The sequence below is a fragment of the Salvia splendens genome, chromosome 10 (genome assembly GCF_004379255.2).
Source record: "Salvia splendens isolate huo1 chromosome 10, SspV2, whole genome shotgun sequence".
Lineage (NCBI taxonomy): Eukaryota > Viridiplantae > Streptophyta > Magnoliopsida > Lamiales > Lamiaceae > Salvia > Salvia splendens.
This window is the reverse complement of record NC_056041.1, coordinates 26,365,171-26,436,143: the sequence shown is the minus strand read 5'-3', so window position 1 is coordinate 26,436,143 and position 70,973 is coordinate 26,365,171. Positions and strand designations below refer to the sequence as shown.

The 70,973-nt window shown below is 41.2% G+C and overlaps 5 protein-coding genes and 1 non-coding gene across 8 annotated transcripts; 2 read left to right on the top strand and 4 right to left on the bottom strand.

Annotated features, from left to right (window-relative positions):
- Nucleotides 1-1,962: 1,962 nt before the first annotated feature.
- Nucleotides 1,963-3,895, bottom strand: LOC121750561 (serine/threonine-protein phosphatase 7 long form homolog). Its single transcript, XM_042145119.1, has 4 exons — nt 3,349-3,895; nt 3,181-3,268; nt 2,671-3,102; nt 1,963-2,602 (listed from the first exon to the last, which is right to left on the bottom strand). Exons 1-4 carry the CDS (start codon nt 3,660-3,662, stop codon nt 2,093-2,095), a joined length of 1,344 nt encoding a protein of 447 aa, XP_042001053.1. The 5' UTR covers nt 3,663-3,895; the 3' UTR covers nt 1,963-2,092.
- A 6,510-nt stretch (nt 3,896-10,405) lies between these two features.
- LOC121750789 (villin-4-like) lies at nt 10,406-17,133 on the bottom strand. The gene is made up of 23 exons (XM_042145398.1): nt 16,681-17,133; nt 16,113-16,213; nt 15,777-15,876; nt 15,438-15,506; nt 15,114-15,350; nt 14,843-15,020; nt 14,630-14,759; nt 14,312-14,474; nt 14,073-14,217; nt 13,843-13,946; nt 13,612-13,767; nt 13,453-13,521; nt 13,306-13,374; nt 13,083-13,220; nt 12,868-12,996; nt 12,569-12,719; nt 12,452-12,462; nt 12,232-12,372; nt 12,029-12,154; nt 11,892-11,957; nt 11,259-11,586; nt 10,919-11,070; nt 10,406-10,848 (listed from the first exon to the last, which is right to left on the bottom strand). Exons 2-23 carry the CDS (start codon nt 16,166-16,168, stop codon nt 10,735-10,737), a joined length of 2,832 nt encoding a protein of 943 aa, XP_042001332.1. The 5' UTR covers nt 16,169-16,213; nt 16,681-17,133; the 3' UTR covers nt 10,406-10,734.
- A 9,948-nt stretch (nt 17,134-27,081) lies between these two features.
- On the bottom strand, nt 27,082-27,182 carry LOC121753453. Its single transcript, XR_006040429.1, has one exon. It is a non-coding gene; the product is annotated as a U6 spliceosomal RNA (small nuclear RNA).
- An 8,513-nt stretch (nt 27,183-35,695) lies between these two features.
- LOC121752846 (serine/threonine-protein phosphatase 7 long form homolog) lies at nt 35,696-38,757 on the bottom strand. The gene is made up of 5 exons (XM_042147936.1): nt 38,503-38,757; nt 37,082-37,942; nt 36,914-37,001; nt 36,404-36,835; nt 35,696-36,335 (listed from the first exon to the last, which is right to left on the bottom strand). The coding sequence occupies exons 2-5, from the start codon at nt 37,933-37,935 to the stop codon at nt 35,826-35,828; spliced, it is 1,884 nt and encodes a 627-aa protein (XP_042003870.1). The 5' UTR covers nt 37,936-37,942; nt 38,503-38,757; the 3' UTR covers nt 35,696-35,825.
- Nucleotides 38,758-39,039: 282 nt separating this feature from the next.
- LOC121753059 (F-box protein SKIP24-like) lies at nt 39,040-43,691 on the top strand. Of its 3 annotated transcripts, XM_042148215.1 has the most exons (6): nt 39,040-39,433; nt 39,633-39,806; nt 39,984-40,146; nt 40,226-40,355; nt 41,318-41,790; nt 43,101-43,691. In XM_042148215.1, exons 1-5 carry the CDS (start codon nt 39,210-39,212, stop codon nt 41,329-41,331), a joined length of 705 nt encoding a protein of 234 aa, XP_042004149.1. In that variant the 5' UTR covers nt 39,040-39,209; the 3' UTR covers nt 41,332-41,790; nt 43,101-43,691. The 3 variants fall into 3 exon arrangements, with proteins under 3 accessions (XP_042004149.1, XP_042004147.1, XP_042004148.1); XM_042148213.1 differs by lacking the exon at nt 41,318-41,790; XM_042148214.1 differs by having other exon boundaries at nt 40,226-41,790.
- A 3,779-nt stretch (nt 43,692-47,470) lies between these two features.
- LOC121750516 (transcription factor MYB60-like) lies at nt 47,471-49,073 on the top strand. Its single transcript, XM_042145067.1, has 3 exons — nt 47,471-47,866; nt 47,954-48,083; nt 48,172-49,073. Exons 1-3 carry the CDS (start codon nt 47,734-47,736, stop codon nt 48,809-48,811), a joined length of 903 nt encoding a protein of 300 aa, XP_042001001.1. The 5' UTR covers nt 47,471-47,733; the 3' UTR covers nt 48,812-49,073.
- The last annotated feature ends 21,900 nt before the right edge of the window (nt 49,074-70,973 follow it).

Here is a 70,973-nt window from a genome sequence, read left to right as displayed (position 1 = left end):
AAACGCAAGTTTAAGATCAGACGTCGTTTACTTCGAACCATCAACAACGAGGCTGTGCAGTACCTTGATGCCGTGGAGTTAGAAAAATGGAGTTTGGCGTATGACAAACACAAAAGATGGGGTGAGATGACCACTAATATGGTTGAATCTTACAACAATGTGTTGAGAGGCGCAAGACAACTCCCAATTAAAGCTTGCATTGATCTGATATTTTGGAGGACAATAGAATGGTTTAATGAGCGGTCAATTGCATCAACACAGTGTGCCACACCACTTACCCCGTGGGCCCATGCAAAGGTGTGCAAAAATGATGTAAAAGGTCAATTACATAATGTGAGAGTCCCAAACACAATTGCAGGGCTTTACGTGGTTCGAACAAAGCGTCGAATTGGTGGAAAGGGCGGTAATAAGTGGAAGGTAAAGTACTTGGAGTCGAACTGCAAATGTCAAAAGTGGCAGATGTGGAGGCTTCCATGTTCACATGCAGCGGCAGTTACGCGGTTTAGAAACGAGCCCATGCTGTCGCTTGTTGATAACGTATACCGCACAAGTGTTTGGGTACACCAGTATTCTACGGTGTTCAATCCAATCAGACACCAAGATTATTGGGCTGTGCCTGAATGGACTTTGCAATGTTCACGAGCCCAGTTAATGCCTAAAAGTCGAGGTCGATATCGTACTACTAGGATTCCTAATCAGATGGATGTCCGTGAAGCTGACCAGCCACGCGCCCGACGCCGATGTAAACATTGCCGTCAACCAGGGCACGACAGACGCAACTGCCCGAATGCTTCTTCAAGGATGGATACTCAGTTGGTAGATGATGCCGCTGACGATTTTATGCCTCCACCTCCATCAAGATCTGCAGTTCGAGGTCGTCATTCTATCAGCCACACTGATGATGCCGATCATGATGTTATGCCTCCACCTCCACCAAGATCTGTAGTTCGAGGTCGGCATTCTGTCAGCCACACTGGTGGTACAGGCGAAGACATCGGTCTCAGTGATATCCCACATTCTCCACCTAGGTCTTCTGTGCGAGACGATTATTTCGGGGTGGATTTAGAGAATGTCGTTGTGCAAGATACTCCTCCGTCTAGACTCTCCACCGCCAGAATCGGGAAGGGTATCCGTAGCTTCTTTACCCGGAGAAGGCGAGACAATTGAATGTGTAACAACTATTTAGCTGAATTGAACATTGTTCTGTTTGTTCTGTTTTACTTATATTTTGGCGGCGTCGTAGTTATTTATTGAATAGAAAATTGTTCTGTTTTACTAATATTTTGGCGAGTCATAGAATATGCAAAACGTAAAATTTAGTTTATTAAAAACGCCACTCAAGATGGCGTTTTTCCTAAAAACGCCATCTAAGTTGGCGGGTTTGTATTAAAAACGCCATCTAAGTTGGCGTTTTTATCTAGAAACGCCTATTTCATTGGCGTGTTTTAAAGACGCCAACGCCGATTGGCGTGTTTGTTCAGAACCTCAACCTCGGTGTGGCAGAAAATTGCAAAAAAAATTTCGGACTTAGACACGCCATCTTGAGTGGCGTGTTTAAAAAAACGCCACTGAATATGGCGTTTTATCGAAAAAACGCCATCGTCGTTGGCATGTTTTAAAAAACGCCTAGTAAGTTTGGCGTGTTTGTTCAGAACCTCAACCTCGGTGTGGCAGAAAATTGCAAAAAAAAATTCGGACTTAGACACGCCATCTTGAGTGGCGTGTTTAAAAAAACGCCACTGAATATGGCGTTTTATAGGAAAAACGCCATCGAAGTTGGCGTGTTTTAAAAAACGCCTAGTAAGCTTGGCGTGTTTGTTCAGAAACTAAGCCTGGCGTGGCAAAAGATTGGAAAAATGTTTCAAGTTAAAAATGCCATCGTGAGTGGCGTGTTTCAAAAAAATGTACCAATCCAGCTTATACGAGTTCAAATTATCAACATGCCCACGTATAAAAAGCGGATTTATCAAATTACTAATATACATACGCCAAATGAATGAAAAAACACCAATATCAATACAATATATCAAATTACTTATATAAAGCGTTCAAATCAATGTAAAAACACCAATATAAAAAGTTCGGGCAACGTTCACTCGTCTCGCCTTTTACGCATAAACAGACTACGGATTCCCTTCCCGATGCTGGTCTTAGGGATTCTAGACGGAGGAGTATCTTCAACGACGGCATTCTCTAAATCAATGTCGTCTCTCGCAGAAGACCGAGGTGGAGATTGTTGATCGCTGAGACCGAAATCTTCTCCTGTACCACCCGTGTGGCTGACTGAGTGACGACCCCGCACGGCAGATCTTGGTGGAGGTGGAGCCACAAAATCGTCATCAGAATCATCAACCAACTGAGTATCCATCCTTGATGATGACGACTCTCCACCAACTTTCTTCTTTCCACGCCGCTTCGCTTTTTGCCGCACGGGCATGTCAAGGTCCAGCTCAGAGCGCTGTGAAGGACGGTGGTCCATCGTCTCAGCTTCCCCACATATCTGGAGGCCATCTTCAACCATTCTCGAAATGGTGAATAAATCCGGCCGTCCTGACATGTCTTGCTCCCTAAGAAAGTGGCGTATTTTGTGAAGGGTCTCCACCTACAATTTTCAGTGTTAATTACATTTCATCGTATGAAATTAAACAAAGAAAAGTTGTTGAAATCTACCGCGTAGTGATGAGAGGCCGCCGTTTCATGGAAGCCCTCATGAGAATGCACCCCAGGTTTTGTTAGGTACACCACGGTTATCCGGCGAAACCAATCCATGTACTCATCAGTAGCAACAGGCACCATTGAGTACTCCAAATCAACATACACCGTGTCGTGCCTATTATGCCAATCTTGTATATGATTGGCGTGCCACTGAACCCAGTTCCGACCTGCTTTGCCACGTCGATCCTGTTTCGTAAAATCAGATCCGTGGAACCGGTCGACAATCGGGATATAAGGTTGGACAATCCCAAATTGTCGCAACACCCGCTGTGGCATGTGTGGCTCAACCATATTCCAGCAGATTAGTGTTGTCATCGACGTCCATATAGGACGACCGGCAACACAAACATCCGGCAGATTTCGCGATTCATACGGCCTCCAAATAAACTAAATATGAAACTTATTTAGTCAAAACAAGTTCAATCAAATCAACACACTAGCAACAATTTAGTTTACGTAAATTACCTGATTGGCATGCATTGTTGAGAACTGATCTCTGAAAGTTTCAATGCAATGCCCCGGTGCTTTTACATAAGAGGCCCGACCAGTCCATCTACAAAAATTAAATTATGAGCGAACAACACAAAAATCAATAAAAATTATGCTTAAAAGAGTAATTAGTGGACAACTTACGCGACTGCACATGGTAAGTAGTCTACGGGCGCGGGGTTCAGCATCTGCGGTCTAATAATTGGGATTCTTTCCCAAGCCCACAGCTGTAACAATGTAAGAGCTCCCCCGACATCGGTCCTCTTACCAAGTGCAGCTTCACATAGATTGTGGTACAAGCAGGCAAGAGTTGCACCTCCCCAGCTATAGCTAGCACATTGTTCTATATCCATGAAAAACTGAAGGTAGAAGAAGGAAATTTTATTACCGGTAGCGTTTGGGATCAGTAGACCTCCCAGTAACAGCAGACAATACACACGAGCACGTTGATTGTACATGTATTGCTCGTGGTCATCACTCAACTCAATCCGCAGTTGATTTGATAAGCTTGTCTGCTTCCAGTTCAATTCTTTTAGATCAACTGCATCTGGAATAAAGCCAAGAAAATCCAAACAAACATCCTTCCAATAGTTGACATCCTTAGTGGGGATGTAACCCGTCAGAGGCTCACCGTCAGTTTTGAGGCCCCATAAGACCTCCACGTCCTCTAAGCTCACAGTCGCTTCACCGAATGGAAAGTGAAACGTGTGAGTCTCTGGCCTCCAACGTTCAATCAAAGCGGTGATAAGATGGTGGTCAATGTCTTTCGGTTGACCACACCTCAACATCCCGCCGAACCCCATCTCATCTATAACCGCCAAAACACGAGGATTTATGGGAACATCCCATATGATTCCTTCGTATCTTCTACACCGTACGTCTTCCGATGGCACTCCTGCCCATATGTTATTAGAGACGTGTTGTCTCTGCAGATATAATACGGAGGGGTCCTCAGGACCACATAAGAGCCGACGACGAGAAGTTGAAGAAGATGCCATAAATCACCTACACAACATTCATATTCCAAATTAAACAACAAACAAACCTAAACAAATTCAATAATTACAAACAATTTAATACAATATCACAAAATGGAACACCTATATCAAACAATTTACAATACACAACTTCAACATCATAACACAATTCACCTACACAAAAGTAACAGTTCAAATAAACAATATACATCAATTTTCCACCAATTCAACTTACCCAATTTTAGTTTAACCAACCTAACAATTTCAATTTCAACCTAACAATGTACACAAAATTAACATTTCAAACTAAAAAAAGACATTAACCAAAACCCACATAAACCAAATCAATTTGCCCAATTTTTAAGCTATCAAAACCTACGATTTTGGTTTATAATCAAATTTATACACAAATTCACTTAACCCAAACAATCCAACATAATAATCAACACTAACGTCATACAAATAATCCATATGCACAATATTTCAACTCAAATCGCAACACATTACAAACCCTAGCTAAGTCAATTACTCTAATAATGTAAAAGATAAGCATACTAACCGAATAAATTGGACGAATTTGGGGAAAACTAGCACCGATTGATGAATGGAGGGTGAAATCACAAAGACACGGACGAATTTGCGAAGGATTTGGCCGCTGCTAGAGAAAATCGCGAAGTGGGTCTGTGGTGTTAATTTTTCGCGACTGTCTGCTGCTAGTATATGTTTCTGAACAAAGACGCCAATGGTGTTGGCGTCTTTTAGTAAATACGCCGATCAGGTTGGCGTTTTTTACGTTAAACACGCCAATGACCTTGGCGTTTTATTTAGTAATGACGCCATCAAGATTGGCGTGTTTAAATTTAAGTATTTTGATTAAAAATACGAGCAAGATACGGTGCCATTGTAAAACGCCAACTATGTTGGCGTTTTTGCGTATAGACACGCCAATCTCACTGGCGTTTTTACTTATAAACACGCCAACTTCATCGGCGTTTTTCCCATAAATGGAATTGATAACAAAATGGGTACATTTGCGTTATTTTAAAGGCCAAGTGGCCTATATACGCGATTTTCTCCACGTCTTTCTCTCTTCACCTCACTCCATTTTCTCCCAAATACAAAGAATCCCCAAATGAAGAACACCGTCGCCTCCTCAAATTCTCACTCAACGCCGCCGGCTGTCGCACGATTTTGTCACCGCTGTTGCTGTTGAGAGGAAGCAGAGTCACCACTCTCGTTTCTGCCGCGAGAGTCGCCGTCGTTCAGTCACTGCCTCCGTCAGACGCTGGAAGAGCTGCTGCTGTCGCCGCCACTGTGGAGTCACCACCGCCTGGTTGTCGCTGCTGTGCACAAACGCTGCGATCAGCAGCAGTTAGTCCCGATGCTGCTGTTCGGCAGCCCGTACACTCCCAGATCGTCGCCGCAGGGTCAGGCCTCAGCAGGAGACACAGCGCGGTTCGCCGTGCTGCACACTGCCATCGTCGTCACCACTTGATTGTTGTACTACCCCGAACGTGTTCGGGCAGCCGTCGTTCATCACCAATCCAACCCCGAAACCAACCCGAACAGCCCCGCACAACCCCGAAAGATAAGTTCTCATTCAATTATGCTTTCATGAATAACAGCCGTGGGGTTCTATTCGATTGATGTTGGGTTATTGACTGAATTACTTGCCGATTTAATTCCAAGTTAATGGTGATGATATGCAATGTATAACAACAATCATAAGGGAATAGGTTATACCTTCTTTGCTATGAATTTGATTGTGAACTTGGTGGAGCCAAGAGGAATGGCTCCTTGAACTTGGTAGGTTTGAATCTAGTTTGGAATTTGAAATGAGAACGAGGCAGCTCTTCGAACTCTTGGTTTTTGGAAATCAAAAGCTCTTCTACTCCCTTTCTCTCTCGATTCTCTCTCTCACTTTGTTTAGAATTTGTTGATGTGATTAGGGAAGGAGAGAAGTGAAGATGCTAATGTATTGAACTTGGTGACCTTTGATTTTTTTTTAAAGTAAAACCCGAGTTTCACTCAACGAGGGCTTGACATAACTTTATTGATCAAGTACTCAGCCCCTGCATATGTTTTCCCTATGTGCAGGTTGAGGGTGGACGGGGGACGGAGGATGCTGAGCATTTGGACAAGACAGTATTCAATAAATGTTCCGGTTGCTATTGTGTCTTCATACATAGTAGTAGCCAACTCTCAAATGCTTCCGCTATGCCAAGTTTTAAAACTCTTATGTTTCCATAATCTGTTGGACTATTTTTATACAAACTTTGTTGCTTCGTGATTTCAGACTATGATTTGGTAATAAAGTTTCATCGTTTGGTCTACATGTCGTACTCCTTGATTGTTTCCCCTTTCTTCCCCGATTCTTAAATCCCCATTAGTCGCGACCACCGTGCTTTCTATCCCTAGGAAGTGCGGTCGTGACACCCCACCACGCTGCCACCACCCCGGAAGTGGGATCACCGCATCCATTTGCCGGACGAGCCTTTTCTCCTCTCCGGTCCTGCTCGTGCGCAAGAAAGATGGCACTTTTCGTTTCTGTGTCGATTACAGGGCCCTTAATGCCTCCACAACTCCCGACCACTTCCCAATCCCGACAGCAGACGAAGTGTTTGACGAATTGCATAGGGCCCGCATCTTCTCTAAGTTGGATCTTCGTTCCGGATACCATCAGATTCGTATGCACGCCAGCGACGTCTATAAGACAGCCTTCCGGACCCACGACGGCCACTTTGAGTTCTTAGTGATGCCCTTCGGCCTGACCAACTCTCCATCCTCATTTCAAGCCGCCATGAACAATATCTTTTAACCTTATCTTCGTCAATTTGTTATTGTGTTTTTTGACGATATTTTGGTGTATAGTACTTCTATTGAGGAACACACAGATCATCTTCGTCTTGTTCTGGGAATCTTGGGCGACAATCAATTCTTTATTAAGCGGTCGAAGTGCTCATTCGGTGTCGACACTATTGATTACCTGGGCCATATTATTTCGGCAGGAGAGCTCAGAGCAGACCCTTCTAAGATTGCGGCTATGTCGGCTTGGCCTACACCCTCCACGGTCAAACAATTGAGAGGTTTCCTGGGGCTAACTATCGTCAGTTCGTTAAGCATTACTGCTCATTGCAGCCCCCCTCACTGATTTATTAAAAAAAGACTCATTCGCTTGGAACGAAGCGACGGTAGACAACTTTCAAGCACTCAAGCAGGCCATGTGCTCGGCTCTCGTGTTACACTTGCCAGATTTTAGTGCTCCTTTTATCGTTGAGACCGATGCTTCAGATTTGGGGATTGGTGTAGTTCTGTTGTAGGCAGGCCACCCGTTGGCTTATTTTAGCAAAAAATTGGGCCCTAAACGTCGCGTGGCGTCCACTTATCATAAAGAACTCTATGCCATCATCGAGGCAGTACAGAAATGGAGGCAATACCTCTTGGGCAGAGAATTCGTCATCCGCAGTGATCAGAGGAGCCTCAAAGATTTTCTCTCTTAAGTGGTTCAAACGTCGGACCAGCAGTTCTACCTGCGGAAATTAATGGGATATAAATTTACTATTGAGTACAAGTCTGGAGCGTCGAACAAGGTCGCAGATGCTCTCTCCAGATAGCCAGACTGTCCGCCTAACGACACGGCATCGGCGCTGATCCTCTTCGCCAGGCCAGCACTGGAGCTCATCCGTTCGGAAAACAAGACCACCCCAGACCTGCGCGCCCTACACCAGCAGGTCTCGGCTGGAGCTGCTGCTCGACAACTCTCGGTCAGCGACGGCCTGCTCCATTTTAAGATACGTCTCTACCTCAGTCGTCAATCAGGAGCTATTCCGGCAATCTTAGCCGAATGCCATGATTCCCCAACTTCCGGCCATCCGGGCGAGAAACGGACCTTTACCAGGGTCGCTACTTCTTTTTATTGGCCTGGTATGCGTGAGGATATTCGGAAATATTTGGGAGGGTGCTCCACCTGTCAGGCAATAAAGTATGTTCGGGATAAGCCGAACGGTCTCATCCAACCGCTCCCGATTCCTAATTGCGTGTGGGAGGCAGCTTCTATTGATTTCATTGTAGGTTTGCCACAATCTCAAGGCTACACGGCCATCATGGTGGTGGTGGACTGTTTGTCGAAGTACGCACATTTTGGCGCTTTAAAGTCTGGGTTTGAAACACCTCGGGTGGCACAACTCTTTAGTGACACTATGGTCAAGTTACACGGTTTTCCTAAAAAGCTCTTATCGGATCGAGATGTGATTTTCATGAGTGACTTCTGGACAGAATTGACGACTCTCAGCGGCACTAAGCTGCAGTTCAGCACAGCTTATCATCCCCAAACGGATGGTCAATCGGAAGTAAAGAACAGAGCCCTGGAACTATATTTGTGGGCATACACGTTCGATTGCCCTCACAGTAGGTCACAGCTGCTCCCTTGGGCAGAGCTAGCCTTGATCTGCGCGGTCAATGTGAGCATTGGCATGTCTCCGTATCAGGACCTACATGGTCGTGAACCACCAAACCTGTTTGATACATATGCTCGACCGTCGCATAATGCGACGGTGGCCGAATTGGTGGCTGAGGCGAGGAGCTACTGCGGTCTTTGAAAAAATGTCTCCAGCACGCGCAGTTGGCTATGGCGAACAATGCAAACCGCCATAGGAAAGAGGTGGAGTTTTAGGTGGGTGACAAAGTGTGGCTTCGCCTCCAGCCTTACCGACAACACTCCGTGGGCAAACCATTATCAGCAAAGCTGGGACGGCGATTTTATGGCCCGTATGTGATAACTGAACTGATTGGGAAGGTGGCTTACTGTCTGCAACTGCCCACGGATAGCAGAATTCATGACGTCTTCCACGTCTCTCTTTTACGGCAGTTTGACGAGCAACCGCAGTTCACCTATCCGGCGCGGCCAATGCCGACCATTTCGGGTGGACGACCGATAGATACACCAGTCCGCGCGACGGAGAGTCGAGTTGTTCTTTCAAGGGGAGTTCTGCAGGTGCAGTGGCTGGTCTCCTGGGCGTCGGACACGCAACCTTCGTGGAAGCCGGTTGAGGAGTTGGCATGGTATCACCCCAACTTACACCTTGAGGACAAGGTGGTTTCTTTGGGGGGAGGAGTTGATAGGAGCTCGGCGGTGCAGGTGGAACCCGAGCCAAACCAAGATGAGGACATGACTGAAGTCGAGGATAAACCAAGGTCAAGGGGTCGATCATTGAGCAGACAAACCTTGATGAAGAGGTCCAGACCGAAGAGATCCGTGAAGAGACCGGCCCGGTTCGCGGATGAGTGACAAGTTCCCTTAATTGTTTTTTGCATTTTTATTATTATTTCCATATGCTATGCAATTTTGTAAGAATCTTTATTCTCGATATCTTGCTTCATTTGGTAGGATCAAACCCTATCACAAACCCTAATACACTACTAGACAAAAATAAAGTATAATAATAGTTCTGTCGTTTTCTCTCCTTCCATATTTTAAGCCTTGGCATTTCCTTCCAGCTGTGTAGGGTTCCACATCCTCAACACCAACTTGGTAACGTTCTGCATGCTATTTAATGTATTGATATGCATTTAGAGTGATACTGATGGAGGATTACGTATCATAATTTTTTGAAATCTCATTATTTGACCTTTTTATTTAATTTTAATTTACCACACTAAAAACATTGATGATCCCGTTTTTTGTTTGTTGGCACCATTTATTACACAAATAATGGGTTAATTTACCGAGTGTACAATAGTTTTTACACAAACTCAAACGCAAACTCAAATACATTGTTTATCTAAAATCCAAATGTAGAAGATCGTTTGAACGTCCAATCTTGTAGGAAACCGGCGCTGCTACGGTTAAAAATGGCCGCTTCAGAAATTAACAAGAGAAGATCTAACCATTAAAATTTGATTTCCTTCAATCAGAATGATACATAATGAGTCATCAACCTTCTGCTAAAATATCGGGGCAAATCGGACATTGTTTAGACCTCCAATCGTGAAGAAAATTGGACATTGTTTAAATACTCCATGAAATTCATCGGCCTTCTTACCGAGCACTAGTACACCCGTCGATTGTTGTTTGTTTGTTAGTTGTTACTACGAATATAAGATGACTCGATAAAAGTCCTTGGCAAAGTTGCACGAAGCCATATTTCAAGCACTTTACAATGTAGCTCCCTAAAAACCGTCTTTGTGTGATGATACTTGTATTAATTTTTTCTTTAACGAAAGTATTGAATTTAAATAGGGCGTTGGAAATTTTATTAAGTAGCCAAATAATGAATGGAGAGGTTTTACATTGCTGTACACACTTCCAGCCCTTTTGCACCCTAATATAAAACTGTTAAAGGCCGAAAAAGAAAAACAAAAAATGCAGGCTCACTCGAAAGTATATATACTTATATATCAAGAAATCTATCACAGAATTAAAACAAAGAAAAAAGATTCCTAAGCATCTGATGAAGTTGAAGAGTTGGGTTATCTCTAGAGAAATTCTTTGTAGAGATTTCCATGCACACTCTGTTATCTTATCTGCAGGCAATGCTGTAGCAGCTATGAGGTTTCAGAACAATTCTAGAGCTGTCTTTATCTTATCCTGTTTCCATTTCGGCAACTTGTAGAAATCGCTCTTGTTCATCCCGAATTTCGACTTGAAATCTTCTACTGACAAATATGCCTGGACACCAAACACAAACCATCAAACCATCTTTCATTGCAAAAATATAATCCATAAACACGATACGTACCTCTCGCTTAGTGGCATCAATGTCTGGAGCCGGATCAGTGGAATTTGTTCTGAGGCGATCATAAGGATGTGTTGTGAGTCCTTCTTCTTCTTCACCTTCATCTTCCTTCGTATCATCATTTGTTTCGCCTCTAGGCTTGGGAACGTCGCGGCCTGCTCCATAATAAGCATTTTGTTACGGACTCAATGTCCCACATCGGTTGTGAAAACAACTGGTATGGGGTATATAGACTAAATAGGCTCTCCCTCCTAACAGGCTAGTCTTTTGGGCTTTCTCCTGTTTGGTCTGTATCACATTTGTTGGAACCTCGTAGAGTTGTTGATTTGAGGGGAAAACATACCTCTAATGGAGCGAGGGAAGATGAGCTGGCGAGCAGGTCCAGGTTTCTCAAAACCTTTAGTGAGTGCTGCTATGGCTGCTGATCTCTGGTTGGTTGCATCTGGAATCTCCACCGACTTGGGGTAGAGCTTGTTCACCATAGGAGGAGGAGTTGACAGGTTCCTTGTATTAGAACTCTCGAATGTAGACGCTAGAGCACTGAACGCTGGAGATCTTCCTCGTACGCGGTTTCTCTCTGGGGCCACAGACAGGCTTCTAGACCGTTGCTGCGCTTTTTCTGGTGCACCGGATCTCCCAGCCATCCCGACAGGTATTCTCCTTCTTGGTTTCTACCATACATATATACATAAGGGGATATGATCAGTTGATAGCTATCTTAAATTGATAACTGATAACTATGTCAACCATATATATTATTGATGTCAACACGAAGACATTTATTGTATGTCAACTAAATGTAGTTCGACATACATACGTCTTGTGTTGACATCTATAACGTATAACGCAGGTTATTGACATAGTTGTCAGTTATCAATTTAAGATAGTTATCATCATAACAGGACCTTATACATAAGAGTTGAGGAATGCAAGACTTGCTCAGATGATATCAATCAAAGAAATAGCAGAAACTTACTTCCACCGGTGGAGTTCCACCATGTTTGATTATAGCCATTCTTCTTTGGAAAGAGTTACCATGCATCTGTGAAAAAATGAGGTAATGACTATTCATCGATAAATCGAAAGATTTCCCAACGAGAGAGCTGAACTCACTGCACATTTTCTCGAGTCCCAATTGAAGAAACGTGTGAAAAATGCAGGCTCGTTCCCTTCTGTAATAATATATATAGGGGCTTGCTTCGATATTTTTTCGCCAAGAATGTCACGCTCCAGAAATTTCTGCACACGGAAACAAACCAGAGGTTATGAAATTCTGTTTTACTCCCCAACAAAATACCACAAGGCCTTAAGCATACCTCCCCTAGATTTAAAGCATTCTTCTTATTTTTCGTTTCGACCATTTGTCCGATCCAGACATAAATGTCAGAGTGGCAATCGATGATGAATATATCTTCAGTCATAAGATCGTCCTGGTCGAAATTATATACCTCACCCACCTGCAAAAGGGAATCATAACTCATTTTTTCTCTTTTACAAGAAAGAAAGCGGGATTAAGATGTATTCTCCATGAAATACCTTTAGATCTCCTGTGAAGGTGTGACCACAAATGATAAAAGAAACCAGTTAGATGGATTCATCATGGTTAAAAGAAAATGTGTATAATCAAATTCGAAAATAAATATTATGTCATGCCATTGGATGTAGTGCATGAGAATAGATGAGGGTCTCCTTCAGCCACTCTTGTTATTTTCTGCTTTGGATACTCTGATTTTTTTCCACCAATCAGACCCCAAAACTGCTCAGATTCTGCACCTTCTCGTTGAAATCTAGGCTGCACGTCCGGCTGAAAAAATGGTAACAATCCCAGGATAAGTAATGCGGAGTCATGCCACACTTTATACTCCTATTAAAGATGGCTATGAAGAAAAGTACTATCATCAAATCTGCATTTCAAATTCTGGGATATGATATTTGATCAACTAGTATCAAACCTTCAAAATATCCAGCCATCTCTCCGCGAGCTCCTGCTCATCTGTGGTCGTGGAACTTCCCAGCCAGGTCAAAGAAGAGGCACCACTGTTTAGTATGTAACAGTAGGAGGAATTCAACGACGAGCACACCTGAATCAACCGAATAGCGGAAGTGAAGGGCATAGTTTAACTGGAAACAAGGTTTCAAATCCCTTACAAAGAGAGTAAAGACTTACAGGGTCTACTTGTATTGCTTGCATATTATCAGGTCCTGTCCCCTGAATTCGAAAAAACGAAACTCCTTCCTCTGAGTATGTGTCGTCTTGTAGTCCTTTCTGCGCAAGGCTATTCTTGTATCCTGCGCTAAGACCACCCTGGTGATGTGCAGATATTTATATCAACAGCCATTGAAAGAAATTTAAAAACTGCTTATTTGTAGTACTTATTTTTAACCCTAACCTTGAAGATGATGAAGCTCTGGAAAATGGCAAAGAACTGAACTGGCTCGAATCCTTCACAAATGCGAGCCTAGAAAAACACAGCATTGTAAATACGGAGACAGAAGTTAGAGTTCACAGATAACAGAATGATGTCGACATAATATGCCTGAGCTGGGAAGAACTTCATATTCTCAACCATCTTGCTAGCCTGTGCACTTGCTGCTACCCTGTCTTCCTATAGAGAATGAATATCATGGTCAGTATCTCTTTAATAGTATGATTTATTTATTAAAATGAAGTATGCTATTAAGCAACTGAAGATCACCTCAACACTTTTATTTCCAAACCACGTCCCTATAAGATATTCCTCTCTATCTTCCCCAGGATAAGAATATTGGAAGATATAGCAATCACCACTGTAAAACTGTGACTGAGAAGGTCCTTCAAGAATCGTCTTCTGGTTACCATTAACGCTCCAAACCTGAGCGCCGAAAATTCATAAATCAGTAAAACTATAGCGATACTAGGAAAAAGTATAGGAGCTGTTTTCGATCACCTGTAGATCGCCTGTGCAGTCTATATGAGTGTGAGGTTCGTCATCTTGGGGATCTTCTGCTTTCCTAAGACCCTTAACATTCACTCCTTGGCGCTTTAGAAGTTCTAAAAACCATTGTAATCAAGAGCGTAGATTAAAACTTAGCAAACTATAGAAACGAATCTCGATTACAAAAGGCTAATAGACATAGAATGAGAATATATAATCAATCTGGTACATATACTACTCACCTGCTACCTTTCCTTTAGCATCCTGATTTGTGGGGGCGGTTGAATCAGACCACGAATCAAACTTTCCCTTGAACATCACTGTCTCGAAGCCCTCCATCACGCGAACTGTCTGAGCCTCATGCCTGTTTAGTTTTTGCAGTAATTCCTACAAGATGAAATACAGCATTGAGTTACTATAGTGACAGAACTCGAAAATCAAGAAGACGAAAACCTTAGGTAGCTGAAGCAGTGATATTTACATGAACCGTGCTGCTCAGTGTTTTCCGATCCTCAAGAGAAGTACTTTTTCCCACCCAAACAAATACTTCCATCCCGCAATCGAGAACATAACATTTAGTTGAGTCCAACAACTCCTTTGCTAAAGAATTAGCCTGAACAGGTACCGCCTCTCCTTTCTCAATGCTTCAACATTAGAGACTTTATCAGCTTACATGTTAAAATCATCACAGATCAATGGTGCTGTGCATTCTTGGATTAACCGTTTAATACAAACTTATGATTCTATTTTATAAAATAGTTAGTATAGTTGGTGAAGGATTATAATGAAAAGTAAGTACCAGGAAAGCTTAGGATGAGCAATACGAGGACTCTTGGGTGCAGAGTATACTTTCCTCGGAAGTGGAGCAAAGCCACCAAAGATATTCCAAAATTCTCCAGCCGCAGCATCAGCCATTAACTTTCCATCTTCTGCAGTCAAAAAACAAAGCAGATGTTGGCAAACTTAGCCATAGAATGCTAGAGGAAAAGGATGCAAGTAGTAGCATAGTTACCAACAGCTGCTATTTCACATTTCCCATCATGATATGTATCTTTTATATGCTGAACAACTTCCAGTGCTTTAGCCCTCTCTTGAATCGAAGAGTTGGAGCCATTAAACTGAAATATTTTAGACGCTGTATCTAAAATGAAGATGTCATCATGATTTAGAGACGACCGAGCAAAAGGCACCTGTCCTATGATAAAAAGGTGGTGTTAGATGAAAGAACTAATAACAGAACAATGAATCTTCCAGAGAGTATAATGAACAACATTTCTACTCGCCTCGTTCACATTAACGACATGTTTTCCTTTACACACATACAAGCGGTTTGGATGCTCTTCTGGCTCAACATGCTGAAAACCTGAGGAGAATCCACCTTGTTGAGGGATTATACATGGCTTAAAATAGGAAAGGAACTTCTCCGATTCTTGGCCTTGTACTTCACGATACTGAACAGCACGCCCACCAAGTGCTACATCTAGCTCGACCGTCTTGATGGCAGCCACACCAGCTTCATCCTAAATAGGACAATTTATCAAAAAACAAGGAACGGTTTGAACCAGACGAGGTAGATTCATGGACAGTGATAAAACTAAAATACTTACCTGGCTAGTTTCTTTACCCAGCCAATAGTGAAGATCATGACGAAGGGCGCCACTCTTCAAGGCAGTCGTCTATGGAAAGGAGACAGAGTTAGGAACAAACAAACTTCTCCATCATAATAACATAAAAAGGAGAGAGAGAGAGAGAGAGAGAGAGAGAGAGAGAGAGAGAAATGTCCAGGTGGTATTGTGCTCATGATTGAGATAAAAATTTCTGTGACCTCTTGCAAGTACATAAGAATCACCAGTGAATAAATTTTCGTGCTCACATGGAAAATTTCCAGTGAAAAGGAAAATTTACTAGAAAGGAAAATTTGCTAGAAATGAAATATTAAAAGTTACCTTTAGAATCACATAAGAATCACCAGTGAAAAATTTTCCATGTGAAGATTGTGAGACTGCAACAGGATGAAAATTTTCAATCCGCCAAATCTCAATCCCTCTATATGAAGTCAAGGAGACAAGGACATGTACATACTGATAAAAAAACATAAGCTCTGAATGATTGTGTAAGTAGAAGTATATTATTTCCCGCTGTATAAATTTCTAATAGTCCACATATAATAGACTCTACTTAATGGGCCATAACCCCCCTTTAGCTGACAGAAATGATCGAACACTGTAATCAAAATTTCATGGTCATATACAGGAAAGTTCGATTTTATAGAATCAGGATACGCTTTGTGTCCTGCCCCTTGTAAAGCAGGATCCAAATCCTTTATTGTAATAGACATAGTGTCCTCCCAGATCCTCCAAATTTGTTGATTGTGGAAGTCTTCCTGAGAAGATAACGAAAAAGATTGATTATTCGTTAATGTACTCTATTTTTCATATTTACTAAGATGGAAACACAAATTTGCATTACCTAATAATAGCTGATGATATGAATAATGGATCAGCAACACAACAAAAGACTAATATCCAGACTTGATTTATCATTCTAAAAGGTTAGCAATGGCATAAATTGTAGAAACTTCATCATTTCCCCCTTAGGATAGAACACAACTTTCTAAAAAACACCTAATTTCCACTGGAATTGTCTCGTTGTGGTGATTTAGAACCTCTCTTTTGAGTTACAAAGTGATAAATCTCTGTGGTAAACAACAGTATATACCAAAAGGCACTAATTATCACGCATTTTTTTAAATTCCCCAAATCATCCAGCGTGAATAGTTACATTCATATACAAAGGCAAAATTGAGCAGAAAACTAAAATAGAAACGAGAAACAAAGGAATGGTAATCACCTTATATCTGTCGAGGGAAACGAATCAAACAGGAACTCAATTATTAAGATAAAAATTGCCAAAACTGGTAATGTGAAGCATGCATGATTTTTGGAAGGGGGCGTGCCTATCTATAAATAGAAGCCCCTCTGAATCGAATAATCAGCTCTGAAAATTTAATCGTCATTTTTCCAAAGACGAACATCGATTGAAGCTACGTTTTGGAGTGGTAAAGATAAATGAATTTGGGGTTGCAATTGGAGGAAATTTCTTGAGTGAGTGTGGATTTTGGGAAATTTTGTTGACATAATTGTGTGGAATTGGATTGTATGATGGTGAAGGAATTGAATTCCGAATTTGGGGGAATGGAAGAGATGGGTGAGGAGGGCGTATAGCCTCCTTCATTCATGCATGGCCACCAAGATGAATCAAGCTACCTGCTTCACTGCTTCTCCTCTTTATTTATTTTATCGTTATTTTTTTGTAAAGGAGATTCTTTACTCCTTGTATGGTTATTTTTTAAAGAAATAAACTCTCGGTTCTGCATTAATATGTTAAAGTTCAAATAATAAATAAATACTCCATAATGTTGAGTGAAAACAATAAAATAGAAAGAGGATAAGTAAATAAAAGAGAAAGAAAAAATAATACTTTTTGAAAAAAATGAAAATGACTCTATTATATTGAAACATTTAAATATAAATAAATAAAAGATTCTTTTAACGCAAAACGGAGAAGTAAATACTTCTTTCGTCCTATCAAAATCGAAACTTGTGGGACGACAAGAGTTTTAATAAACAATTGGTAAATTATGAGAGATAGAAAGAAAAAGCTAATTTGAAAGATTTTATCTCATAATTGTGGGACTCAGTGATTAGTTAAGGAAGGAATAGATTGTTGGATATGTGGTTCCTTTGTTAAATAATGAAATAAAAGTGGATAAAAGTGTGAGAAACATGAATAGTGTATGGCATTCCTTAGTTAAGGAATGTCATTGTGCATGCTCTAAGGCATGGCCACTGTTTCCAACTAATGTAATCTCATGGAATGACTCGGAAAGAGGTCGAAAACACGAATAGAATGCGGATCAAGTTATATGGAATGATAACCGAACCGATTGGATCAGTTAGCAAATGTCGTTGCCACTTAATCAATGCGATCTAGCTCTCTCCCTTTCCGCCTTGCCAAAGTAATTTATAACTCCCAATTTTACACAACTTTAACAGTAAAGCGGCAAGTTCAGGGTCGATCCCAGAGAGAAGTTGGTATGTCGAGTGTGTGAGTAGTGAACAGGGGGGTTGGCTGCTGCCACGCTTTAACTTGGGAGTTTTTAACTACTGGTTTTAATCTAGACAGAATTAAACTAGCTAGCTTGATCAATGGAAATTTAACTACTGGATCAAGTGAATTGCAAGTAATAACAGAAAAGTAAATGCGCGGATTAAAAGCGAAAATAACTTTGATTAAACTAAAAGTTGAGTACAACGTGAAATTTAAACTAAGCTAACACTTTGGATCTAAGAAAGCGGTAAAAACTGAGAAAAATCTCAGCGGGAAACTTAAGATAACACTAACAGAAATGAGTATTCTACAGCGCTCCATTTCGGTCGCCCTTTAAACTAAGCTATCTAACTAAGCTAGAGAACTGAACTAAACTAAGCTAGAGAGCTGAACTAAACTAAGCTAGAGAGTTGAACTAAACTAAATAACTAAGCTAAGCTAAACTAGACGGAAAGTAAAGTCTCGGATGCCTTCTTGTGGTGGCACACCCTCTATTTATAAGCTCGATTCGGCCGCCAGCTGAATAACGATCTTGACAGGGAATATTCGCTCATTCTGAGAGTGAGCGACTCATTGATTGCTACGTGTTGTTCTTCTAAAATGACGACTCTTTTTGGTAACAGATTCGTGACTCGGCTCCGTCCTTGCGTTTCATATTCCAGCACGTGTCCCCTTCTAGAACGTCGTCCTTGATAACAGAATGGTGCGCTATATCTAGCTCATTTCCTCACGTGTTCTTCTTCTAGAAGCCAGCGGTCCCCTCCTAACTGCTTGATCGCTTCCCCTTGATCAACTCCCCCGATTCTTGGCCTTTTTTCGCCTTTTGTACTTGCTTGATCAGTTCGGTCTTGCTGCCTTGGTTAAGTGGTATTTCTGCACATTTAACACTTGTTTTGCGCGATAACCCGATCAAGTAGCATGTATTTCACCCTTAAACTGATGCATGAAATGAGCCTTATCAAGCTGTTCACACTTAAAACATACTTGTCCTCAAGTATAAAGAAAAATAAAAGAAAAAGATAAGGCAGATTTCAGGCTATCAGAAATGAGTATTCTGCATCGCTCCATTTCGGTCGCCCTTTAAACTAAGCTATCTAACTAAGCTAGAGAACTGAACTAAACTAAGCTAGAGAGCTGAACTAAACTAAGCTAGAGAGCTGAACTAAACTAAATAACTAAGCTAAGCTAAACTAGACGGAAAGTAAAGTCTCGGATGCCTTCTTGTGGTGGCACACCCTCTATTTATAAGCTCGATTCGGCCGCCAGCTGGATAACGATCTTGACAGGGAATATTCGCTCATTCTGAGAGTGGGTGACTCATTGATTACTACGTGTTTTTCTTCTAGAATGACGACGCTTTTTGGTAACAGATTCGTGACCCAGCTCCGTCCTTGCGTCTCATATTCCAGCACGTGTCCCCTTCTAGAATGTCGTCCTTGATAACAGAATGGTGCGCTATATCCAGCTCATTTCCTCACGTGTTCTTCTCCTAGAAGCCAGCGGTCCCCTCCTAACTGCTTGATCGCTTCCCCTTGATCAACTCCCCCGATTCTTGGCCTTTTTTCGCCTTTTGTACTTGCTTGATCAGTTCGGTCTTGCTGCCTTGGTTAGGTGGTATTTCTGCACATTTAACACTTGTTTTGCGCGATAAACCGATCAAGTAGCATGTATTTCACCCTTAAACTGATGCATGAAATGAGCCTTATCAAGCTGCTCACACTTAAAACATACTTGTCCTCAAGTATAAAGAAAAATAAAAGAAAAAGATAAGGCAAATTTTAGGCATGGTTTACTTATTTCACTAGTAAAGGAAAACGAAAAGAAAAACAAAACTTTAAGATAAAAACACGTATTCACATGCATGCATTAGACCGAATAATTTTCCAACAATCATACCCGAGGTCGAGGTCAATCCATTTGTTAGTAGCTTGTGTTCCTTCTCTTTCGCCTTTGCTTGATCAAGGTGTCAGCTTGTCAAGATTGCTCAATTTAAAAACTACTGTTGGATTCACTCAGTCACTCCTTTCTCACCAGAGATGTTAGGACTGTTCACTCGGTGTTGCCACAAATTTAACACTTTGAATCGGACTACACAAGATAGTTCCTTAAGGTCTTTGTTTTGTGTTGTAACAGGGCTCAAGGGTAGTAACGTGTTAGGTTAGGGTCCTAGGGGTTATAAGTTTAAATATAAAATTTTTAAAGAAAAATCACATGAGTCGAAAGGCCAAAGATTTGACTAAACTCGCTGGATTAGAATTGGGATATTTATTTCTTGGTGCTCCCTCTTGGTCAGATTTCGACCTTTAGTCTTATAACCTTCGGCTTATTATTATTTTTACTTTTGATTTCCTGGGTTAGGTTACAACTATTTCCTGCCCTTTCTCTTTTTTTTTTCTTTTCATATGATCAACCTGATTGTCTAACTTGATCAACCCGGCTACCCTTTATTCCGACCATTCTTATTGCTATCCCCCTTTTATTTCCCTTGACAAACTTCATTTCTTTGACCATCTTTCCTCATGTGATATGAAACTTTGAATTTGGTTTTAAGGCTTCAAAGAAAGGGAAAGAGTGTATGGGCTCGAATTGGCTACTAGGGGGTGCCTTAACTAATGAGGCGAGTTTGTGGAACGAAAGAAGAACACGGCTCAAATGGTTAAGTCCTAATGTCTTTAGTCATTACTACTTGTGCAATTTTCATCTCAATATTAAAAGTCAGCCTCTCGTAATTTTTCTTTTGTAAAAATAGTAGAAAGTGTTCTACTTTTGGCTTATAACTCACATATAGAGAGGCTTCACAGTTGGTTTAGAAATTGAGCGTTTCCATCATACTTGCGTCATTCAAATTGATCAAGTTTTTGCAATCAAGTTTTACATGTGAGCATACTGAATCCTTTTTCTAACTCTCCCAAAAAGTAATCAAGTCTTCCATTTATCCAATTTCATGCATACTGTCTATCTATTACTACCTGGAATTTGTTATTTTTGAGAAAAATTTTAGCATGTATGATTTTATTGTAACTAACCCGTCCCCCCTCCCCACTGCATATGAACTCGTCCTCGAGGGACTGGATGCAGTGGAAAGATGGGTTAGGTACAGGCGGAGGCATAACAACAATCAAGGGAACTTCTCACACTTAGACCAGACACTGGGCTAAGTGTGAGGCAGTGCCAGCAATCAAAATATGCTAATAACCACACAAAAAATAAAACAGATATAGGCAAAACAGAGAACAACTTCCATAAACTTCTCACACTTAGTCCAGACACATGACTAAGTGTGAGAACGGAGTCAAAAACACAATTTATACAAAGAAACAGGGTTAAGGGTGATACTACTGCCTTCTAGATTGTTGAATCAGGGGAATGTTACGCGCCTTCCTTATCGCCTCCATTACACAGGCCTTCCTTATTGCTTCTAAGACTTCGTGTTTATCGGAGCTCCTCCTCCTTGGTATATTTTTTATTCTTTTTTCCTTCGGGGGGGGGGGAGGGAAGCATGCTGGCAGCGTTAGCAAGCCTACTACCTTGGTTGGTATGGTGGCCCGTACTAGCGGAAGGAAGGATATTTTCTTCCCCCTTCCTCTACTCTCTTCCTCTGCTCTCCACAGTCTTGCTTGCTGCCTTGAACCCTCAGCTTCAAGAAGTAACTGGTTCATTGTCTGGTGGCGCGTCCTTCTCGGGATGGAGTCTTCCTCTATAGTCGATGAGAGGTTAAATTTTGCCTCCTTTCGTCGTAGAAGGAGGTCACTGGGACGAGGCAGCCCTTCTGTTGGTGGTGGTGGAGCAGGGTCTTTAGACCGAGAAATTCTTAGGCGAGCTTTTAGGGCGGTGTAAATCTCCACGGGGTCAGTGCCGACGGGAAAACTTCTGAGCACAGAGTCCACACGCCCTATGTCAGTCGGGTTTATATATTCGAGTGGGCCGATGAATCTAGGGGCGATAATGGTGTTTTGGTGATTGGTGGACTCGGTGGTGAAAAGGATCTCTGATTATTACTATTGAAACCGGCCCCTGAAGAAAACGAGGAGGTATTGGAGGTCTCGAGTTGATTGCCCTGAATTTCTTTCTGATTATGTTTGCTGGTGACTTGAATTTGGAGAGAATTAGATGAAGATAGCACAAGGGTTCTGAAGGCAGTTGATAGAAATTGAGATTCGGAAAACCCCCTTTTATACTCAAACTCCGACTGTTGAGATCCCTGCCTATTGAGATCTCTGTGACTTTTCGCGTACTGGCGCGCCTTTTCAGAATGCCAGATGGCAAAGCTTCTCCGATGCGCTTCCTTCCTCTCTCCAGGTCGTCCTTTCATTTCAACAATCGGCGCCACCTGACACCTCTCTAATTACTGCGCATGTCTTATCATCACCTACTCTTATCAACTCAATCACTGCACCACCAATTAAATTCAATTTGCACTGATCACGTGGAACATTAAATCCCGATGGCAGCTCACATAATTCCACTTGATCAGTTCCTTTCCTCCACTTCCGACTTTTTTATTAACTAAGAAAAACTTGACACACTAAAAAAAACTATTTACACTAACAAGGATTTGACCGGGTCTCCTTGGAATGTCACTTGATCAGATTAAGAGATTTAAAATTTGTCGCTTGATCAAGCAGACTATCCATGAATACCCGATCACTCCTTCTACCTGTCAATGGTTGAGATTGGGGAAGGTTAGTGGAATTTCTTCCACCACTCCCACTTTGGTCTTGTCTCTGTAGGGCTCAACACGAGGACCATTCACCTCGAAAAAGAACGAACTGGGGGTGTCTCCTTGGTGCGTGCTCGCCTTGATGGTTTCAGGATCTGCCCATTCTGAATTTCGCTTCCCTGTCATTAGTTTGATTTGACTCTGGAATGGTAGCTTCCTCTGTTTACCGATGAGTTCTTCCCTTCTTGAGGAGAAGTTGGTCACTTCCTTTTTTTCGTGGATGGGTGCATGCATAAATTCGGATTTATTTCCATCGGGTTTGCTGATTTCCACTTGACGCCTTCTTCGCCCAGCCTCAGTTTTTTTCTTGATTGTACCTCATGTTCATGCAGACTTGGTTCAACTGGACTGTGATACGCCTGGTCGGGCATGTCCTTGAGGGCATTTGGCGATTCAGGTAGTTGCCTTGTAAACGAGGATTCCTTCTTCAGCATTCCTTTTAATGGAGAGGCTTGGTCAGGTGGTCTCTCGACCCTTCTTGGTTGAGTAATCTCTCTTGCCTCGGCTGGTTGTGACGGCTGGCAAAATTCCATAATTGCCCTTCCAATGGCTTGATCATCCATTGCTCCAGTCACTGTCGTATCAAACCATTCTGTTGCCTCTCTCTTCAGCTGTTCATCTTCAGTGTAACCAGAGGATGGCTCTTCGAAGGGTTCCTTTTTCGAATACTCCTGTTTCCGAGGGCTGATAGCGTTTACTGTTTGTATGCTATCTCTGCCCTGTGACTTTTTTGCCGTTTCATTAATGCCGACCGTAAGTCGCTCTCCTTTAAACTCCAGATTAATTGTCCCATGGCGGACGTCAATGACAGTGTTGGCGGTGGATACGAAAGGTCTCCCCAAAAGGATCCCAATAGATTCCTCTGCTCCTGGTTCCGTCATTTTTATAACAAAGAAGTCGGCGGGATACATGAATTTGTTCACCTTGACGATTTCATCTTCCAGAACTCCCTCGGGGTAAATGCAAGACCCGTCTACTAGCCGTATTTCCATATTGGTTTTGAGGAGCTTAGCATTCTCCAGCCTCTTGTATATAGAATAGGGCATAATATTGATGGAAGCCCCTAGGTCGCACATTGCGTGCTCCATTTGAACGTTTCTGATGGAAATTGGGAGCGTAAATACCCCTGTGTCAGTTCTCTTGGAGGGAAGATCACTAGGTTGGATCATACCGGTCACTTCCTCTGCTTCGACCTTCCTCCTCTTTTCAACACCCTGTTCACAGATGTTTGACTCTTCTTTCGCTATGACTTGATCAAGGGCTCTGGATTCAAGGCTTTTATTAAGACTTGTCCTGGATACTGGAAATCTTGCAGTTGAGCTCTGATAAACTCCTTCTGACTTCAGAGAGACTGTGTTGACATTCTCTTGCCCTGCTGGAGGTTGCACTGTAGCCGGAATCTTTCCTTCATTACCTCTTAGCTCGCCCAGTGACATGACGACCTGAGATAACTGCTTCGTAAGCATTTCTAATGCAGCTCTCTGTTCTCTCTGGGCTACCTGCATTTCTCGCACAACATCATGGGACTGGTGTGGAATCATATCCCCTAGACCTTCATTTTGCTGCCTGTTATTTCTCTGATTAAATCGGCCTCCTCCATGGCCTTGCTGGTAAAAATCGGAAGACCCATACTGCTCTGGTTGGTTCTGGGACAGATGATTTTGTTAGTTTCCTTGGAAGTACTGTTGGTTCCCTTGGGATTGCTGGTTTCCCCTATGGTACTGCGGGACATAACTCACCATTTGATTACTTGGTTGCCTACCCTGGTTGCTATACTGAGGGGCTTGGTGTTGGTACCCTCATTCTCCTTCCTGTTGTCGGCTTGACCAGTTAGGCTGTCCTCCACTTGACCAGTTAGGTTGTCCTCCACTTGACCATTTCCCTTGAGGTCCACTTGACCAACCTGTCTGACCTCCTTGCATTCTATTTCCTCTAGTGTTTGGTATATCCAAGATTTGAGCTAGCCAGTTGGACTGCCCGTCAGAGGGCTGTACCTGTTGTGGTTGGCTTTGATTTTGATCAGTCCATCTGAAGTTAGGGTGGTCCCTCCACGGAGCATCTCTTTGCTTCCCCTGGATCCAGTTGACATTTGTGTTCCAGTGGCCTACGACGTTTACTTGCTCTACCTCAGTGGGAAACTCGCAGTAATAGTAATGATGCTCTTCTGGCGGTGGCGGCTGCGGCACATACTGTGTCTCCTTCGGTGCAGGCGGTGGCGGCGGTCTCGTTTTTTCTACTGCTTCCAGCAGTTTCTTCTCCATTTGCTCAAATCGAGCCTCCAGCTTTTCATCGTTGCGCGCCTCAGCTGCGTGCACTGCCCTCTTCTGTACTGCCCTCGAGATGTTTCGTACGACCGCTTAGCCTCAATCAGCCTCTCCAAAATATTCTTAGCTTGGCTAAAAAGGGTTTTTGAGAAATCCTCTTGTGTTGCGAGGTTGAGGTCGTTCTTGCTGTCCACCGTGAGTCCGCCATAGAAGATCGAGTAGATCTCCTTCTCTCCCAGCTTGTGGTTAGGGCATGCTTAAAGCAGCCCTTGGAACCTATCCCAGTACTGGCCGAGGGGCTCGTCATACTCCTGTCTGGCTTCTGTAATTTCCCTTTTTAGGGTACTTGTTTTTTATGTTGGAAAGAAACGATCGAGGAATATCATACGGAACTCAGCCCACGTCCTGATGGATCCTTCCGGCAGCCTTGACAGTCAGACACCCGCATCGCCCTTCAAAACGAAGGGAATAGCCTTAAGCCTGTAATCTTCGGACGTGGATCCAACTGGCACGGGCTGAATATCACAGTATCTGCAGAATTCTTCCAGGAAAGCATACGGACATTCCTTCGAAAGGCCATAGAAATGGGACAAAATGGCCAGTACCCCTGATTTGATTGTGATGGTCCGCATTCCAGGAGTAGCGGCGATGGCATGTGTGGGCTCTCTCTCATCATGAGCGTGTAGAGAGCCGATTCCCGAGTCGTCGGCGACAATGGCCATCTCTGCTTCCTTTCGTTCTGGTGGTGATGGTTGTGTTTTCTGCTCGGTGGCTGCTGCTGCTTCTAATACAGCTCTGCGACGAGTGATGACAACGCCGGCTTCCTGGACTCTGCACTGAGTGTTAGTTCTTCTGTATATCAAGGGATGATTTCAGTAATCGCATTGGTGGTACCTTCTCATCAACAGCATGAAATAAAACAAAAAAAATGAGAAACAAAATTATATACACCTTATCACTACGCACAAACATAAAGTAACACCATGCTTCCCCGGCAACGGCGCCATTTTGGAAGGACTTGGAAAGAGGTCGAAAACACGAATAGAATGCGGATCAAGTTATATGGAATGATACCGAACCGATTGGATCAGTTAGCAAATGTCGTTGCCACTTAATCAATGCAATCTAGCTCTCGCCCTTTCCGCCTTGCCAAAGTAATTTATAACTCCCAATTTTACACAACTTTAACAGTAAAGCGGCAAGTTCAGGGTCGATCCCAGAGAGAAGTTGGTATGTCGAGTGTATGAGTAGTGAACAGGGGGGTTGACTGCTGCCACGCTTCTAGACAGAATTAAACTAGCTAGCTTGATCAATGGAAATTTAACTACAGGATCAAGTGAATTGCAGGTAATAACAGAAAAGTAAATGCGCGGATTAAAAGCGAAAATAACTTTGATTAAACTAAAAGTTGAGTACAACGTGAAATTTAAACTAAGCTAACACTTTGGAATCTAAGAAAGCGGTAAAAACTGAGAAAAATCTCAGCGGGAAACTTAAGATAACGCTAACAGAAATGAGTATTCTGCAGCGCTCCATTTCGGTCGCCCTTAACTCTTTAAATATCATTTTCTTAAATATCATGTCCCAAAAGAATTGTTTCACTTATGATGTCACATAAAGTATCAGAAAGGATGTGAATTATTTTAATGGGACAAATCAAATCAAAATAAAAACAGTGTCCATTTTTATTATATGAAGGGAATATAAATATAGATAGACCAAAACATTCTTTAATTAAAATTACTCATTTATTTTGGAGTGATACTAAACCATCCTATTGTAAAACCATAAAGACCAATATTAATAAAAACAGAGCATATAATGGCAATGCAATGAAATTAGCAAATTATTTTAGACTATTCTATATGTCCTTTTATGTCACCAAGAGACTAGGGTTATCAACTCGGTCGGACCCCGACCAAGGCCTAGTATGGGCCGGCCAAGACCCGATCAATCATTGAAACGAAGCGCGCCTAGGCCAGAAACATTGGTTGAAATGGGCTCTGGTTGGGCCAATTTGCAAACCCAGGCCCAGCCCAGACCCAAGATCATTTCAAGCCCAGGCTAGGCCCGGGACCAGCCTAGGCCCAGCCCAAGCCCCAGGTCCATCAGAGGCCCAAGTTATATAATTATATTTTTTAATTTAATTAGGTAATTAACCACAATGGATATTTATCTATTCATGTCTGTCATCTTGTGCATGAGACATGTTAATCTTTTCTATATCATTCCAATTTATCGGGTGTCTTCGAATGGACTCAAAAAGTAATAGCCTAATATCTACACAAGTTTTCAACCAAATCATGAATGCAACATTCAATCTTGACTACATCTATTATTTTTCTTAAATTATTTATCCAAAATTAAAAAAAGATGGATCTAGAATTTATCTTTAAAAATATTACGTATTCAAATCTGAATATTTGATGGATAGTTATAGAATTTTTTAAATTTGTTAGTTTGTTAGTTCATATACTTCTAATTTTAAAAATACAACCAACTCATATGTCATCATCTACTAATAAAAGTAACAATATTGGCTATTCCTTTAATTACGCACTTACTTTTAGATAGAATAAAGAACATTGAAAAATAATGTTAATACAAAGTCAGTAAATGAACTTAAACAAGTCATATATGGGTCTGTGCTGGGGCGAACCTAGCAAGTCATATATTTTATTTTTTCATATAATATTTTTAGCAGCTCCAATCCATACCAAAATCATGTACTTGGTGTCCAATAATTCCTTTTACTTTACTTTGTTTTATGGTAATCATACACTCCCTGATAGACGTCCCCTTTGGGATTCACAGATTGAGTTTGTACCAAAGGATGAGCCGACTCTTGTGAGTGGAGACTTCAACAACATTATGACGGACAATAAAAGAGTTGGAGACAATGTACTATCTAAGTATGAAGTTAAGAATAAGGTTTATACATGTGCACTGCTCGGACTTACAGATGTTATGTCCACATGCTACCGTTTCACATGGTCGGAAGGAGGCATCTTGAGCAAAGTTGATCGAGTAATGGTTGACGAAGCATGGTATTCGAATGGGTACATGGCCACAACATAGTACCTGCCGGCAGGGGCCTATACTGACTGACCACTTCCCGGTGGCTACCACTTTGTTCGGTAACATCACCTCTTACCCCAAGCCATTTAAGTACTTTAACTTTTGGCTCAAACATGAAAAGTTTACCGAGCTCATGGAAGAGAAATGACCAACATTTGTTGACGGAATGGCCCAATACAAGCTAGCTGAGTGGTGCAAACTTTTCAAATCACACCTCAAAGCCTTCGATTTCCAAGAGTTCAGCGACTTATCCAATAGGGTAAAAGTAGCTATAGAGAAGCTTGAAGAGCTACAAAATCATGCGGATAACAATGCAAACGTGGAACTGAGGGATCAAATCAAGTGCCTAGGGAAAATTGTGGCATATCTTGCCGAATCCGAAAGATCCTACTTAAAACAGAAAGTAAAACTCAAGTTCTCACTACTAGTGATCGGAGTACATCTTTCTTCTACTCCTTTGTCAAGAGAAATAACTCAAAAGAATTACATTGTTTTCCTCTATAGGAACGACAGTTTGATTATTAGGGATCAAACAAAGATGATCCGAGACTTCGTGGAGTACTACACTTCACTCTTGGGAACGAAGAAGGAAGCCGAGCTCATTGATGAAGGAGTGATTAGAGAAGGGCCCACTGTGAGCGAAGGGGACAACAAAGATCTGATTCGAGAGGTCACAGACGAAGAGATCAAGGAAGCGCTCTTCGATATTGGCAATGAAAAGGCCCTTGACTTTACGACTACTCGCCAGTCTTCTTCAAGAAGGAATGGGGTAGAGTTGGCCATGAAGTCATTGGTGTAGTTAAGGAATTTTTCACCATTGGCCGGCTACTCGGGAATCTAAATACAACAGTGGTGAGCCTGATACTAAAGACGACAATCACCCTAACATTTGGGGACTTTAGGCCTATTTCATGCTGCAATGTCATCTACAAGGTCATTACCAAGATCTTATTAGGGAGGATGCTACCGTTGTTGAGCAAGCTGGTTAATGTCGCTCAACCAGCATTCGTACCAACGAGGAACATCATGGACAATATCCATTTGGCTCAAGAGTTGATGCGTGGATATGCAAATTAGAAGAACCCCTATAGATGCACTATTAAAATTGATCTACGCAAGGCCTACGACACGGTGGATTGGGAGTTTATCCGTACGATTCTCAATGGATTAAACTTCCACCCAAAGTTTATCTATTGGGTGATGCAATGCATTACTACTCCTCGGTTCTCAATTACTATCAATGGTAGTCCGCATGGATTCTTCGCTTGCAAGAGGGGTATCCGACATGGTGATCCCATGTCGCCGACTCTCTTCGTCATTTACATGGAGTACCTGTCTCGTTTGCTTGCGGCCCACACGACCTACATTAACTTTAACTTCTATGCAAAATGTGAAGAATAATGAGTGGGAATTAAGTGGATGACCAAGGAAAGGCACGAAGCACGTAGAATCAGCAGATCACCTCTTCTTCAAATGCTAGAAAACAAGGGAGGCATGTAGAGAAATTAAGGGATGGCTCGTGCAACATGCCTCCTTGATGGAGTTATTTTTGACCCATTTCAGTAGATCTGACACAAGCCTCCTTGATGGAGTAATTTTTGACCCATTTCGGTAGATTTGACACCTCTACAAAATTGTGGTTTTTCTTTTCCGAGACAATCAGTATAAGAATCTTTTGTATGATAAGCAACAGACCGAGGGTTAAGGGGTCGCTTGCTCGATACTATCATCAACGTTGAAACCAAAGTCCTAATCCATTAGGTCGAGAGCTTGGGTAAGTGTTTTCGGTCCAATGTACGCACATGGCTGGTACTTTGCGTCCCCCTGATGCAACTTTTTGACCCTTTTCGGTGGATCTCACACCTCTGCAAAAATTGGGTCCCTACTTTTTCGAGACAATCAATATAAGAGTCTTTTATACGATAAACAACAGGTTGATGTCTAAGGAGTTGAGGGCCTTTTTCCGTCTTCAACGATCCCCCTCCCTCATTTTCTCCCAATTAGGGTACTCTTTTTCCTCTTGAGGATTTTATTCCACTGGGTTTTGCCTCAAGAGGGTTTAACGAGGACTGCCATCCATTGCCGGACTGTCTTTGTTTGTGGTTTCGGGATAGACCCGGACTATCCCACATGAGTGTGCATATGTACTCTTGTAAACCTCTACATGACAAGTCCAGAGCCTTTGTCCTAGCGGCAATGAGTTTAGACATTATCGTAAGAGGTGCCGAGTTCGAACCCTCTTGATATCAATTATAATTTCCTCATTTTTATAGGAGTTTATGTGTAATTTCCTCCTTAATATAGGAGTTTTTAAAAAAAACCTCTACATGACAAGGACATTTGTCTCTCAGCCACTAGGCTGTGTAGGGACTTTTCTTGAAGTTTGGATTATGGATTGTGCTATAGGAGTTTATGTGTAATTTCCTCCTTAATATAGGAGTTTTTTAAAAAAAACCTCTACATGACAAGGACATTTGTCTCTCAGCCACTAGGCTGTGTAGGGACTTTTCTTGAAGTTTGGATTATGGATTGTGCTATTGTATTTTGGCTTGATACAAGCCCTTGGATACACCCAAGTTTATTTGTATTTTATTACTTCCCCTTCCCCGTTTCGCTAGCTTAGGTTAGTTGGTTGTATCCCTCTGGCATACCCGAGTCATGCTTGCCTTTTACTTGCTTCGTATAAAATATGTTGATTCATCAAAAAATAAAATTAAACAAGGCATATACCTTAAGGGAGTGTTCACTATGCTGGCTGGACCGGTTTATGCTCATTTATGATCTTTATTGAGTATTCACTAGATATAGATGCGGCCCACCCTATTCACTTAAGAACCGGCCATTATTTAATTCTTCCGAAATGGGTATTAACCGAAACTGCATTGAGATTTATGTCAAGAATTGAAGGTGTGCTTACATATTTGCCCCTGGATTTTTTATTTATCCCCAAATAGTTGTCGTCTGCTCCATTTTTTATTTAGAGACAATTGAAAAGGAAAATTTAGCAGCGCACAAGAATGAAAAATTGATACAAATAATAAAATAACACTCACCACATAAAACTAGGCCTAACTAAAACGAGGAAATGGCGTATATAGGCCACTTGGCCTTTAAAATAACGCAAATGTACCCATTTTGTTATCAATTCCATTTATGGGAAAAACGCCGATGAAGTTGGCGTGTTTATAAGTAAAAACGCCATTGAGATTGGCGTGTCTATACTGTAAAACGCCAACATAGTTGGCGTTTTACAATGGCACCGTATTCTGCTCGTATTTTTAACCAAAATACTTAAATTTTAAGACGCCAATCGTGATGGCGTATTCACTTAATAAAACACCAACTTCATTGGCGTGTTTAACGTTAAAAACGCCAACCTGATCGGCGTTTTTCGGTTGAACCATATATCTCAGATCTCCCCCAAAATCGCAGACCCTAATCACATTTCCTCCCTCCCCAAAAGGCGAAAAACCTTCCCAAAGCTGAAAAACGCGAAAACGCTTGCCTTGGTCGGGTTAACCCGGTGGTGGATTGAAGCGTGTAGATTTCTATTTTCGCTCATTTCTTCCAAATATTAGTACTCGCAATCGGTTAGTATATCTAATTTTTAACTCATTCTTCCAAATATTAGTCTACCAATATTTGATGGATTATTATGATAGTATATATTGTAGTGTAATTTAAATAATTATTTGATGGATTGTTATAGTATTATAAATTGTATTGTAATTAATAGAAATATTTTGACCAATTGTTATGGTATTATATGTTGTAGTATATCTAATTTTTTACCCATATTTGATAGGTTGTTATGATAGTATATATTGTAGTGTACTGTAAAGAAATATTTTTGACCAATATTTGTGTTTGACATTAATGCAGATAGTATGACGTGGTGTGTCCATTTATATTGGGGTGGAAATATAATTCCCGGAACAGTTATTTCATATGATCCTCCTTTTGCAAAAGGATTGATTATGTTGGATGAAAGTATTTCCTACGAAAAGCTTGTGGAAACAATTTGTGAAAGAATGGGGATAAACATATTTGAAAACAAACTTCAAATAGTATGGAAACGTCATATATTCTATGGATCTTCAATCACGTATATAAGTATTTTACTAGAAGAAGTATACATGCCACTAATGTTTAGTGAGAGTATGACTACAGGAGGTCAAATTGAATTGTATGTTGAGTATTCGTCAATTACTCAACAACATAGTCATCATCTCATGAGTAATGATGTTGGTACGTCTACGAGAGGCCGAGAACCATATTTCGCTGCAACACAAGATTTTGATGTTGGTACGTCTACGAGAGGCCAAGAACCATGCTTCGATACAACACAAGATTTTGATATTGGAGGCGTGCATTTAGGGGACAGTGACAACCCAGCTGTGGTTGAGGACATAATTGGTCTTGATAAAGCCGACTTTCTTGATCCACAATCACCTTATGATTCTGAAGATGTCGATCCGGATAGTACAGATTCAGATGGTGCTTCGTCGGATGAGGACCAATTTGTTGCTCCAAGTACATCCATTCCGGTTGGAGAAACAGTGGTTGGCGAAACATCAATTGGAGGAAGAGCAGTACGAGAAAGAGTAGTTCCACAGTTCCCACAGCCTGGTATGAACTATTTTCGCACCTTACCAGGTCCATATGATAGTTTTGATCCAAAAAACTTTGAGTCTGATGATCTCAATGTGCATTATTGGAGTGAAAAAGATCCGAGCAATGTCGGTTTGCATACTAAATTTAAAACCAAATTGGAATTGAAGTCAGCTGTGACTTTTTGGCATTTGGAAAAAATCCGACAATATACAGTTGTTGAAAGTAAAGGAAAGAGATGGCATGCAGTTTGTAAGTGGCCACAAGGAAATCCGAAAGATAAGTCCTTACCGCCATGTTTGTGGGAGTGCCGAGCAACATTGAGGAAGCATGATGAACACTGGCAAATTAGAGTGTTTAGCACTGCTCATACTTGCATGGGGGATCGTAATTATAATGGGCACGCTAATCTTTCGTCGGGTATGATAGCGTTGAGTGTTCGACATCAGATAGAAAACGATCCTTGCTACAAGGTAAAAGCAATTGTCGCGGATATTGAAAATAGATTTCATGTGAAAGTTAGTTACAAGAAAGCATGGTATGCTCGGAGGACAGCTATTGAGCTTGTGTATGGTTCGTGGGCGTGGAATTTCAAAGTTTTACCAGGTTATTTGAATGAGTTGCAAAGACAAAATCCTGGCACAATTGTCGAATGGTTACATGATGAAAGATTAAGCAACGGTATGAACAAGGTTTTCAAGTACGTATTTTGGGCTTTTGGTCCAGCTGTGGAGGCTTTTCAACTATGCAAACCAGTTTTAACCGTTGATGGAACTCATCTACGTGGACGATATCGATGTAAAATTCTTATTGCCGTTGGATTTGATGCTAATAAGAAATGTTTGCCTATTGCATATGCCATTGTTGATGAGGAAACCATACAAAGTTGGAATTGGTTTATGGAACGTATTAGAATTCACGTAGCCAAGCATGAAATATGTGTAATATCTGATAGGCATGTGGGAATCATAGATGCAATGAATTCTCCCATATGGAAAGAAGAACCCAATGTGGGGCATCACAGATTTTGCTTGGTACATGTTAGAAAAAATGTTTTGCAGAATCACAAAGGCATCATGGTAAAAAAACTTGTTTGGAAAATTGGTATTGCTACAAAGAAACGCAAGTTTAAGATCAGACGTCGTTTACTTCGAACCATCAACAACGAGGCTGTGCAGTACCTTGATGCCGTGGAGTTAGAAAAATGGAGTTTGGCGTATGACAAACACAAAAGATGGGGTGAGATGACCACTAATATGGTTGAATCTTACAACAATGTGTTGAGAGGCGCAAGACAACTCCCAATTAAAGCTTGCATTGATCTGATATTTTGGAGGACAATAGAATGGTTTAATGAGCGGTCAATTGCATCAACACAGTGTGCCACACCACTTACCCCGTGGGCCCATGCAAAGGTGTGAAAAAATGATGTAAAAGGTCAATTACATAATGTGAGAGTCCCAAACATAATTGCAGGGCTTTACGTGGTTCGAACAAAGCGTCGAATTGGTGGAAAGGGCGGTAATAAATGGAAGGTAAAGTACTTGGAGTCGAACTGCAAATGTCAAAAGTGGCAGATGTGGAGGCTTCCATGTTCACATGCAGCGGCAGTTGCGCGGTTTAGAAACGAGCCCATGTTGTCGCTTGTTGATAACGTATACCGTACAAGTGTTTGGTTACACCAGTATTCTACGGTGTTCAATCCAATCAGACACCAAGATTATTGGGATGTGCCTGAATGGACTTTGCAATGTTCACGAGCCCAGTTAATGCCTAAAAGTCGAGGTCGATATCGTACTACTAGGATTCCTAATCAGATGGATGTCCGTGAAGCTGACCAGCCACGCGCCCGACGCCGATGTAAACATTGCCGTCAACCAGGGCACGACAGACGCAACTGCCCGAATGCTTCTTCAAGGATGGATACTCAGTTGGTAGATGATGCCGATGACGATTTTATGCCTCCACCTCCATCAAGATCTGCAGTTCGAGGTCGTCATTCTATCAGCCACACTGATGATGCCGATCATGATGTTATGCCTCCACCTCCACCAAGATCTGTAGTTCGAGGTCGGCATTCTGTCAGCCACACTGGTGGTACAGGCGAAGACATCGGTCTCAGTGATATCCCACATTCTCCACCTAGGTCTTCTGTGCGAGACGATTATTTCGGGGTGGATTTAGAGAATGTCGTTGTGCAAGATACTCCTCCGTCTAGACTCTCCACCGCCAGAATCGGGAAGGGTATCCGTAGCTTCTTTACCCGGAGAAGGCGAGACAACTGAATGTGTAACAACTATTTAGCTGAATTGAACATTGTTCTGTTTGTTCTGTTTTACTTATATTTTGGCGGCGTCGTAGTTATTTATTGAATAGAACATTGTTCTGTTTTACTAATATTTTGGCAAGTCATAGAATAAGTAAAACGTAAAATTTAGTTTTTTAAAAAACGTCACTCAAGATGGCGTTTTTAAGAAAAACGCCATCTAAGTTGGCGGGTTTGTGTTAAAAACGCCATCTAAGTTGGCGTTTTTACCTAGACACGCCTACTTCGTTGGCATGTTTTAAAGACGCCAACGCCAATTGGCGTGTTTGTTCAGAACCTCAACCTCGGTGTGGCAGAAAATTGCAAAAAATTTTACGGACTTAGACACGCCATCTTGAGTGGCGTGTTTAAAAGAACGCCATTGACGATGGCGTTTTATTGGTAAAACGCCATCTTCGTTGGCGTGTTTTAAAGACGCCTAGTAAGCTTGGCGTGTTTGTTCAGAAACTCAGCCTCGGTGTGGCAGAAAATTGCAAAAAAATCATCGAACTTAGACACGCCATCTTGAGTGGCGTGTTTTAAAAAACGCCACTGAATTTGGCGTTTTATAGGTAAAACGCCATCGTCGTTGGCGTGTTTCTAAAGACGCCTAGTAAGCTTGGCGTGTTTGTTCAGAAGATCAGCCTTGGCGTGGCAAAAGGTTGGAAAAATGTTTCAAGTTAAAAACGCCATCGTGAGTGGCGTGTTTCAAAAAAATGTACCAATCCAACTTATATTAGTTCAAATTATCAACATGCACACGTATAAAAAAGCGGATTTATCAAATTACTAATATACATACGCCAAATGAATGAAAAAACACCAATATCAATACAATATATCAAATTACTTATATAAAGCGTTCAAATCAATGTAAAAACACCAATATAAAAAGTTCGGGCAACGTTCACTCGTCTCGCCTTTTACGCATAAACAGACTACGGATTCCCTTCCCGATGCTGGTCTTAGGGATTCTAGACGGAGGAGTATCTTCAACGACGGCATTCTCTAAATCAATATCGTCTCTCGCAGAAGACCGAGGTGGAGTTTGTTGATCGCTGAGACCGAAATCTTCTCCTGTACCACCCGTGTGGCTGACTGAGTGACGACCCCGCACGGCAGATCTTGATGGAGGTGGAGCCACAAAATCGTCATCAGAATCATCAACCAACTGAGTATCCATCCTTGATGATGACGACTCTCCACCAACTTTCTTCTTTCCACGCCGCTTCGCTTTTTGCCGCACGGGCATGTCAAGGTCCAGCTCAGAGCGCTGTGAAGGACGGTGGTCCATCGTCTCAGCTTCCCCACATATCTGGAGGCCATCTTCAACCATTCTCGAAATGGTGAATAAATCCGGCCGTCCTGACATGTCTTGCTCCCTAAGAAAGTGGCGTATTTTGTGAAGGGTCTCCACCTACAATTTTCAGTGTTAATTACATTTCATCTTATGAAATTAAACAAAGAAAAGTTGTTGAAATCTACCGCGTAGTGATGAGAGGCCGCCGTTTCATGGAAGCCCTCATGAGAATGCACCCCAGGTTTTGTTAGGTACACCACGGTTATCCGGCGAAACCAGTCCATGTACTCATCAGTAGCAACAGGCACCATTGAGTACTCCAAATCAACATACACCGTGTCGTGCCTATTATGCCAATCTTGTATATGATTGGCGTGCCACTGAACCCAGTTCCGACCTGCTTTGCCACGTCGATCCTGTTTCGTAAAATCAGATCCGTGGAACCGGTCGACAATCGGGATATAAGGTTGGACAATCCCAAATTGTCGCAACACCCGCTGTGGCATGTGTGGCTCAACCATATTCCAGCAGATTAGTGTTGTCATCGACGTCCATATAGGACGACCGGCAACACAAACATCCGGCAGATTTCGCGAATCATACGGCCTCCAAATAAACTAGATATGAAACTTATTTAGTCAAAACAAGTTCAATCAAAACAACACACTAGCAACAATTTAGTTTACGTAAATTACCTGATTGGCATGCATTGTTGAGAACTGATCTCTGAAAGTTTCAATGCAATGCCCCGGTGCTTTTACATAAGAGGCCCGACCAGTCCATCTACAAAAATTAAATTATGAGCGAACAACACAAAAATCAATAAAAATTATGCTTAAAAGAGTAATTAGTGGACAACTTACGCGACTGCACATGGTAAGTAGTCTACGGGCACGGGGTTCAGCATCTGCGGTCTAATAATTGGGATTCTTTCCCAAGCCCACAGCTGTAACAATGTAAGAGCTCCCCCGACATCGGTCCTCTTACCAAGTGCAGCTTCACATAGATTGTGGTACAAGCAGGCAAGTGTCGCACCTCCCCAGCTATAGCTAGCACATTGTTCTATATCCATGAAAAACTGAAGGTAGAAGAAGGGAATTTTATTACCGGTAGCGTTCGTGATCAGTAGACCACCCAGTAACAGCAGACAATACACACGAGCACGTTGATTGTACATGTATTGCTCGTGGTCATCACTCAACTCAATCCGCAGTTGATTTGATAAGCTTGTCTGCTTCCAGTTCAATTCTTTTAGATCAACTGCATCTGGAATAAAGCCAAGAAAATCCAAACAAACATCCTTCCAATAGTTGACATCCTTACTGGGGATGTAACCCGTCAGAGGCTCACCGTCAGTTTTGAGGCCCCATAAGACCTCCACGTCCTCTAAGCTCACAGTCGCTTCACCGACTGGAAAGTGAAACGTGTGAGTCTCTGGCCTCCAACGTTCAATCAAAGCGGTGATAAGATGGTGGTCAATGTCTTTCGGTTGACCACACCTCAACATCCCGCCGAACCCCATCTCATCTATAACCGCCAAAACACGAGGATTTATGGGAACATCCCATATGATTCCTTCGTATCTTCTACACCGTACGTCTTCCGATGGCACTCCTGCCCATATGTTATTAGAGACGTGTTGTCTCTGCAGATATAATACGGAGGGGTCCTCAGGACCACATAAGAGCCGACGACGAGTAGTTGAAGAAGATGCCATAAATCACCTACACAACATTCATATTCCAAATTAAACAACAAACAAACCTAAACAAATTCAATAATTACAAACAATTTAATACAATATCACAAAATGGAACACCTATATCAAACAATTCACAATACACAACTTCAACATCATAACACAATTCACCTACACATCATAACACAATTCACCTACACAAAAGTAACAGTTCAAATAAACAATATACATCAATTTTCCACCAATTCAACTTACCCAATTTTAGTTTAACCAACCTAACAATTTCAATTTCAACCTAACAATGTACACAAAATTAACATTTCAAACTAAAAAAAGACATTAACCAAAACCCACATAAACCAAATCAATTTGCCCAATTTTTAAGCTATCAAACCCTACGATTTTGGTTTATAATCAAATTTATACACAAATTCACTTAACCCAAACAATCCAACATAATAATCAACACTACTGTCATACAAATAATCCATATGCACAATATCTCAACTCAAATCGCAACACATTACAAACCCTAGCTAAGTATCCAACAATTACTCTAATAATGTAAAAGATAAGCATACTAACCGAATAAATTGGACGAATTTGGGGAAAACTAGCACCGATTGATGAATGGAGGGCGAAATCACAAAGACACGGACGAATTTGCGAAGGATTTGGCCGCTGCTAGAGAAAATCGCGAAGTGGGTATGTGAGGTTCGCGACTGTCTGCTGCTATTATATGCTTCTGAACAAAGACGCCAATGGTGTTGGCGTCTTTTAGTAAAGACGCCGATCAGGTTGGCGTTTTTAACGTCAAACACGCCAATGAAGTTGGCGTTTTATTAAGTGAATACGCCATCACGATTAGCGTCTTAAAATTTAAGTATTTTGGTTAAAAATACGAGCAGAATACGGTGCCATTGTAAAACGCCAACTATGTTGGCGTTTTACAGTATAGACACGCCAATCTCAATGGCGTTTTTACTTATAAACACGCCAACTTCATCGGCGTTTTTTCCATAAATGGAATTGATAACAAAATGAGTACATTTGTGTTATTTTAATGGCCAAGTGACCTATATACGCGATTTCCTCAACTAAAACACAGAACACTATCTTCAGGAATCAATTGCCTACGCATGCATTTCTTGAAACCATTTAGAACATAGTGAAGGCGGTGGCCCACATAATAAAATTTGGGCCTAATTTCGTTGAATCAATTTAGCTCAATTGGGAATTCTTCTGTTAAGGTTGAGCAAAGGCGAAAAGGGTTGTGGAGGAGCTAGAACAAGATGTCGATGCTGCCAGACGATTTGTGGAGAAGCATTATGCAGATTGGTGTTGAAACCAAAACTCTTGATTACAAGAGTTTGTGCTGCCTCTCCATCACCTGCCGCCGATTTCGCCGACTCGCCTTTGAAGATTCTCTCTGGTCGCCTCTTCTTCTCTCCGATTTCCCTTCCACCACCAATAATTCCATTTCCAGGGGCAAGGCCAAGAACCTCTACCAAATTAGGTATTCAATTTGGGTAATTTCAGCCTTTATTTTGTTTAAACCACTACTTAATATGTAGATGGTTAATAAAATACATGAATTCGGAATTAAAATTAGAACTGGAAAGGTCGTTTTGTTGAGTATTTGGTCAATTGATGATTAATTACTGTGGTATCAAATAGTAGTAGTTTCAATTGATTGGTTGCAAAAATCGTGACAGGTATGAGAAGGAGAGAGATAAAAAGCGGCTAGCACACAGAAGAGCTGTTCTTAGAATCGAGAGCGAAATAGCTGTGCATTTGAGGAAAATTCGGGAGATAAAGCTCCGGTCTTTGGAGGAGAAGAGGAAGATGAATGAGGCAGTTGGTGAGCTTCTCAATCTGCATAGGATAAGGTACTCAAGACAGTATATGTGATGTGATGTTCTATGATTGTGTGGATTGAATTGGTAGATTATTTTTTTGGTAAATGTTAATTTAAGTAATTTTATTCTTTGCATTCGTAAATTGATGTTCTTAGATAATTTAATATGCACGCAGTATTTAGTATCTCGAGTTTGTGATATTATCAGGGGAGCTTCTGTTGCACTAAATGTTTGGCAGCCAGAAATGATTCGTAGCAGACAAAGGGAGATGGTTCAGCAGACCAATGTGCCTGTTCATGTTCGGATCAATGCTCTTGAGATGGAGGTTAGCCTTTGCAAGCAACAAATTGCAGCATTTGATCGTGCCATTGTAAGATAAGATGCTTCCTTATAACAGATAAGGTATGCCGTGTACAACATTCACTGATTTTGCTTCATTTCTATTGCAGCAATTCCAGAAAAAAAAGCGTCGTGCAGCTGAAGAAGAGCTGGATTCTGTGAAATACCATCCACTCCAAAATCTTCAGAACACTAGTGGTCATTCAAGTGGATGCCGAGTTAGAAGTAAAAGATTGAAAGGTACCTCAGACTGATTAAAATATAGCATTTCTTTCGAATTCCGGTTATTAAGGGAAGTCTCAGGTCAGGTTCTGTCCGGATATGGTTTTGAGAACATGTTTGAAGGGTAGGCTGTTATTAAGGGAAGTCGAAGGAAACAAGTTATTGTATTTTATTAGTAGAGCTCTTAACTACGAGAAATGTGTAATATTGAAATTACTAAATCTTTTAATGAACTTTTAGTTGGTAAAATACATTTCACCTCCTTAACCAATAGCTCAGAGATTTGAATGATTGAGTTGGGGTGTCTCAATTCCAGCTGCAGCTTATATGATCTGGCCCGTTTGAAACTACTCCATATATATTCTGGTAATCCTCACAATATAAAAAGAAAAAAACCCATTAAACAGACTGGATTGTAGCCAAAAGAAAGCAAGTGTAGGTAGAGCCGTAGAGCAGAAAGCGATTGGTGAAGTTCTCATTGATGTCTGTCTATATATGACGAAGTGGAATAAAGTTAAAATGTGGTTCCAGGTTACTCAAATCTAAAAATGTGGAATGGGTCAGATCTAGGAACATTGAAATACACGGCCAAGTTATTGTTAGACCCACATTTGTACAAACCCAAATTTCGTAATCTACATTATTGAGTTTGTTCTTTCCAACTTTTAAATCGACATGTAATTTTACAACCTTGATGTTAGCTATTTGCATAATATTTATTCTTTAGTGTATTTGATACATAGAAGCCTTGTTGTATCGGTTTATAGTTTGATACATAAAAATTATAGTACATATTTTAACTTCACTTCATTGTTATAGCATTTCTTAGTTTAAGTATCTTACCTAGAACTTGAGATACTTGGACTTGATTTTTGGCATTTAGGTGTGGTGTGGTTCCTTGTGTTGTGATACTATTGATGTTCCCAAATTTTTGGAACAAAAGTTAGAAACATTATTATTTTCATCATGGGTCGTTGCAGAATCTAATATCTAAGAAAACCTAAGCCCTAATTTGTGATTGAGAAAAACTTCTGTGGGGCATGCTTACATTGTGGGCGTCAATGTTTGTAAGTCGTCCGATATATCGCGATATATCGCCTGTATCGGTAGGCCAAGGGTCGATACACACCCAGATGCGACTTAGGCGACTAACATTCGAGTCGTCCGATATATTGCGCGACTCGACCGATTAGTCGCCTGATCGAGTCGAGGACGACTTAATGGGCTTCACTCCAGATTGGGCCAGGCGGACAGGTAGGTGTCTATTCAGCCCATTAGGGTTTCTTTATACATCCCCCACACCCCCTCCCCACGTCCTCCTCCTCCAGAACTGCAGCCGCCGCCGACGCTCCCTCCACCTCCAGAAACTGAAGAACGCCGCCGCCTCTCCTGGACACGCCTCCGGCCTGCCTCATCCGCCGCCTCTCCTCATTCAGGATGAACTCTAGTTCCGGTAATGCTCCAGTTCCTCTTCCTCTCTTATGTCTCTCCTCTCTCGTCTATTATTTGAGTTCCTCAAGCGCTGCATCTGTTCTCTATTGTAATTTGAAGTATATATTGCATATTTTACATGTGTAAAAGGGCAAGTCGCCCGATATATCGATATATATCGGTCTTGAGGGACCTGGACGACTTGTCTGGTGAGTCGACCGATATATCGACTGAGTCGATATATCGGTCCTATGGCGACAGTCGATATATCGGTCCTATGGCGACGTGGTTCGATTCACCGACTTAAAAACATTGGTGGGCGTATGAGATGAGAAGTGAAAACCCTTCTCCCTATCTTCCCAATCGATGTAGCAGCCTCCAACACAGCTGCCTCCCTTCTCCTCCCCCGTCACCTCCACCACCGCCTCATCTGCATCTTATCTATTCCATCGCCACACCATATCCCTAGCCTCTTCCCCTTCTGCCTCCACTGCTAGGAGTTGGAAAATGGATATCAGGTATCAGGTTTACCTGCACTCGACCTGTACCGGTTAGTGTATTAGGTATCTGATACCTGATTTTATGGGATTGGTATTGAATCGGGTAATACTCCCCCCGTTCCATAGTAGTGAAGTCATTTTGCCATTTTGGTTCGTTCCATACTAGTGGAGTCATTTCCCTTTTTAGTAAAAGTCAACCCATTTCTTCTTACTTACGTTACTCTCTCTTCATCTCTCTACCTTTTTCATTTCCTACTTTATTCTTCCTTTACTTAACTCATTTAACACATTTTTTCTTAATCTCCGTATATGATAGGTATTGGGCATAGATTAATACCTAGTTTTCTATTTTGCCTATTTTGAAATTAATTACTAATAATTTAGTAGTTTAAGATTTTTGCTAAATTCTCATATAATACAATCTTATTTTAAACAGAGCAATGAATCCTACACCCCACCCCATAAATTGTCTTATTTTAAACTGAACAGTGAATCCTACACCCCACAAACTATTTTGACCTACACTCTGGAGGGTGGCAGTGGAATATTAACTTGGAAATTTGATAAGAAAGACGACCAGACTAGGACTGTCCAAGATATGATCTAACTCAATGAACTTCATTTTTTATTTCTAGAGCGGGAAGGTTTTCAAAGTTTCATGCAACTTGTTTATTCAATTTCTCTTCTCCTAACTTTGAGTGGATTGTTAAATTATTTGTGTCCAAGTAGAACAATTAGTGGCAAGAATGTGTCACTAACCTTGAATGAGTTGGCAAGTCAACAAGTAGATCGCTTACAGCAACTTCTCCATTCAAATATATGTCCAATGCAGGAGATGAACAGCATTGATCCATCCCAGAAGCTCTCCACCACCTTGCCAGATTGGAGGCAAGTTAAAGCCGGCGACCCGCCAGCTCACAAATCTCAATCCAGAACAGACCACCATCTCGCCAGTGTAGTGTGCAATTCCCGAACATGATCGGCGAGTCGCCAAGAGTGTAAAATGTCAGCAGATTCTGGGACAGTTTTGGAAGCAGTTTCCCACCAGAAAGTAGAGGAAAACGGGAGAGAGAAGTTGGGACAACAGTTTTGGAGTTGGTTTTTGATAGAAGTTGACGGCTGGTGGGCTTTAAAGGGGGAGGAAAAGAAAATAAAAAAGAGGAAGAGGAGGGTTTTGGGAGACAGAATATCAGAGTAAGAAAGAAGGAAGAGGAGGGAGGGAGGGAGGAAGGAGAAGTGATCAACAATCCAAACTCCATCATGCCGGAGATCATCCATCCATCATCTAGAGTTGGAGAACACCATGGAGTTCACGGTTCACGGTTCTTTGTAATTCATTTTAGTATGTGTGGCTAGGTCTTCAATGTTGCTCCTAATTTGTGAAAGAGAATTATTTAGCATTAATATATGATCTTTATCTATAGTGCTTTTTACGTTGAATTATAATTTCGGCCTGATTTATTATTCAATCATGTCTTTTAGCCAATGTCTCTTTAACTTGGTTAATAGGAGGAAACATAGATAACGAGTTTGAGATTTGTATCGTATTCAACATATGAATCTTGGATAAGTTGATTTAGATGTTGCAATAATTGTTGGATATTTGCTATGCATATGTAGGAATGTTCAATTGATTTTGAAGATGAATTCATGTACGTTGGACATTAGAAGTTGGATTAGAGTTTACTATGTGTTTGTAGGAGTAATAATCTGATGAGTATGAATTTGATCTTAGTGTTCAGCAAGGTTAAATTCTAGTAACTATGAACATGTTCGGTGTGAGTAGAATGGACGAGATTATTCCAACTTTCATTAGATTGATCTTTAATCCATAGATTTATCGGTCCTTGATTCACATATGGAGCATATTAGGAGCATTGTTCACAATCTCTTACTTTTTTCTTGTGTTCTAGTTTTATTTCTTCACTTGTTTTTTTTTCAATTTAGTTTCTCAATCCAAAAATCCCAAAATTTACTTGCTTTTGAACTAAATAATCATATGCCTCCCTATGGTTCGACACTCTTTACTATAACTACATCTGTACTTTTGCAGAAAGGTTGTAATTTTAGAGTTATTTCATATTCTTGTGTGTTATTAATTCATCAATATAAAAGCTCGAAAATACACATCAAGTGACATCATTGAATACTTGACATCATTGACGTAGTGGGGTTTGATGCATATATTTTCTTGCACTTTGGATAATTCATCACAAAATGATGCCGCTATTACTGTCATCAAGAATCACATGGAGAAGTTGAATATTGATTTTTTTGGTGGCAAGTACTTCCACATGCGTTGTGTAGCACATGTCGTTTGAATTTGATTGTAAATTATGGTTTGAGCGAAAAAAGACATTTCCATTAGACGAGTTAGGGGGCATTGAAGTAGCTTAAGAGTTCACCATAGAGATGGTGGTTGCGGCAAAAAGTCTTTGATTATTTTGGATACAAAGTCGATTGCAAGAACATATTATACATGGATGTTTCTACTCGGTGCAACTCTACATATTTGATGCTAGAACCGGCTATAACGTATGTTGAGGCATTCACCACATTTGGAAATATGAAAAAAAAATGTTTTCATATCTTCATAAGTTAAATGCAATATTAGTTTTGGTTGAAATAACACCTACTTTTGTGTGTATTAATTTATTATGGACATAAAATCATCAATAGAAATACTTTAGGCTCACCCTTCTTAGGACTGCAAGTGATTTATGTACTCTTATTTTAAGGAGTTTAAGTAGAGAAAAAATATTGTTTGGGCATTATAAAGTAGGAAAGATGAATAAAGTATTACAGAATGGATTGGTGAGTGATTTAAAGTAGTAGAAGATTTAAATCAAGTAAGAGGGATAAAATGTAGTTGAATATATTAATTATTTTCAAAATAAGTAAGGGTTCATATTTGTTGGGACGCACAAAAGAAGAAAATGGTCCATTTTCGATGGGACTAAGGGAGTATTAGGTAACAAAATTCTAATATATTTTTTTATCCTGATTGGCCTAACGGCTTACCCCGAAACCTGAAAATTTAGGATTAGGATTTAAAATTCATAACTCACCCAAATAACTCGACAACTCGAGCGTGTTGACTCGAACCTGAAACTGGTTAGCCCAATTAATATTGCTATTACTAAGTACCCCATTCCACATCAATTCTGACTATACTATTTTTGTGCTAAAAATGTCGCAATTAATATTCCTATTACTAAGTACCCCATTCCACAACAATTTGGACTATACTATTTTTGTGCTAAAAAATGTTCTGTATTATTTTTTTTTTCTGAAAATCCAATTTTTTGTAGTACATTCTACAAATCTTAAAATTTTTGGTATGTCACAAATTAAGAGCATACCCAACAGTTGCCTTGCGGAAGAGCGAGCTCGTGTCGTCGGCATGGCAGCGCGCCTGCTCAAGGTTGCAATCATGCCGTCGGCACAGACATGCTCTTAGCTAAGAGTTCCGCTCGTTGGGTGGGCAGGACGCGCATGGGACATGTGGTGCGCTATGTGTGGGCGGTGACGCTCAATCACCCCGCGCGATTGTGCGTCATTTTAATCCATTAAAAAATAATTATATGTGGGCGGTGACGCCCAATTGCCCCCGCGCGATTGAACGTCATTTTAATCCATTAAAATATTTTTTAAAATAATAAAAAATCAGAAAAATTCTGAAAAAAATTCCACTTCCCAAAAATAGGTTTTATGACCTTTTTCCAAAATCTTTTGAATTTTTTTATATTTGTTTTGTTACCAATTCATCCAAATCATCTATAAATACTCTTATTCATCACTCATTTTATACATCAAACTATCTCTCACTCATACTTCTCTCATATTTCTTCATACAATTCACCAAATAGTTCCGAACGATCTAGATCGCTTGATTGCAGAAGCAGAGCACGAACAAGCATACTATCAACAAGATCTAGTCGAATATCTTTGGGCGAAATTCGGTCACGAGTCGAGTAGTGGTTTTTTTAATTTTAGGATTTTAACTATGCAATTTTAAATATCTAGGATTTTAATTATTTACTTTTTTTTTAGTTTTTAGGAATTTGTAATGGTATTTTGAATTTTTTAATGCATTTTAATTATAAAAATATATTTAGTAATTCAAGTATTTAAATTAAATAATAGAATTATGGGATTTATGAAATAGTGAAAAAGGATGCCTTAGCTAAGAGCACGATTGTGGATGTTGTGTCTTAGCTAAGAGCATGGAATAAAAATTGAATAAGAGTGGGATCAAACCCAAAACTGTGCTCTTAGTTAAGAGCACGGTTGGAAATGCTCTAAAAGAAAATGATAGTGTTATTATTCTAAGGTTTAATAAATATCGGCATTAAAATTGTAAAATTTGTCAATTTTTAGGCACTTATGATATGCATGAAAAAGTGGCATGCCACGTCAATTCTATGACTACCACTTTAATATACTCTTTCCGTCTTATACGTCTTATAGAAGATAGTCTATTTTCATTTTTGGTTTGTCTCATCCAAGATATTTAATTAGTAAAAATAGAAATTTTTTTATCTCTACTTTATTCTTTCTCTCTTACTTTATTCTCTTCATCTAACACACAAAATAAAACTACATAAAATCTTGTGTCGCCTAAAGAAGGAGCCCATCTTCCTTGTGATATAGGGAGTATTAGTTTTATATTAAAATGTAGGTGAAATAAGTTAATGGTACATTAGATCTACTTATTACTAGTAAAAGAATAATAAGAGCTATATCGAGAGATGAACCAAAATGTGGAAATGAGACTTTGATCGACAGACTAAAATGTCAAAATGAAATGAGACCTCTATATGAAGTTTCCTTTTGTTTTTCAAAATTTCAAAGATGGTATCAAATCTGTAAAATGGATCACATAATTCATGGTGTGGTATGAATTAATGGGCTACAACATAGTAGTAAAAGTCCACAATCCCCATGTTCAACAACCATCATTAACCGCCATAATATACAGATGCAGTCAACACACTAGATACTAGGATGGATTACATACATTATCTAGGGTTGTGGGGGGCCGTTTTACTCTCTCAAAATCAATGAGAGAGAGTACACTCATATTAACACTAACACTAACACTACAATAAAGAGAAAAAAAATTATAAAAGAAAGACATAAATGTTCATCGATTATAGACATAATAACCTAGCTTGCAAAATTAAAACCACATGCAAAGTTTTTAATTTAGGTCAACACCAAAATAAAAGAGATGCCGTGCTACCACGTGATTAGAAAAATTTCCCCAATAAATTAGGATGCTACATTGACTTCATATCATTACACTTTTTCCTCTACATTTAAAAGACACACACAATAGCCAGGGGTAGAGCAAAACATTGCCCCATTTTTCTTGGCATCTTAACATATACTATATCACCTTAAACTCATGCCATCTTATTAAGGAGGCCTCCGATCCACTCCCCCTCTCCACGAGTCTCGAAATGGGAAGGCCTCCGTGCTGTGACAAAGTCGGGATCAAGAAGGGTCCGTGGACTCCCGAGGAGGATATAATTTTGGTGTCCTATATTCAAGAACATGGTCCCGGTAATTGGAGAGCAGTACCTACTACCACCGGTATAGTTTTATTTTCTAAACTATTTCATCTTAGTATGATTGGTTATGACTTATGATGAAATAGTCTCTTACTTTTTTCTTTGTTAGGATTGTTGAGGTGTAGCAAGAGCTGCAGGCTGCGATGGACGAACTACTTAAGACCCGGGATCAAGAGGGGCAATTTCACCCCTCATGAAGAAGGGATGATAATCCATCTACAAGCTTTGCTAGGCAACAAGTATGTAACTAACTAACTAACTATCAATTTTCTCAAATTTGATTGAAAATATATCATTAGCTAATTAAAAAGTATGTTTGGTGAATAGATGGGCCGCCATAGCCACGTACCTGCCACAGAGGACAGACAACGACATCAAGAACTACTGGAACACGCACTTGAAGAAGAAGCTCAAGAAGTTCCAATCCGGTTTGGATGCAAATCACCAGATGGCGCCAAAGAGTTACAGTGGCGAAAGCAGCAAGCATGATTCATCAAGCCGCCTCAGAACTGAGGAGAATTCATCGTTGTATGCTTCAAGCACAGAGAACATCTCGAGGCTTCTAGAAGGATGGATGCGGTCGTCCCCTCTCCAGACCAACGCCAGCCTAAATGGAATCGGCGATCATGATAATAAATTATATTACAGCGATTTTGGGAAAATGATCCCGAATCACGAAAGCCAGTGCTACAGGCCACACAAGAACGAACACGGGATTATGCCCTGTGATCATGATTTGGAAGGGTTTTTTGAGTTTGATCATCATCAACGTTTGAACAGCATGGCGGTGTCGTCTGATTCTAGCCAGAAGGGCTCTGACAGCAGTGGATTGATCGATCACGATAAGGTTTGCTTCAAGCACGACGACGAGAAGGCCAATCCGCCACTGTCGATTATTGAGAAATGGTTGCTGGATGAGAGTGCAGCTCAAGTTGAAGGAGCTATGGAATTGCCTCCCATATTTTAGTTTCATTTCTTGAGTATAATTAAATTTGCATATTTATTAATATTAGCAGGGAAATGGAAGTGTTATGAGCATCTGAAATTTTTTAATTTCAGAAACTTACTTATCTTCTGCTAGGGTTCCAAAAAGTTGGATCACTCTACTTCTCCCCCTTTTTTACTTAGTGTTTGATTTTAATTTGTTAAACATTAGTTACTTGATGTTATAATTAGTCAGTGTTGCTAAATTTACTATAGCATACATGTGCCGCGGATTTATTTTTTTATGTACGTTAATTGCATAATTACTTATTTGACTAATTTTAGTTTTTGAAAATAAACCAATCTTGAAATTGCAATTATAGGCATATTTATTAGGCCGACGGTAGAGATGGCGACTTCAAAAAACTACATTTAATAAACGGAAAGCACTACATTAAATCCATGGCCAACGAAAGGGAGTGTATCAATTTGTTGAATTATTTTTATTGTTTATTTTCATTTAGCTGCAGCCCCACAATAAAAACAATATTAAATGAGTGCTACAAGGAAATACAAATTTGCACGCCAACTTTCCATTAATATCCGAGATAAATTGCATACAATAGAGACTATAATTGTTTTTCATAAAGTTCACGTGCATGTAATTCACATAAATATAGTAATTAATCAGTAGCTAGGTTTGTTCTGGCATGTCACGACTCTGCCCATATATATACATATATCTAAGTTTATAACAAAATTACTAAAATGACAACCACAGTTAAAATAAATAATGTACCACCAAATTCAACCTTAGTCTGCCACGTGGCAGTCTTGTTTGCCTATGTATCGTAAATTGCTTGATTATCTCAGATTGTTTGGAACCATACGTCGAGTTACATGCTTAGGTTGTCATTTTAACTATAGTGTCGCCATAGTCCTTTGATTTCGTATCGCAGATTGCTTGGAACCATATACCAAGTTGTTTTTCTATGTATCACAGATCGCGTGCTTATATATCGCAGATTTCTTGCCTAAGTTGTCATTTTAACTATGGTGTCACCATAATAATCCCCTAAAATAGGATACTCCAATTTTTTAGTATTTAATTGTACCAAAGTTTAGCACACTAGGTAGGGTTTGCATGCCGAAGTATTGAATTGCCGATTTAGAAATAGATAATTAGGGTTGTCACAAAAAGTATGTCAATGTCAAGCATGAGACATGCAATTTTATGAAGAGAAACTACTAGATGGACAGCAAGGATGCTTGGACAGCAGAGTGTCACGAAATTCTTGCCAATCAATATATATGGTAAATAAATCCGTGTTTATTTCCTTATTTATCCCTTCCCTTCCCTCTACCAAGAGGGAAACATGTGATCTTCCTTCACCTTACGGAGTAAGAAATTCGATTTTTTAAATATTAAATTTATATCTAGTTACTATATTCAAGAATGTTGCCTAAATGTGAGTTAAATTAGATAAATTTATATTCCATCAGATAAAAGGAAGCATTAATCATTAATCAGCATTTGCATGCACAGATTCGGTTTCCGAGTTCTGTTTGAATTTGTATGGTTTTCGCATGATTAATTGCACCGGAAATGGAGTAGCTTTTGTACTAAAATAAATAAATGGTTTTTAAAAGTTAAAGCATTCGACACGATTTCAATTGTTGATATTCTTTATATGTTATAGGAGATGCTGTGAATATGAATATTGGATCATCAGTAAAATAACATTAATATGTACCAGTTGAATAAGATATTTAAGTAGATGATACCATCTTATTTCCCCACTGATACCATAATATTCCTATACGAATATAGATATGAAATTAAAGAAAATATGAAAACTTTTGAGTCGTGTTATATTTTCTGTAAATATGATTAACCTGTTTTGACAATTAGGGGTGTAGTTTTCTTGTCTGAATTGCCAGAGTTTGGATAAGGAATGGTTCGTGGGAGGGTCAAAAGTTTATTTGGAAAGAAAGTAATGTTTTCACAAAAAATGTTTTTTTTTGGAATTTTGGCAAGAAAGTAATGTTATCATGAAAAATTATTTTTAAGATTGCGATTTATTGGAATATGATACTTAGGGCGTGTTTAATTGTCATTACTCGATACGGATGTCAATCCAACCCGACATCCATGGACTGAGTTGAATATCCTGATAAAATTAGCTGGTTAGGGCTTAATTTCGCAACCCGAATACGAAAAGGGTAAGCCCATTAGGGTTGGCCCGAAAGGGTTCCAGGTCAGCCCGACGAACTATAGATTTTAATTAAAAAATACTACTGTAAGTTTTAAGATTTTTCTTTTACTTTTGGAATTTATATGCCACAAGTTTACTTGTCTTCTTCAGTCTTTCAAGTTCCATCTTGACACATTCTTTCGTTGTCCCACATTTCACCACGATCGGTTTACCACTGCTAAAGCCACCACAAATCAATCTTTAATTCAAATTGATTGTTTTTATTTTGATTTTTCTTTGTTTCTATTGTAGTTGATACGATGAAATAATCCCCAGCTATTATTGAGGAAAGCCATGAAATTTGATAATTTTATATGATTCTAAAAATAAGAAGAGAAAAGTATATAAAATTTAAACTCATTTTACAAAAGGAAAATTCGACTATGAGAGATTGCTTTCGAAAGTTTTTTGGCCCGAATATCCCGATAGGTGATAAGTCGCATTCTAGGCTTTGCTTACTGGTCAATATACGTGCATAATTGGATTATATATGCAAAACAGTTACTAAAGTGTGCAGGGAAAGGGTTCCAGTCAGAAGGAAAGGTATCGGATAACTCAGGTGAAAAGAGCGCCAGAAGGGTGCAATACTGACCAGGATGCATGCCAGAAAAGGCTCGAGATGGAGAACAAGGATTCCTGGGAAGGATCAACCTCAAACAAGGGGCAAAAGAGTCATTTCACGAAGAGAGTCTACCCTAAAAATCAAGGGCATACCTCCCTATAAAAGCAAGCCACTTGGAGAGAGATTGGGGGATCGCCATTCACACTTAGTTAGAGTATTCTCTCTCTGTAGATCAGTTCCTTCAGCATCATCCTACATCTTCTCAATCCTCGCCACAACCATGATCACCTGAAGTTCCATCAGTCTGCCGGAGATTCGCCTTCCATCATTCCAGCCAGTTGTTTCCGTAGTAGTAGCAGTTTCATCGCCCGGAGTGGCAAAAACAATCTTTATTTGCTTTCTTAGTTAATTTTTACTTGTTCCTTTACGTTGGATCTGTTGCACTTTCAATTTCCGTTTGCTTTTGAAGTGTTTCGTTTAGATCCAAACGTCTTTTATGCAATGAAGTTGTTTTTATGCATTTCTTTCAGTTCGATTCTGTTTCATTCTGCCTAGGTAGCTTAGATCTAGCTTTGCGGTAATTTCTAAGTGTTAGAAGCATGATTTCATTTGGAGTTGTTCGATCTGTGTTTGTTAGTTAAGTTGCTGCCTAGATCTAATTTCTGAAGTGTTTAAGTGCGAGATTTGATTTACGTGATTCTGCCACCTTGCATGTCATCCAGTATGTGTAGATCTTGATTTTGCTTGTTTCACCTTCGAATTTTCTGGTGTTAATTTGTGGATCTGAATTGTGAAGCTGTTAATCTACAAATGTTATTCATGGAATCTGAGTTTGTTTGATTTCTGCATACTTGTTGAAGACGATAACATCCACATCCAAGTTTTGGACCACTTTTACTTTTTAGTTACTTTTTGCTTTTGTCCTTTGCTTTTCATGCTGGTACCCTACAGACCTGACAGTGCCGACTCCTAACTACCTCTTATTCTCTGATATTCCGTTAACCTTTTATAGTAACTATCTACTTTCCACATGGCCCTGAAACACCTTGTCCCCCACTCTCACGTACACAGCCACATGTCGTTCACTTTTACGCCACCCAGTCAGTAGAGTACACCCTTTAATTCCTGTCTAGGTAAAATCTCAACCCAAGTGTGGTAGCTAACCAAACCCTTCCAGAATATCACCACAATTACCAAAACGCATCATCTCTGTGGGATTCGACCCTTACCTCCACTATACTAATCAGTAGAAGTGGGTTGAGGAATTTCTTTGATAGCCAGGTTCAGGCTTTGCTGGGGTTTCTATCTTGATCAGTAGGATACATCCTCGCTTTACACGACACCTGCACACCTGAAGGCAACTATCAAATGGCGCCGTTGCCGGGGATGAATGGCGTTATTAACTGTTATTGTGTGTGATATTTTGGCGTATATATTGTGTATAATTTTTCACTTTCTTTTTGTTTCAGTTTATGAGAAGCAGCTCGGCTTCTGACCATTGGAGACCAAAGATACTCCAATGAGGAACTATACTTGAGACCACTCGTTCTGGCCTGTCGACAGCCCTGTCCGACTTAGGCACGAGTAGTGACGAAGAGCAGGACACCATAGAAGGAGGAATACCAGAACCGGTGCTACAATTGGAGGGTAACCCAAGGAGAATGGCTGCCTAGATAGATGAAGACCCAGAGATAGGGACGTTGAACGTGCATACCGAAGGAGAACCGCCGCAAGCCATAGTTGTCACCCCAGGACAGACAGCTTGTGATGTGAAGCCCCATGTTATTGCAATTCTACCCATGTACTGTGGGAAGAGCTATGAGGGCCCCTACGAATTCTTTCATGAGTTCTGTAAGATTTGTAGGGCACAGAGAAGGCCGACAGGGGCGACCGAGGATGATTACAGATTGAAGGCTCTGCCGTTCGTCCTAAAAGGGGAGGCCAACACCTGGTTCATGCGTTTGCCCCCTAACTCCATTAAGAGTTGGGCCGATTTCAAGTCAGCGTTCTTGGGCGAATTTTTCCCTTCATCGAAGACGGGTGCGTTGAAGAGAGAGATAACCAGTGTGAAGCAAGAGTATGATGAACCTTTGAGTATATGAGTCTTTTGGATGCATGCCCAAACCATCGTATGGCGGATATAGAAATACATCACACCTTTTATGAGGGGATGAATAAGGCAACAAATGATCTGGCAAACTCCTCGCCAGGAGGAAGTTTCACGCAATTGAGGGTCAGTGAAGCTAAAAGGGTTCTAGGGAAGCTTTTGAGCGCGAAGAAGGAGTACGACAATTCAAGAGATGGCTTGCGAGTGCTTCATCTACTGACCAGGAGCAGAAGATAGAGCAGAAGATGAATTTGAAAATGGAAAAGCTGAAAAAGGCACTCCTGAGCGCGATCGAGAAGAACGCACCACCACCTTCCCCAACTGGGAGCTATAAGGATGCAGAGCAGGGAAGTCAAAGGCCAACCTACGATCAGCCGAATGACTTTGTCAATATGGAGCAAGTCAATGCTGCAAGGTACTATAACTCTGGTGGGAATTAGATCCAGGGGAGACAGCGGGACGCACCGTGGAGGGACCATCCAAATTTTCGATGGGGAGATGGGAACCAAAATCAGAACCACGGTCAAGGTCAGAACCCTTACAACCCCCACTCGAACCAAAATCCCAACCGTGGCCCAGCAAATCCCGACCACCAATTCAACTGGTCAAGAAGAAACCAACAAACCCACAATCAACAACACCACAGCCAAAACCCACAGAACCAGAACTCGAACCCTATTTATGTACCACCCCACCAGAGGTTCTTCCAAAATTACCAGAATCAGCCTAATCAAGGTCCCCAACATCAGCAGAACTAGAACCAGTTCCAAAGCCAGAACCAGAATCAATATAACCAAGACCAGTACAACCCTCCTGGCCAATATAACCAGTACCCACCTAACCAGAACCAACAAAACTTCCATAATTTCCAGCCCAACCAAAACCCCCAGTATAACCAGCACCAAGGGCCAAATCAGTCCCAATATCCTAATAGGTCAAGGAGATCTATGGAGGACATGATGGGAGAATTGCTCGCTTCGCAGCAGAGTATCAAGGGTGAGTTGCAGTCCAATAATGAAGTAGTGCAGGGGATGCAGATTGCCCGGAAGGAGCATAAGGCGAGCATAGATATGATGAATAGGCAATTGGCTCAGCTGGCAAATTCGATGGGAGAATTGAAAGGGAATTCAGGGAAACTTCCGTCTACAGTCCACGTACCCGAAAAGGTAAACGTGAGCAAGGTCACATTGCGGTCCGGCACTACCTATGAGGGACCCCAACCGAAGAAGCCCAACGGAGAGCCTAGTGGGACGAATATACTGAAAGACGTTGTCTCGGAGGAAGAGCTCAACAAACCTCTGCCCCAGATGCAGAATCCATTTTTCTTGGACGAAACACCAGTGGAAAAGGATGAAACCAAGCACAAACAACCCAGGGAGGGCCAGCCTAAAGAAACGGAATCCATGAAAGAAGCTCCAGCCCAGAATGTGCCCAAGAAAGACTCCGGAAAGGCTGTCGGGGAACTGATTGAAGAGGAGAAAGAAAAAAAACCATTCCCTTACCGTTTCGTGACCAAGAGGAAGAAGGATACCCCAGTGGATTACATGTCGATTTTTGGGAGGCTGGATGTCACCATACCATTCCTCCAAGCTGTGAAGCTACCCCCGCTTGGAAAATTTATCAAAGAGTTCATAGCCGGGAAGGTCCAGAAGGATGGAAAGATCATGGTGGAAGGGATAGCGTCAGCAATTGTGCAGGAAAAGCTACCGCCCAAGAGAGCCGATCCCGGTATGTTCACTTTGCCTATAACTATAGGAGATGTAAAAATCGAGCACGCTATGTGTGATCTGGGAGCTTCTATAAATGTTATGCTATTGTCAGTTTATAATCGGCTGAAGGGAGTAACGTTATCGACCACTAGGGTATTAATCCAACTGGCTGATAGGTCGTGCATAAATCCTGAGGGTGTGTTAGAAAATGTGCTGGTGAGAGTGCATGATTTTACTTATCCTGCTGCATTTTATGTGATCAAGATAGTGAGTCTGAAGCTAGGGAGTCCTGTAGTATATTGGTGCCGCAGGGGCTCAGCTACCAGCCAATACAGAGGAACTTTCAGATAGAGAGTTAGAAAAGGAGGGGGATGCTGCAAGGAACCTTCTACTTGCAGACACGCTTCCGCCACAAGTTGAATTGAAGAAACTGCCAGCAACCATGAAGTATGCTTTCTTAGGGAAGGAAAACTCATACCCGGTTATCATTAGCAGCAGCCTTACGAAAGAGCAAGAGGCGAAACTACTGGCTGTGCTTAGCAGGAACAAGGAAGTAATAGGATGGAGCCTTATAGATTTGGTAGGAATAAGCCCCGATATCTTCATGCATCACATCAGGCTAGAAGAAGGAGCAAAAGCACATCGAGACTCGCAAAGGAAAGTGAACCCTAACATGCTTGAGGAGATACTGAAGGAAATCTTGAAGCTGCTATCATTGGGAATTATTTATTCGGTGCCCGATAGCGAATGGGTCAGCCCCGTCCACATGGTCCCAAAGAAGTCAGGGATCCAAGTTGTTCAAAATGAGAGGAATGAGCTGATACCAACAAGGCTAGTTACTAGTTGGCGGATGTGCATAGACTACCGCAAACTAAACGCTGCAACCAGGAAAGACCACTTCCCCCTACCGTTCATCGACCAGATGTTGGAGCGACTGGCTGGGAAGAAGTACTTTTGTTTTTTAGATGGGTACATCGGGTATTTTCAAATCTACGTGGACCCTGAAGACCAGGACAAAACCACCTTCACCTGCCCATTTGGAACTTACGCGCACAGACGCATGCCATTTTGTCTGTGCAACGCTCCGGGTACATTTCAACAATGCATGATGAGCATATTTTTCGATTTGATCGAGGAGTGTATAGAGATATTCATGGATGACTTCACAGTTTACGGAGACTCGTTCGACTCGTGCCTTCATCACTTGGACGTAGTTCTGAAGAGGTGTCAAGCAAAGAACCTGGTCTTGAATTTTGAGAAGTGCCATTTCATGGTCACGGAAGGGATCGTCCTAGGCCATGTGGTGTCAGAAAGAGGTATCTAGGTGGATCAAGCCAAAGTTGACGTCATTTCTAAACTACCCTTCCCTATTGATCAGAAGGAGATAAGGGGTTTTCTGGGGCATGCAGGATTTTATCGACGATTTATTAAGGACTTCGCCAAAATTGCCCAACCCCTTACCAGACTTCTTCAAAACGAGGTGGAGTTCATTTTTTATGAACAGTGCAAGGCTGCTTTCAATCTTCTCAAGAAAAACTAATATCCGCACCAATCATTCGGGCTCCTGACTGGGACCATCCTTTTGAAGTGATGTGTGATGCCAGCGATTACGCGGTGAGAGCTGTTCTGGGTCAGAAAATATAAGGGAAAAGGTATGTGATTTTCTAGGCGTCTAAAACATTGAATCAGACCCAAAGGAATTATGACACCACTGAGAAGGAGATGCTAGCCGTGGTGTATTCATTCGAGAAGTTTCGGAAGTACTTGTTGGGGTCCAAGATCATCGTCTATACTGACCATGCGGCCATTAAGTACCTGATTACCAAGAAAGAGTCAAAACCCCGCTTAATCTGATGGGTACTCCTGTTACAAGAGTTCGATTGGGAGGTGGAAGACAAGAAAGGGGTCGAGAATAAAGTCGCGGATCATTTGAGTAGGATAGTGCAAGATGGGAGCAGCGAGGAGGTACACGACCGATTTCCGGAGGAACACTTATGTGAAGTAATTTTTGCAGCTAGAAAAATTGATTGGGAGGAAGTGATGAAGCTTACTGGCCAGGATGTGACAGCGAAGGGGAAAGAAAAGGTAGGGCAGGAACCATGGTATGCGGACCTAGCCAACTACCTAGTTTCAGGAGAGCTTCCATAAGTGTCAAACGTCACCAAGGCTCAAAGAATGAAGATCAAAAGTGAAGCAAAATACTACTTTTGGGATGACCCATACCTTTGGAAGGTAGGAACAGATCAAGTGATAAGAAGATGCGTTCCTGACTGGGAGCAAAGGGATGAACTAATACATTGTCACTCCTTGGCATATGGAGGACACTTCGGTCCCAAGATGGCAAGGAAGATTTAGGACCACGGATTTTATTTGCCAACCCTCCACAAGGACGCCTATGAATTCTGTAGAAGTTGTGAGCGTTGTCAACTGACCGGTGGGATATCTGCATGAGATGAAATGCCACAAGTGCCGGTTATTGTGTGTGAGTTGTTCGACATATGGGGGATGGACTTCATGGGTCCTTTTCCTTCGTCTTATGGGAACTTGTATATCTTAGTCGCAGTTGACTACGTCTCTAAATGGGTAGAAGTAAAGGCCACAAGTACGTGTGAAGCGAAAGAGGTGGCCAAGTTCCTCAAGAGTAATATTTTCAGTCGGTTTGGAGTACCAAGGGCCATCATATCCGATCAAGGAACCCACTTCTGTAACCGCACTATCGAAGCCTTGATGAAGAAGTATGGTGTGCACCGTATATTATCTAGCCCCTACCACCCACAAGCGCACAGTCAAGCAGAGATCTCTAACTGAGAGATAAAGAAGATTCTGGAAAAAACCGTCAATCCTTCTAGGAAGGACTGGAGTGTGAGGTTAGAGGATGCTCTGTGGGCGTATAGGACAGCCTACAAAACTTCCATAGGAATTTCCCCATACAAAATTGTTTTTGGGAAGATGTGCCACTTACCAGTAGGGATCGAACATCGAGCATACTGGGCAGTACAACAAGTTAATGTGGATGCTAAAGCCTGTGAGGAGGAAAGGAAGCTGCAGCTACAGGAGTTAGATGAACTTAGATTGGAGTCTTTTGACTCCGCCATGTGGTATAAAGAGAGAACTAAATTATGGCACGACAAAATCTAAGGACCAAAGACCTCCATGTTGGCCAGAAAGTACTACTCTTCCAGTCGAGATTGAATCTAATGCCTGGGAAGCTCAAGTCGAAGTGGACAGGACCGTATGTCATAACCGCACTCCATTCTAATAGAGCAGTGGAGATTCATGGGAGTCTTTCTAACTCTGAACCTTTTATCATAAATGGACATAGGCTGAAAGTGTTTAGGGATAATAGTGAGGTGGGTGTAGTGGTTGAGATTCCACTACAACCACATACTAAGGTTGCATATTGACCGGTAGGATAGGAATTTGGAGTTCTACTGGGCTAGTTTCTTTTTAGCGAAGTTTACATATACTGGCCAAGTAGAATTTCAAATTACCTAAGGGAAATGTAAATATTGTAAATACGTGGTAGTTAATTAGTTAAGTCTTTGCATGCAAGTTAAAATTTTAAATCCAAAAAATATTTTCTGACCTCAAATATTAATTTGGAGTACGTACTGACCACCAAAATGCCATTTTGATGAAACTCTCAATTTTATTTAAGTGTCCTTTTTACTTTATTACTGATCTGGGAAATATAGGGGGAAAATTATTAAGGGATGAAATTTGAATTGAGGTTTGGTGCAGCTTTGCAGGAGGACAGTGACTGGGAGGGGGCATGTGCAGAGAAAGGACAGGCGACGTCCAATCAGGGGGCAGCACTCCCAACCGTCTCCCACACGAATCGGCACAAACCTGGAAACCGCCTACAGCCGGTTACAAACCCTCAACTGCCCATTCCACTCTCATAACCAAACCGTCTCTTACTTTTCATCTCACAAACCCTTACCTCCATCCTCTCTTCCGAAAATTCCCACCATTTCTCCCAGAAATCAATAACCACCTTACCACCAGAAATCACCGACTCAAGCCATGGGAAAAAAGATATGGGAAAAGAAACAAACCAGTGAGAAACCCCCTTCAATCCGTCGGGAAGAAACCCAAGAATTGCAACCACCAACGGAAGAACGGCCGCCAAACCCGCAACCATAGGAGCCGATTCCTCAGGTTCCGGTGATGGTTTCTTTGGACGTAATGGCGGAGTGCCTCAGACAGCAAGACCCGAATGGAGACTGGGCGGCTGCGTTGGCGGGTTTTAGCTAAATCAGTGGCAAATGGAGCATGACCGGAGAAACCCCGGCAGTACCTGTATCAGAACCAATTGTGCAACCCACAGTACAACCACCCACTTCCATTCCGACTTCCTCAACAACTCCACCGGAAAGGGAATCTCCCTCGACGACCGCACCATCGGAACCCTTGATACCCTCCCCGACTTGCCAAGAAACCGCACCAATGGATGTTGACCCCCTTTCCGCCTATTAAGACTCTGATCCAGGGGAAGGTGTAAGGAAAAGGAGCGAGGAGCAGAAGAGCCAGGAGGGAGGAGATGAACCAGAGAGAACGCCGGCAGCGGAGCCCATTCCTCAAGAAATGGCGAGGGAAGAGATAGATCTGAATGAAACGGACAGAAAGCAAGGCCTCATGACTGATGAAGAATTTGAGGCTCTTTTGAATGAGGTAAACCGGATGGAAGATGGCACTGCCATGATGGTTGAGGGTCTGGACCTCGCATCAGGGGCAGTAGGAGAGATTGAAGAAGCCGGTGTAGGGAACGACTCAGAAGGCTTATCCAACCAGCCAGTAGACGAGGCGGAAGAAGGGCAGACCAGAGAAGATGAGCCAGAGTCAATGACTCCCCAGCCAGAAGCAGGGGAGAGTGATGCGCACATTGAGAGGGAGGAGACAGAAGGAAGAACAGAGGTACCAAGACCAGTGGCACCTCAAGTGTCAAAACCGAAACCAGTTAAAAGGAAATTAGTGTTGAAGCGCGATCCAAGGGTAGAACAACCGAAGCCGAAGAGGGTATCACAAAGATGCCTAGGGAAATGAGCATATAGCAAGGCGAAGGCAAACACAGCAGTAGATCCAGTGGAGATTTTAAGTGAAGAGGACAGGGCTACTCCTACAAAACCTGGGGAGGAGTCCTTACCAGCTACTAACCTGGAGGATGCTCCGAAGGAAACTGAAGTGGTCCCACCAACGCCGAGTGACCAAGGAGATAAGACTGTTAAGATGGCTGAGGGTCTGGACCTCGCATCTGAGTCAGTAGGTCACGGAGAGCCAAGAGATGACAGTACCCATATGCGTGCGGAGACCCTTCCTACTGCCCAGGACAAGCCTTCAACACAAGCAGAGAAGAGATCGGAAAGAGAGGAAGACAGAGATGAGGACAGATACCAAAAAGAGAGAAAAAGGAAGTGGAAAGCCCCTGTTAAAACAAGGCCAAGCAGCAAGAAGCAACGCATGGTCAACACCGGTGTCGTCATCACGGAACCAGACCAGAGAGCCCCACCACGCCGAAGGGAGCCGAGCGAGAGCGAATATACGGCCAGTGAAGAGTCGGGATCCGACTGCGACATCTCCCTAGAGGATGAAGAGTATGGTGAACAGCAGCTTCCACAAAACCATCGGGAGCTAATACATCCTCCGGCGGAGAGATTGAAGTACTGGCGTTGGAGGGTGGAGCTCACTGACGAGCTAAATGTGGACATGAAGGACGACAACAACAAGCAATTCAAGGGTGGGAAGGTACTTTATTTCCCTCCCCTTGATGAATTAAATGCCCGTGAGAACAAGCATCCGAGTATACCTATAAGGTTGGCGAAGGAATTTTTCACTACCTTCAGATTTAGGGTCACCACGGACTTGGATGAAGAGTCCATAACCTTTAGGGTATTCGGTATGGAAGTGAGCATGAGCTTGATTGAATGGACGGTCAGATTGGGGATGTGTAGTTTAGAGGAAGCAATAGGGCCGGAGTGGAGGAACAGGGAACGGGGAATTCCCCGCAGGCACGTCGACTTTGAACCCCAAGAGGCATGGGAGGAACTAACTCACACGGCTTCGGGGCAGTTTGCATCTACTATATCCCACTCCATTCACTTCAACAACCCGATCTTGCGTCTGGTACAACTCTACTTGGACTTCAACTTGTTGGTGCAGTCAAATTCAGTCGTTCGGACATCGATGACAGAGCTTTACCTCATTTGGTGTGCCAAGCGCAGGAGGAAAGTACATCTGGGTTTCTGGACAGCTTATCAGTGCCATCTCATTGCCACCCACCCCGCGAGAAATCTCTCCCTCTGCCATATCCTGGGAGCATTCGTAAGGAACAACATCACTATCTCGGAGGCCGAAGGCTTATCTCCCCTGTTCATGGTGGACCCTCCTGGACAGTTTGATACACACTTTTTCGTTCGCACGAACACTGTCTATATCAGGGAAGGTGCCCCGCGTTTTTACGCGATTGGTGAGGAGGCTATCCCGGCTGGAAGAGTTGCAGCAACCCAGATCACGCAAGCTCAAGCGCAGAGGCAGGAGAATTTGGAGAGGGCAGTGGCAGAGCTAGCAGATGAGAACCGGCAAGCCAGGGCGGAGTTGACTCGCCTGAGAAATGTGATGGAACATATTCTGAAGGAGTTAGTGGCAGGAAAGATAGTTCGAGGAGATGGTACGAGCAGCCATGGAGGCTGGAATGATGAACCGCGGGTAACCGAAAGAGAAGGAGAAAAGCCAGAAGAGGAAGGTGACAAAGAACCGGTAGAATCTGAGGAAAACCAATCCGATACCGAGGACGAGGAACCAGAAGAACAACCTGCACCCAGTCCTGCCCCGCGGAGGAGCAGGAGAAACATGTGACCACCCCACTTACCAGTTAGTTTTCTTTTTCTATTCAGTTTAGTTTTTCTTATTTTATTTGTGTTATGTTGTTTTTAGGTAGAGTAAATTTGTGTAGTATATGTGCAAACTCCATTCATAACACTTAGCCTATTCAATAGTCTAAGTGTGAGAAGTAAAGGGTTTGCTACTTTGACGCATGTGTTTATGTTGTTTTCTTTTCGTGTGCATGTTAACTCACACTTAGCCTACTGCGTAGCCTAAGTGTGAGGAGTTTATGTATATATGTGTTGTTTTTGTTGAGCTCTGTTTAGGTTTAAAACTCTCCCACTTAGCCTATTGCATAGTCTAAGTGTGAGAAGTTTTAGCATAAGCATGTGTTGTTCATATTTTGGTATGTCTGTGTGTCAGCCATACTAGCCATTCCTTTTTTCCACTTCACAGCCTTATCTGAGGGCAGACACTTGTGAAGTGGGAGGGGGGATGCAATGGCCAGTATGACATGTATATATGTGTAGTCTGTGTTTTTGTTTGTGTTAGTGTTTTTCTAGGTCTAGTTTTTTTTTGTTATACGTGTTGATTGGGCTTAAAACTCAACTGCCTCGAGCTGGCGGTGAGGGGAATTGAGGGAGATAAGACATGCTGGACAATGGAAACCACCCCCCTTAGTATCTCCTAGTCAGTGTAGATGATGCAAGTATGAGAGAAAAACTCATCCTTAGAGCCAAACACAAAAGCCCTCTTACAAGGTGAGTTATAAGCCTAGTGGAACCACTTTCCACCAAACTAGAAAAGAAAAGAGTGGCTGCCACATGATGCCTAGGGTAAGGTGACCGCGTGTAGCAAGACCTGAAGGCAGTAAGGAAACCCCCCCCCCCCAAAAAAAACACCCTTACAACTCTTTTTCTAGTCGTATCTACACCCATATATAACCCCTAGCCACTGGGACTGTGTGTGTGTGAGGCATAAGGTAAGAAGGCAACTGGCCAGAAGGACATACAAGAAGAAAACAAGAAACAAGGAGAAAAACGACCAGGAAGAATTCCAGGTCCCAAAAAAATAAGAAGGAATAAGGGTGGCGAAGCCACATAATGAATGTTGAAGAAAATGGTCGAATATACTTGACCATTAAAAAAGAAAGAAGGAATAAGGGTGGCGAAGCCACAAGACGCTACTGACCAGTTGGAGACCAATATCAGAAAATGTCCACCCAAAGAGAAGTAACAGCCAAAAGCACTAATGCACACAGTTCTCCCACATCAAAATAAAGTAGTAGTCTTGAACCTTAGAGCCTTAGGAACATCCAACCCAAACACTACAACCCAATAACCCCGTACAAGCCTTAAGCCCTTCAGGAGCCGCACGTGAGATCTGAGTCCGAAGCATCTGTGGTTCAACATTATTGAGAGAAAACAGTCCTAACATCCCCGGTGAGGAATGAGTGACTGAGCGAATCCGGTGTTTGGCCGTGAGTTTGGGTGATCTTGACGAGCAGATATACTGACTGAAAAGGAAAGGGGGGCGGCAGAAGTTCAAGGCTGTCTAAGGTCGGATTGCACCTGATCCCAAGGGGAGGGATAGTTGAAAATATAGCCCGATCAATGTGTTTAAGTGTTTTCGTGTCTGTTTATGTGTGTTTTCGTTGTTTGTGTTTTTCTCTTCTCTTTGCGTCAAAGTTTAGAGTCTAGTTTAGGATAAAGTCGGTCAGGGGTGTAACCAGGCTAGAATTCGACTTATTCCTTTTTGTTTGTTCTTCACGCTTGAGGACAAGCATGTGGTAAGTGTGAACAGTTTGATAAGTCACATTCTAGGCCTTGGTTACTGGTCAGTATACGTGCATAATTGGATTATATCTGCAAAACAGTTGCTAAAGTGTGCAGGGAAAGGATTCCAGTCAGAAGGAAAGGTATCGGATAACTCAGGTGAAAAGAGCGCCAGAAGGGTGCAATACTGACCAGGATGCATGCCAGAAAAGGCTCGAGATGGAGAAGAAGGATTGCTGGGAAGGATCAACCACAAACAAGGGGCAAAAAAGTCATTTCACGAAGAGAGTCTACCCTAAAAATCAAGGGCAGGACTCCCTATAAATGCAAGCCACTTGGAGAGAGATTGGAGGATCACCATTCACACTTAATTAGAGTATTCTCTCTCGGTAGATCAATTCCTTCAGCATCGTCCTACATCTTCTCATTCCTCACCACAACCATGATCACCTGAAGTTCCATCAGTCTGCCGGAGATTCGCCTTCCATCATTCCAGCCAGTTGTTTCCGTAGTAGTAGCAGTTTCATCGCCCGGAGTGGCAAAAACAATCTTTATTTGCTTTCTTAGTTAATCTTTACTTGTTTCCTTACGTTGGATCTGTTGCACTTTCAGTTTTCGTTTGCTTTTGAAGTGTTTCGTTTAGATCCAAACGCCTTTTATGCAATGAAGTTGTTTTTATGCATTTCTTTCAGTTCGATTCTGTTTCATTCTGCCTAGGTAGCTTAGATCTAGCTGTTGCGGTAATTTCTAAGTGTCAGAAGCATGATTTCATTTGGAATTGTTCGATCTGTGTTTGTTAGTTAAGTTGCTGCCTAGATCTAATTTCTGAAGTGTTTAAGTGCGAGATCTGATTTACGTGATTCTGCCACCTTGCATGTCATCCAGTATGTGTAGATCTTGATTTTGCTTGTTTCATCTTCGAATTTTCTGGTGTTAATTTGTGGATGTGAATTGTGAAGTTGTTAATCTGCAAATGTTATTCATGGAATCTGAGTTTGTTTGATTTCTGCATACTTGTTGAAGATGATAACATCTATATCCAAGTTTGTGACCACTTTTACTTTTTAGTTAATTTTTGCTTTTGTCCCTTACTTTTCATGCTGGTACCCTATAGACCTAACAGTGCCGACTCCTAACTACCTCTTATTCTCTGATATTCCGTTAGTCTTTTATAGTGACTATCTACTTTCCACATGGCCCTGAAACACCTTGTCCCCCACTCTCACGTACACAGCCACATGTCGTTCACTTTCACGCCACCCAGTCAGTAGAGTATACCCTTTAATTCCCGTCTAGGTAAAATCTCAACCTAAGCGTGGTAGCTAACCAAACCCTTCCAGAATATCACTACAATTACCAAAACGCATCATCTCTGTAGGATTCGACCCTTACCTCCACTATACTAATCAGTAGAAGTGGGTTGAGGAATTTCTTTGATAGCCAGGTTCAGGCTTAGCTGGGGTTTCTATCCTGATCAGTAGGATACATCATCACTTTACACGACACCTGCACACCTGTAGTATAGCTCATCAATAGGTTAGCCTAAAATACATTGGATAAGGGTTTGGGTTAGAAAATTTATAACTCGAAAAATCCATAACCCGAATAGTCCTTACGACCGTACCCAAATAGCTTGACAACCCAAGTCGATTGGCCTGAACCCGAACGGGTTAACCCAATTGACATCCCTAGATTGGTTTTGTTTATCAACGCACAAAATAAACACACCTTACATCCAACTGTAGTCAGGCGTGATCCGCGTGGAGTGCACACGTGGCGGCTATTAGTGAGGTCAGGGATGTGAAATGGGTAAGAGGGTCGCTAAAACATTTGGGCCAACTAATTTCACACTTTGGCACACATAAAATTCAGCCCAATACGATTTGGTCCATTAATTTAACAATGACGTTTTGGGTCTTCTAACTTTTACATTTCTTCCAGTAGACCATTGTCCATGTTCACAACGAACTTCTCATAGGTGATCCTCTCCAATGACTCAACTTCATCAACCAAGTTATCCACTTTCTCTGTTTTTGACGATTCATTTCGTTGGTTCTCCTTCTCATGCATGGACTTCTTTAAGGTAGCATCCTCCTTAGAGGTAGAAACAGCCTCTGTTGTAGCTAAGACAACTGGATCAGCATGGCTACTTCTAGATCTTCTCTTGAGGGGAACTTCTTTTTCCTCCTCTTCATTGCTGGAGATCTCCATCGGTGTACTCTCCTTCTGTCCTATGTCCTGCCTAGTTCTCTCCATTTCGCATCGGTATAAATATAGAATTGAAACCATTATATAAGTCTAATGGACCACTCATTTTATCACCAATTCATTTTGGGACAAAACTCTTTTATAATAAAATGTGCGTGAAATGAGCTAGCAGAATGTGAGATTTATTATTATAAAAATAAGAGAAACATTGAGAGATACACCGAAAAAGAAATTAATACTCCCTCTGTCCCATAAAAATATGAACAATAGTTATGGCACGAGAATTAATACAAAATTGGTAAAGTAATTGAGAGAGAGGAGAATGATATGGTAGAGTAAGAGAGAAGATGAGAATTAAAGTTAAAGTAAAGTTAGTGGGTAGTGGGACCTATATTATTTAATTGATATAATTTTTAAAAATGAAATGCATATATTTTTATGGGACAGATGAAAATGAAAAATACACATATTTTTATGGGACGAATTGAGTAATAAGTAATAGTAGCGTATGGCAAAAGAAGTTGTAATAATAATTTTTTTTAAAAAAAAACACGGAATTGATGTATGATTGTTAGAACATCCCACTAATGCTTCTGCCACTACATTTTGTGGTGCACCCAAACGAGACAGTTGTTAGTTGACAATCAAGGCATATATACTAGCCACAAATACTTGCATGTCAGCAAAATAATTATTTTAAAAAGTGAGATTAAAATAATGAAGCTTATAAATGATAATGGGATTCTATTAAAACATATTCTACCTCTTCTCAAATATTTTATTCTTTATATAACACGTCCACAAAGTAGATCGCTAGTGCGCCCGGCAACACTGCCGTGAAGCTGAAATATATAAATACTTCTCCTATCCATCACCAAAACGCTACAACTTTTATCAATTAGTAAATAGAAGAAGAAAAACATAAATAATTGAATCACCATAATACAAATTAAATGGGAGAATTAGGAGAATCTAGTCCAAAAGACTAGTATGTTAGGAGGTCACGGTGGATTCTTTACCCGACCATCACTCTTAGTCGGCCTCAAATGTACTCGTTAGCAGTGGTGGATCCAGAACCCGACCGAAAATTACGGGGGCGACATTTATATTTAAATATTAAATATTTAATTTAATATTATTTTTAATAATATAATAAATAATACTCCCTCTGTCCCAATAAATATAAAACATTTGGTTTCCGGCACGGGATTTTATGCAGTGGTGTTTTGTGAGTTAATGAAAAGAAAGTAAAGTAAGAGAAAGAGAAAAGTAGAGAGGATATTGTTTCCATTTTAGGAAACGTTTCAGTTTTAGTGGGACAACCCAAAAATTAAAACATTTATTTCTTATTGGACAGAGGGAGTATTATATTAATATTTAAGTAGCACTAGCTTCGTTAATAAAATATAAACACACGTTAGCTTTTAAATATGTATTAGTATTCATTTAAAAATATAAAATTATTATAAATATTTACATTCAAAATCATTTTAAATATTATATACAAAAGTGATATACGTAGGGCAGTAAATATTTAGATTTTAAAAATATTTAAAATATTTATTTTGTTACATAGAGAATAATTAAAATGTATGGATCACAAATTATAAGTACTTTAGGACAAGAAAAACATTAACATAAGATTAAAAATGATTTTAACTAAAGAATTAATATAATAACATAATATATGTAAATTAGTAAAAGTTTAGATTTTATAAAGTATTTAAAGGTATTATTTTAATAATAAAAATATGAATTGACAAAATAAAAAGGTAAAAAATGGAAAATTATCTTGTTGAGGGTTGAACTGTAACCTTTTAGTTAAAAACCCAACAACTAAACCATTGGACTACTACATTTTATATGACATTTATTAAAAATAAAAATACATTTGTACACTCCTTATTTTTTGCTCGATCCAAGGGAAAGTTCAGGCTCTCCGAACGGCCGAGCGACCGTCCCCTCCTGCCCGTTTGTAAACCAGTGCTCGTTGGTCACGGCGAGTTATTTGCCCAGCTACCACTCCGATTCATTTTGACTCTCAAAGAAAGCCCCAATGATACATACCAAACAGAAGAACTCAAGCCCAAAAGACTAATCTTAATTGAGAAAGAGTTCATTCAATCTAAATACCCTACATCAGTGTTCTCATATTAATTGAATCAATTCGTTAGTTTTGATCATTTTAAGAAACTGTGTGAAACCATTTTTCCCTAATCTCAAAACATCACACCGTAAATGCATGCAATCAAGTTCCACTATGTTAGTGGAGTTGTTGGGGCACCATTTATCCTAATCGAGCAACGTGTCGATCTACCATACTTACTCAACATTCTCTAATTTAGGACATATTTACGTAACAACATTAGAGCATCCACATCGGCGAGCACAAGCTCGTCCGACCGTCTGTGCCAGCGGCGCGGAAGAGTTGTCCGCCGTTGCGCTCTTGCCGCTGGCACGACGCTGCTCGATGCATCAAGCGCGTCCGTGCCAGCAAGCAGGCGACGTGGCAACTTCCTATTGGCCAACGGCATAGCCGTTGGCAATTTAATTCTTTTTTAAAAATCGAATTTTAATTAAAAAATCCGATTAAAAATATAAAAAAAAATTCCCACTTCCCAAAAAATTATATCCGTTTTCTACCCACTTTTAATTTATTTTTCAATTTTTTTCCCTAAAAACACACATTTTCATCTATAAATACCTCCACTTCTACACCAAAAATTCACACCACACTACACAATTCTCATCTAAATTCTCTCATTTCCATTGTCAATTCTCAATCTTTCTTTCACTCTTACTCTTACAACAAAACAATGTCCGGCCTCGACGATCATCCCCGGCTCCCACGGTTGGAACCCCGATTGGTTCGGTTCACAACCGTTTCCTAGTCCGAAAACAAAATATTCGGCCCCTCCTCAAACCCAAGGTTCGGAAGTTCTGGGTGCCTACCGGCCTTACCCGATCGAGCGGCCCCTCCCAAACTCCGACTCCTCCTACTCGCGGTGTCCGCACACCGTACACTCCGGCGGAGATGGAGCAATTGTTCAAATAGTTCTTGTCAATCTCCGAAGATCCGGAGGTTGGCACGAACCAATCCGGCGATCATTATTGGTGGCGCATCTGTCGCCGGTACAATGAAAATCGGCCGGCTGGAACAATCGAGCGCAACGAGAGTATGGTGCGCAACGCCATATACAGAGCCAACGAAGAAATCCAAAAGTTCCAGGGGTATTACCTCCAGGAAGAGCGGTCGGCGGGGAGCGGCCGGAGCGAGGTCGACAATTGCCGCGATTTCTGAATCCCGGGTTGCAAGAAAGGACCTCGGTGTGGACTTAGGAGGCGATGTTGGAGTCTGTGTGGGTGCTGGCGTAGGCCTTGGTTAGGGAGGCGGCGGTGGTGGCAGCGGCTCGGGGGCCGGGGCAGGTGCGGGCTCTGGATCGGGAGGTGGTGGGTCAAGCTCGAGTTCTAGTTCGAGCTCGAGCTCAAGGTCACGCGGCGGGGGGTCTGGCTCAGAAGCTGGCTCGTCTGCCGGATCACGTGCAGGGTCGCGAGCCGGATCAGAGTCGGGCGGTGCTGGTTCGGAAGCCGGATCGTCCGCTGGATCGTGTGCTGGATCACGAGCTGGATCGGGTGGGCATGACTAAAGGGTTTAAATCATGTATTTGAACCAAAAGTTAATAAGGATAGAAAGTTTTGAGACTACGACTAGTGGCTTGATTATCTTACGTATGTTTGAATAAAATATAAATTTGGAATGAATCCGATGTTTGTTTATCGTGGAAAGTATATTATCATTGTATTAAAGATGTGCTAGTAACGATTGTACCTTGTCAGCAACAGTGTTGAGGCTCAAGTCGATAATGTAAAAATGTTTGTGGTTTCATTTAATAAACATTGTGATGTTTTGGGTTTACTTAGAAGTCCATGACTATTGTTGTTTTCTGGTAGATTTGATATATTAGTCACTTAGTCCCGACTAAAATAACACATTTATTGGTAAAAATGAGATTTAATAACATGATGTGTGGACGACTACACATAGTTAAAGAAAGTAAATGAGTGTTGAATATTATAATTAAATTGAGAAAAAGTAGTTTGATATATTAATTGAAGAAAAAAATTAAATTATTGTATTATTTGAAAAATATAAATATATCAAATTATGTGTAACAGAAGAATAGAACATGTAATCATCAATGAGACAGAGGAAGAGGAAGTATATTATATCGACATGTTTACATGAGATATTTTAGCAGATATCCAATATGGAAGTTAGGATAAGTCTTATTCATGAATTTTAGAGCTTTTTAGTTTTTACATTAAGAGCTTATAAGTTGTGATATCTTAAGAACTTAGTATAAGTTATGAAAACATTTATATAATTACATATGTTAACTAGTTATATTGAGGCCTAACTTTTGAAAGCTTAACTTTTTTCAACAAACTTTCATATCATGAACTTGGACATGGCCCATGGGTGCTAATTTTCTACCCATTAGACGAGGTGCCAAAATTTAGCATAGATGGCTTATCGGGGCTAGTCGAGAAGTTGACATGGTATTTGCTGGAGTAGAAAGAAACGATGTGTTAGATTCTTTTCCATCCAAATCAAGTGAAAGAAGTGACAACACACAAGATCTTGTTTTCTAAGACGATGTGACATTGATAGCCACCATTTCAAAGCCCAAGACATAGAATGACTATTGATTTGCCAACTTACCCCATTTGGCATTAAACTATTTTTCCAATTCAACATCTCCATTC

Coding starts and splice junctions, on each gene's coding strand:
- LOC121750789 (XM_042145398.1), bottom strand. CDS start 16,168: ATGTCTATTACAATAAAGGATTTGGATCCTGCTTTACAAGGGGCAGGA. Junction 14,760..14,842: donor ATGTGAAATAGCAGCTGTTG/GTAACTATGCTA, acceptor TTTTGACTGCAG/AAGATGGAAAGTTAATGGCT. Junction 13,221..13,305: donor AGAGCTTCATCATCTTCAAG/GTTAGGGTTAAA, acceptor GCACATCACCAG/GGTGGTCTTAGCGCAGGATA.
- LOC121753059 (XM_042148213.1), top strand. CDS start 39,210: ATGTCGATGCTGCCAGACGATTTGTGGAGAAGCATTATGCAGATTGGT. Junction 39,434..39,632: donor AAGAACCTCTACCAAATTAG/GTATTCAATTTG, acceptor AAATCGTGACAG/GTATGAGAAGGAGAGAGATA. Junction 39,807..39,983: donor CTCAATCTGCATAGGATAAG/GTACTCAAGACA, acceptor TGATATTATCAG/GGGAGCTTCTGTTGCACTAA.
- LOC121752846 (XM_042147936.1), bottom strand. CDS start 37,935: ATGGCATCTTCTTCAACTACTCGTCGTCGGCTCTTATGTGGTCCTGAG. Junction 37,002..37,081: donor TACTTACCATGTGCAGTCGC/GTAAGTTGTCCA, acceptor TAATTTTTGTAG/ATGGACTGGTCGGGCCTCTT. Junction 36,836..36,913: donor CAACAATGCATGCCAATCAG/GTAATTTACGTA, acceptor TTTCATATCTAG/TTTATTTGGAGGCCGTATGA.
- LOC121750516 (XM_042145067.1), top strand. CDS start 47,734: ATGGGAAGGCCTCCGTGCTGTGACAAAGTCGGGATCAAGAAGGGTCCG. Junction 47,867..47,953: donor AGCAGTACCTACTACCACCG/GTATAGTTTTAT, acceptor TTTCTTTGTTAG/GATTGTTGAGGTGTAGCAAG. Junction 48,084..48,171: donor CAAGCTTTGCTAGGCAACAA/GTATGTAACTAA, acceptor TTTGGTGAATAG/ATGGGCCGCCATAGCCACGT.
- LOC121750561 (XM_042145119.1), bottom strand. CDS start 3,662: ATGTACAATCAACGTGCTCGTGTGTATTGTCTGCTGTTACTGGGAGGT. Junction 3,269..3,348: donor TACTTACCATGTGCAGTCGC/GTAAGTTGTCCA, acceptor TAATTTTTGTAG/ATGGACTGGTCGGGCCTCTT. Junction 3,103..3,180: donor CAACAATGCATGCCAATCAG/GTAATTTACGTA, acceptor TTTCATATTTAG/TTTATTTGGAGGCCGTATGA.